General features: G+C 37.7%; 4 protein-coding genes across 4 annotated transcripts; 1 reads left to right on the forward strand and 3 right to left on the reverse strand.

Annotated features, from left to right (window-relative positions):
- Window positions 1-14587: 14587 nt before the first annotated feature.
- On the reverse strand, window positions 14588-16054 carry LOC128743342 (polycomb group RING finger protein 3). Its single transcript, XM_053839896.1, has 4 exons — window positions 15863-16054; window positions 15625-15777; window positions 14814-15100; window positions 14588-14760 (listed from the first exon to the last, which is right to left on the reverse strand). The coding sequence occupies exons 1-4, from the start codon at window positions 15966-15968 to the stop codon at window positions 14635-14637; spliced, it is 672 nt and encodes a 223-aa protein (XP_053695871.1). The 5' UTR covers window positions 15969-16054; the 3' UTR covers window positions 14588-14634.
- Window positions 16055-17426: 1372 nt separating this feature from the next.
- On the forward strand, window positions 17427-19269 carry LOC128743451 (ADP-ribosylhydrolase ARH3-like). The gene is made up of 3 exons (XM_053840030.1): window positions 17427-17644; window positions 17702-18381; window positions 19054-19269. Exons 1-3 carry the CDS (start codon window positions 17482-17484, stop codon window positions 19252-19254), a joined length of 1044 nt encoding a protein of 347 aa, XP_053696005.1. The 5' UTR covers window positions 17427-17481; the 3' UTR covers window positions 19255-19269.
- Window positions 19270-22643: 3374 nt separating this feature from the next.
- LOC128743861 (1-phosphatidylinositol 4,5-bisphosphate phosphodiesterase epsilon-1-like) lies at window positions 22644-38307 on the reverse strand. The gene is made up of 15 exons (XM_053840543.1): window positions 38304-38307; window positions 33811-34214; window positions 32047-32334; window positions 31786-31931; window positions 31299-31419; window positions 29861-30472; window positions 28235-28379; window positions 27330-28152; window positions 27137-27270; window positions 26477-26694; window positions 26160-26397; window positions 25621-25832; window positions 25411-25568; window positions 25206-25342; window positions 22644-25144 (listed from the first exon to the last, which is right to left on the reverse strand). The coding sequence occupies exons 1-15, from the start codon at window positions 38305-38307 to the stop codon at window positions 22644-22646; spliced, it is 6141 nt and encodes a 2046-aa protein (XP_053696518.1).
- Window positions 38308-56631: 18324 nt separating this feature from the next.
- Window positions 56632-57851, reverse strand: LOC128743350 (probable trafficking protein particle complex subunit 2). The gene is made up of 2 exons (XM_053839904.1): window positions 57615-57851; window positions 56632-57061 (listed from the first exon to the last, which is right to left on the reverse strand). Exons 1-2 carry the CDS (start codon window positions 57702-57704, stop codon window positions 56729-56731), a joined length of 423 nt encoding a protein of 140 aa, XP_053695879.1. The 5' UTR covers window positions 57705-57851; the 3' UTR covers window positions 56632-56728.
- Between the last annotated feature and the right edge of the window lie 3097 nt (window positions 57852-60948).

A 60948-nucleotide genomic window follows, 5' to 3' on the forward strand; every position in this document is an offset into this window, starting at 1 on the left:
TATTGGTAGATTGCTAACAGAATATCACCCGCGATTCCCGCTCAAATGTATGCTAAAGTTTCAATTATGTTGCACTATGAAAGCTCTCTAATGCTGCTTAGGTGGCTTTGTCCCAGTGCCGATCGGTACGGCTAACATTAATTGCCTTTATGTTACCGGAATATCCCCTAAAATTTGCACTAAAATGTATGCTAAAGTTTGAATTTCTGTTACCGGAATATCACCTGAAATTCGCACTAAAATGTATGCTAAAGTTTCAATTATGTTGCACTATGAAAGCTCTCTAATGTTGCTTAGGTGGCTTTGTCCCAGTACCGATCGGTACGGCCAACATTAATTGCCTTTATGTTACCGGAATATCCCCTAAAATTTGCACTAAAATGTATGCTAAAGTTTGAATTTCTGTTACCGGAATATCACCTGAAATTCGCACTAAAATGTATGCTAAAGTTTCAATTATGTTGCACTATGAAAGCTCTCTAATGTTGCTTAGGTGGCTTTGTCCCAGTACCGATCGGTACGGCCAACATTAATTGCCTTTATGTTACCGGAATATCCCCTAAAATTTGCACTAAAATGTATGCTAAAGTTTGAATTTCTGTTACCGGAATATCACCTGAAATTCGCACTAAAATGTATGCTAAAGTTTCAATTATGTTGCACTATGAAAGCTCTCTAATGTTGCTTAGGTGGCTTTGTCCCAGTACCGATCGGTACGGCCAACATTAATTGCCTTTATGTTACCGGAATATCACCTAAAATTCGCACTAAAATGTATGCTAAAGTTTGAATTTCTGTTACCGGAATATCACCTGAAATTCGCACTAAAATGTATGCTAAAGTTTCAATTATGTTGCACTATGAAAGCTCTCTAATGTTGCTTAGGTGGCTTTGTCCCAGTACCGATCGGTACGGCCAACATTAATTGCCTTTATGTTACCGGAATATCCCCTAAAATTTGCACTAAAATGTATGGTAAAGTTTGAATTTCTGTTACCGGAATATCACCTATGATTCGCACTAAAATGTATGCTAAAGTTTCAATTATGTTGCACTATGAAAGCTCTCTAATGCTGCTTAGGTGGCTTTGTCCCAGTACCGATCGGTACGGCCATCATTAATTGCCTTTATGTTACCGGAATATCCCCTAAAATTTGCACTAAAATGTATGCTAAAGTTTGAATTTCTGTTACCGGAATATCACCTGAAATTCGCACTAAAATGTATGCTAAAGTTTCAATTATGTTGCACTATGAAAGCTCTCTAATGTTGCTTAGGTGGCTTTGTCCCAGTACCGATCGGTACGGCCAACATTAATTGCCTTTATGTTACCGGAATATCACCTAAAATTTGCACTAAAATGTATGGTAAAGTTTGAATTTCTGTTACCGGAATATCACCTATGATTCGCACTAAAATGTATGCTAAAGTTTCAATTATGTTGCACTATGAAAGCTCTCTAATGCTGCTTAGGTGGCTTTGTCCCAGTACCGATCGGTACGGCCATCATTAATTGCCTTTATGTTACCGGAATATCCCCTAAAATTTGCACTAAAATGTATGCTAAAGTTTGAATTTCTGTTACCGGAATATCACCTGAAATTCGCACTAAAATGTATGCTAAAGTTTCAATTATGTTGCCCTATAAATGCTTTCTAAGTCCCCTTAGGTGAATCAATCCATCCCCGGACCGGTACACCCATCACGTGTAAGCATTTTATTAACAGAATATTTCTTAAAGTTGTAAATAAATTGTGTTAAATATTTGCCCTCGAAGGCATTCAAGTCACCGTTGGGTGGATTGGTTCCAGTACCGACCGGCACGGCGCTAGCAAACAACCCAATCGACGCCATTTTGATTCGTGAGAATCGTTCATTCGCTCGCTCGCTCAGCAACCGAAAACAAAAAAAAAAAAAATCATCGGTCCGAGCGGTGTTGCCAAATTTGAAACACCCAGCTGGTACCCGTTCAGCGGCAAACCGACCCGTTCAGCTGGTCGGAAAAGTAACAGGAGCGCATGACCAGCTAGGAGGTAGCACAAACAATTTTGTCCTGTCCACTAGTCTGGCAACCCGGCTTTCCATTTCGCGAGAATGAGAATGACAAACGCGCAGAACTGAGCGAGAGAGCCCGGGCGAGCATGCAGCATGAATGAAATAGTACGGGAAGGGGCGTTGACGCATCGCAAGCCGACTGGAATACGCTTCGGCTAGACGCGATGCTGCACGAACGCTCGTATACTGTTCGTTCGCTACTCGCCCCGGTTAGCTTTCGTGCTTTCGCCTGAGTAAAGCTTGAACCATATATGCCAACTGCGCCGCCCTGGTAGTGAAGCGGGAAAACTGCCAGAAAGCGCAGGGGCAACGTTACCGTTAGCCCGAGATGTAGCACGCAAGTTGCAGTAACGCATGGTTGATAACGTTGCACCTAACACACCATTCTGCTAACAGATTATCGCCGGAAATTCCGTTCAAAATGGTTAGAAAATATTCCTAATTCTACTCCAATTATGATGGTCTAAATATGCGTTTGATTTGGTTATTGCATGTTATGTTTGGTTATTATATTTATTGGTAGATTGCTAACAGAATATCACCCGCGATTCCCGCTCAAATGTATGCTAAAGTTTCAATTATGTTGCACTATGAAAGCTCTCTAATGCTGCTTAGGTGGCTTTGTCCCAGTGCCGATCGGTACGGCTAACATTAATTGCCTTTATGTTACCGGAATATCCCCTAAAATTTGCACTAAAATGTATGCTAAAGTTTGAATTTCTGTTACCGGAATATCACCTGAAATTCGCACTAAAATGTATGCTAAAGTTTCAATTATGTTGCACTATGAAAGCTCTCTAATGTTGCTTAGGTGGCTTTGTCCCAGTACCGATCGGTACGGCCAACATTAATTGCCTTTATGTTACCGGAATATCCCCTAAAATTTGCACTAAAATGTATGCTAAAGTTTGAATTTCTGTTACCGGAATATCACCTGAAATTCGCACTAAAATGTATGCTAAAGTTTCAATTATGTTGCACTATGAAAGCTCTCTAATGTTGCTTAGGTGGCTTTGTCCCAGTACCGATCGGTACGGCCAACATTAATTGCCTTTATGTTACCGGAATATCCCCTAAAATTTGCACTAAAATGTATGCTAAAGTTTGAATTTCTGTTACCGGAATATCACCTGAAATTCGCACTAAAATGTATGCTAAAGTTTCAATTATGTTGCACTATGAAAGCTCTCTAATGTTGCTTAGGTGGCTTTGTCCCAGTACCGATCGGTACGGCCAACATTAATTGCCTTTATGTTACCGGAATATCACCTAAAATTCGCACTAAAATGTATGCTAAAGTTTGAATTTCTGTTACCGGAATATCACCTGAAATTCGCACTAAAATGTATGCTAAAGTTTCAATTATGTTGCACTATGAAAGCTCTCTAATGTTGCTTAGGTGGCTTTGTCCCAGTACCGATCGGTACGGCCAACATTAATTGCCTTTATGTTACCGGAATATCCCCTAAAATTTGCACTAAAATGTATGGTAAAGTTTGAATTTCTGTTACCGGAATATCACCTATGATTCGCACTAAAATGTATGCTAAAGTTTCAATTATGTTGCACTATGAAAGCTCTCTAATGCTGCTTAGGTGGCTTTGTCCCAGTACCGATCGGTACGGCCATCATTAATTGCCTTTATGTTACCGGAATATCCCCTAAAATTTGCACTAAAATGTATGCTAAAGTTTGAATTTCTGTTACCGGAATATCACCTGAAATTCGCACTAAAATGTATGCTAAAGTTTCAATTATGTTGCACTATGAAAGCTCTCTAATGTTGCTTAGGTGGCTTTGTCCCAGTACCGATCGGTACGGCCAACATTAATTGCCTTTATGTTACCGGAATATCACCTAAAATTTGCACTAAAATGTATGGTAAAGTTTGAATTTCTGTTACCGGAATATCACCTATGATTCGCACTAAAATGTATGCTAAAGTTTCAATTATGTTGCACTATGAAAGCTCTCTAATGCTGCTTAGGTGGCTTTGTCCCAGTACCGATCGGTACGGCCATCATTAATTGCCTTTATGTTACCGGAATATCCCCTAAAATTTGCACTAAAATGTATGCTAAAGTTTGAATTTCTGTTACCGGAATATCACCTGAAATTCGCACTAAAATGTATGCTAAAGTTTCAATTATGTTGCCCTATAAATGCTTTCTAAGTCCCCTTAGGTGAATCAATCCATCCCCGGACCGGTACACCCATCACGTGTAAGCATTTTATTAACAGAATATTTCTTAAAGTTGTAAATAAATTGTGTTAAATATTTGCCCTCGAAGGCATTCAAGTCACCGTTGGGTGGATTGGTTCCAGTACCGACCGGCACGGCGCTAGCAAACAACCCAATCGACGCCATTTTGATTCGTGAGAATCGTTCATTCGCTCGCTCGCTCAGCAACCGAAAACAAAAAAAAAAAAAATCATCGGTCCGAGCGGTGTTGCCAAATTTGAAACACCCAGCTGGTACCCGTTCAGCGGCAAACCGACCCGTTCAGCTGGTCGGAAAAGTAACAGGAGCGCATGACCAGCTAGGAGGTAGCACAAACAATTTTGTCCTGTCCACTAGTCTGGCAACCCGGCTTTCCATTTCGCGAGAATGAGAATGACAAACGCGCAGAACTGAGCGAGAGAGCCCGGGCGAGCATGCAGCATGAATGAAATAGTACGGGAAGGGGCGTTGACGCATCGCAAGCCGACTGGAATACGCTTCGGCTAGACGCGATGCTGCACGAACGCTCGTATACTGTTCGTTCGCTACTCGCCCCGGTTAGCTTTCGTGCTTTCGCCTGAGTAAAGCTTGAACCATATATGCCAACTGCGCCGCCCTGGTAGTGAAGCGGGAAAACTGCCAGAAAGCGCAGGGGCAACGTTACCGTTAGCCCGAGATGTAGCACGCAAGTTGCAGTAACGCATGGTTGATAACGTTGCACCTAACACACCATTCTGCTAACAGATTATCGCCGGAAATTCCGTTCAAAATGGTTAGAAAATATTCCTAATTCTACTCCAATTATGATGGTCTAAATATGCGTTTGATTTGGTTATTGCATGTTATGTTTGGTTATTATATTTATTGGTAGATTGCTAACAGAATATCACCCGCGATTCCCGCTCAAATGTATGCTAAAGTTTCAATTATGTTGCACTATGAAAGCTCTCTAATGCTGCTTAGGTGGCTTTGTCCCAGTGCCGATCGGTACGGCTAACATTAATTGCCTTTATGTTACCGGAATATCCCCTAAAATTTGCACTAAAATGTATGCTAAAGTTTGAATTTCTGTTACCGGAATATCACCTGAAATTCGCACTAAAATGTATGCTAAAGTTTCAATTATGTTGCACTATGAAAGCTCTCTAATGTTGCTTAGGTGGCTTTGTCCCAGTACCGATCGGTACGGCCAACATTAATTGCCTTTATGTTACCGGAATATCCCCTAAAATTTGCACTAAAATGTATGCTAAAGTTTGAATTTCTGTTACCGGAATATCACCTGAAATTCGCACTAAAATGTATGCTAAAGTTTCAATTATGTTGCACTATGAAAGCTCTCTAATGTTGCTTAGGTGGCTTTGTCCCAGTACCGATCGGTACGGCCAACATTAATTGCCTTTATGTTACCGGAATATCCCCTAAAATTTGCACTAAAATGTATGCTAAAGTTTGAATTTCTGTTACCGGAATATCACCTGAAATTCGCACTAAAATGTATGCTAAAGTTTCAATTATGTTGCACTATGAAAGCTCTCTAATGTTGCTTAGGTGGCTTTGTCCCAGTACCGATCGGTACGGCCAACATTAATTGCCTTTATGTTACCGGAATATCACCTAAAATTCGCACTAAAATGTATGCTAAAGTTTCAATTATGTTGCCCTATAAATGCTTTCTAAGTCCCCTTAGGTGAATCAATCCATCCCCGGACCGGTACACCCATCACGTGTAAGCATTTTATTAACAGAATATTTCTTAAAGTTGTAAATAAATTGTGTTAAATATTTGCCCTCGAAGGCATTCAAGTCACCGTTGGGTGGATTGGTTCCAGTACCGACCGGCACGGCGCTAGCAAACAACCCAATCGACGCCATTTTGATTCGTGAGAATCGTTCATTCGCTCGCTCGCTCAGCAACCGAAAACAAAAAAAAAAAAAATCATCGGTCCGAGCGGTGTTGCCAAATTTGAAACACCCAGCTGGTACCCGTTCAGCGGCAAACCGACCCGTTCAGCTGGTCGGAAAAGTAACAGGAGCGCATGACCAGCTAGGAGGTAGCACAAACAATTTTGTCCTGTCCACTAGTCTGGCAACCCGGCTTTCCATTTCGCGAGAATGAGAATGACAAACGCGCAGAACTGAGCGAGAGAGCCCGGGCGAGCATGCAGCATGAATGAAATAGTACGGGAAGGGGCGTTGACGCATCGCAAGCCGACTGGAATACGCTTCGGCTAGACGCGATGCTGCACGAACGCTCGTATACTGTTCGTTCGCTACTCGCCCCGGTTAGCTTTCGTGCTTTCGCCTGAGTAAAGCTTGAACCATATATGCCAACTGCGCCGCCCTGGTAGTGAAGCGGGAAAACTGCCAGAAAGCGCAGGGGCAACGTTACCGTTAGCCCGAGATGTAGCACGCAAGTTGCAGTAACGCATGGTTGATAACGTTGCACCTAACACACCATTCTGCTAACAGATTATCGCCGGAAATTCCGTTCAAAATGGTTAGAAAATATTCCTAATTCTACTCCAATTATGATGGTCTAAATATGCGTTTGATTTGGTTATTGCATGTTATGTTTGGTTATTATATTTATTGGTAGATTGCTAACAGAATATCACCCGCGATTCCCGCTCAAATGTATGCTAAAGTTTCAATTATGTTGCACTATGAAAGCTCTCTAATGCTGCTTAGGTGGCTTTGTCCCAGTGCCGATCGGTACGGCTAACATTAATTGCCTTTATGTTACCGGAATATCCCCTAAAATTTGCACTAAAATGTATGCTAAAGTTTGAATTTCTGTTACCGGAATATCACCTGAAATTCGCACTAAAATGTATGCTAAAGTTTCAATTATGTTGCACTATGAAAGCTCTCTAATGTTGCTTAGGTGGCTTTGTCCCAGTACCGATCGGTACGGCCAACATTAATTGCCTTTATGTTACCGGAATATCCCCTAAAATTTGCACTAAAATGTATGGTAAAGTTTGAATTTCTGTTACCGGAATATCACCTATAATTCGCACTAAAATGTATGCTAAAGTTTCAATTATGTTGCACTATGAAAGCTCTCTAATGTTGCTTAGGTGGCTTTGTCCCAGTACCGATCGATACGGCCAACATTAATTGCCTTTATGTTACCGAAATATCACCAATAATTCGCATTAAAATGTATGCTAAAGTTTCAATTATGTTGCCCTATAAATGCTTTCTAAGTCCCCTTAGGTGAATCAATCCATCCCCGGACCGGTACACCCATCACGTGTAAGCATTTTATTAACAGAATATTTCTTAAAGTTGTAAATAAATTGTGTTAAATATTTGCCCTAGAAGGCATTCAAGTCACCGTTGGGTGGATTGGTTCCAGTACCGACCGGCACGGCGCTAGCAAACAACCCAATCGACGCCATTTTGATTCGTGAGAATCGTTCATTCGCTCGCTCGCTCAGCAACCGAAAACAAAAAAAAATCGTCGGTACGAGCGGTGTTGCCAAATTTGAAACTCCCAGCTGGTACCCGTTCAGCGGCAAACCGACCCGTTCAGCTGGTCGGAAAAGTAACAGGAGCGCATGACCAGCTAGGAGGTAGCACAAACAATTTTGTCCTGTCCACTAGTCTGGCAACCCGGCTTTCCATTTCGCGAGAATGAGAATGACAAACGCGCAGAACTGAGCGAGAGAGCCCGGGCGAGCATGCAGCATGAATGAAATAGTACGGGAAGGGGCGTTGACGCATCGCAAGCCGACTGGAATACGCTTCGGCTAGACGCGATGCTGCACGAACGCTCGTATACTGTTCGTTTGCTACTCGCCCCGGTTAGCTTTCGTGCTTTCGCCTGAGTAAAGCTTGAACCATATATGCCAACTGCGCCGCCCTGGTAGTGAAGCGGGAAAACTGCCAGAAAGCGCAGGGGCAACGTTACCGTTAGCCCGAGATGTAGCACGCAAGTTGCAGTAACGCATGGTTGATAACGTTGCACCTAACACACCATTCTGCTAACAGATTATCGCCGGAAATTCCGTTCAAAATGGTTAGAAAATATTCCTAATTCTACTCCAATTATGATGGTCTAAATATGCGTTTGATTTGGTTATTGCATGTTATGTTTGGTTATTATATTTATTGGTAGATTGCTAACAGAATATCACCCGCGATTCCCGCTCAAATGTATGCTAAAGTTTCAATTATGTTGCACTATGAAAGCTCTCTAATGCTGCTTAGGTGGCTTTGTCCCAGTGCCGATCGGTACGGCTAACATTAATTGCCTTTATGTTACCGGAATATCCCCTAAAATTTGCACTAAAATGTATGCTAAAGTTTGAATTTCTGTTACCGGAATATCACCTGAAATTCGCACTAAAATGTATGCTAAAGTTTCAATTATGTTGCACTATGAAAGCTCTCTAATGTTGCTTAGGTGGCTTTGTCCCAGTACCGATCGGTACGGCCAACATTAATTGCCTTTATGTTACCGGAATATCCCCTAAAATTTGCACTAAAATGTATGCTAAAGTTTGAATTTCTGTTACCGGAATATCACCTGAAATTCGCACTAAAATGTATGCTAAAGTTTCAATTATGTTGCACTATGAAAGCTCTCTAATGTTGCTTAGGTGGCTTTGTCCCAGTACCGATCGGTACGGCCAACATTAATTGCCTTTATGTTACCGGAATATCCCCTAAAATTTGCACTAAAATGTATGCTAAAGTTTGAATTTCTGTTACCGGAATATCACCTGAAATTCGCACTAAAATGTATGCTAAAGTTTCAATTATGTTGCACTATGAAAGCTCTCTAATGTTGCTTAGGTGGCTTTGTCCCAGTACCGATCGGTACGGCCAACATTAATTGCCTTTATGTTACCGGAATATCACCTAAAATTCGCACTAAAATGTATGCTAAAGTTTGAATTTCTGTTACCGGAATATCACCTGAAATTCGCACTAAAATGTATGCTAAAGTTTCAATTATGTTGCACTATGAAAGCTCTCTAATGTTGCTTAGGTGGCTTTGTCCCAGTACCGATCGGTACGGCCAACATTAATTGCCTTTATGTTACCGGAATATCCCCTAAAATTTGCACTAAAATGTATGGTAAAGTTTGAATTTCTGTTACCGGAATATCACCTATGATTCGCACTAAAATGTATGCTAAAGTTTCAATTATGTTGCACTATGAAAGCTCTCTAATGCTGCTTAGGTGGCTTTGTCCCAGTACCGATCGGTACGGCCATCATTAATTGCCTTTATGTTACCGGAATATCCCCTAAAATTTGCACTAAAATGTATGCTAAAGTTTGAATTTCTGTTACCGGAATATCACCTGAAATTCGCACTAAAATGTATGCTAAAGTTTCAATTATGTTGCACTATGAAAGCTCTCTAATGTTGCTTAGGTGGCTTTGTCCCAGTACCGATCGGTACGGCCAACATTAATTGCCTTTATGTTACCGGAATATCACCTAAAATTTGCACTAAAATGTATGGTAAAGTTTGAATTTCTGTTACCGGAATATCACCTATGATTCGCACTAAAATGTATGCTAAAGTTTCAATTATGTTGCACTATGAAAGCTCTCTAATGCTGCTTAGGTGGCTTTGTCCCAGTACCGATCGGTACGGCCATCATTAATTGCCTTTATGTTACCGGAATATCCCCTAAAATTTGCACTAAAATGTATGCTAAAGTTTGAATTTCTGTTACCGGAATATCACCTGAAATTCGCACTAAAATGTATGCTAAAGTTTCAATTATGTTGCCCTATAAATGCTTTCTAAGTCCCCTTAGGTGAATCAATCCATCCCCGGACCGGTACACCCATCACGTGTAAGCATTTTATTAACAGAATATTTCTTAAAGTTGTAAATAAATTGTGTTAAATATTTGCCCTCGAAGGCATTCAAGTCACCGTTGGGTGGATTGGTTCCAGTACCGACCGGCACGGCGCTAGCAAACAACCCAATCGACGCCATTTTGATTCGTGAGAATCGTTCATTCGCTCGCTCGCTCAGCAACCGAAAACAAAAAAAAAAAAAATCATCGGTCCGAGCGGTGTTGCCAAATTTGAAACACCCAGCTGGTACCCGTTCAGCGGCAAACCGACCCGTTCAGCTGGTCGGAAAAGTAACAGGAGCGCATGACCAGCTAGGAGGTAGCACAAACAATTTTGTCCTGTCCACTAGTCTGGCAACCCGGCTTTCCATTTCGCGAGAATGAGAATGACAAACGCGCAGAACTGAGCGAGAGAGCCCGGGCGAGCATGCAGCATGAATGAAATAGTACGGGAAGGGGCGTTGACGCATCGCAAGCCGACTGGAATACGCTTCGGCTAGACGCGATGCTGCACGAACGCTCGTATACTGTTCGTTCGCTACTCGCCCCGGTTAGCTTTCGTGCTTTCGCCTGAGTAAAGCTTGAACCATATATGCCAACTGCGCCGCCCTGGTAGTGAAGCGGGAAAACTGCCAGAAAGCGCAGGGGCAACGTTACCGTTAGCCCGAGATGTAGCACGCAAGTTGCAGTAACGCATGGTTGATAACGTTGCACCTAACACACCATTCTGCTAACAGATTATCGCCGGAAATTCCGTTCAAAATGGTTAGAAAATATTCCTAATTCTACTCCAATTATGATGGTCTAAATATGCGTTTGATTTGGTTATTGCATGTTATGTTTGGTTATTATATTTATTGGTAGATTGCTAACAGAATATCACCCGCGATTCCCGCTCAAATGTATGCTAAAGTTTCAATTATGTTGCACTATGAAAGCTCTCTAATGCTGCTTAGGTGGCTTTGTCCCAGTGCCGATCGGTACGGCTAACATTAATTGCCTTTATGTTACCGGAATATCCCCTAAAATTTGCACTAAAATGTATGCTAAAGTTTGAATTTCTGTTACCGGAATATCACCTGAAATTCGCACTAAAATGTATGCTAAAGTTTCAATTATGTTGCACTATGAAAGCTCTCTAATGTTGCTTAGGTGGCTTTGTCCCAGTACCGATCGGTACGGCCAACATTAATTGCCTTTATGTTACCGGAATATCCCCTAAAATTTGCACTAAAATGTATGCTAAAGTTTGAATTTCTGTTACCGGAATATCACCTGAAATTCGCACTAAAATGTATGCTAAAGTTTCAATTATGTTGCACTATGAAAGCTCTCTAATGTTGCTTAGGTGGCTTTGTCCCAGTACCGATCGGTACGGCCAACATTAATTGCCTTTATGTTACCGGAATATCCCCTAAAATTTGCACTAAAATGTATGCTAAAGTTTGAATTTCTGTTACCGGAATATCACCTGAAATTCGCACTAAAATGTATGCTAAAGTTTCAATTATGTTGCACTATGAAAGCTCTCTAATGTTGCTTAGGTGGCTTTGTCCCAGTACCGATCGGTACGGCCAACATTAATTGCCTTTATGTTACCGGAATATCACCTAAAATTCGCACTAAAATGTATGCTAAAGTTTCAATTATGTTGCCCTATAAATGCTTTCTAAGTCCCCTTAGGTGAATCAATCCATCCCCGGACCGGTACACCCATCACGTGTAAGCATTTTATTAACAGAATATTTCTTAAAGTTGTAAATAAATTGTGTTAAATATTTGCCCTCGAAGGCATTCAAGTCACCGTTGGGTGGATTGGTTCCAGTACCGACCGGCACGGCGCTAGCAAACAACCCAATCGACGCCATTTTGATTCGTGAGAATCGTTCATTCGCTCGCTCGCTCAGCAACCGAAAACAAAAAAAAAAAAAATCATCGGTCCGAGCGGTGTTGCCAAATTTGAAACACCCAGCTGGTACCCGTTCAGCGGCAAACCGACCCGTTCAGCTGGTCGGAAAAGTAACAGGAGCGCATGACCAGCTAGGAGGTAGCACAAACAATTTTGTCCTGTCCACTAGTCTGGCAACCCGGCTTTCCATTTCGCGAGAATGAGAATGACAAACGCGCAGAACTGAGCGAGAGAGCCCGGGCGAGCATGCAGCATGAATGAAATAGTACGGGAAGGGGCGTTGACGCATCGCAAGCCGACTGGAATACGCTTCGGCTAGACGCGATGCTGCACGAACGCTCGTATACTGTTCGTTCGCTACTCGCCCCGGTTAGCTTTCGTGCTTTCGCCTGAGTAAAGCTTGAACCATATATGCCAACTGCGCCGCCCTGGTAGTGAAGCGGGAAAACTGCCAGAAAGCGCAGGGGCAACGTTACCGTTAGCCCGAGATGTAGCACGCAAGTTGCAGTAACGCATGGTTGATAACGTTGCACCTAACACACCATTCTGCTAACAGATTATCGCCGGAAATTCCGTTCAAAATGGTTAGAAAATATTCCTAATTCTACTCCAATTATGATGGTCTAAATATGCGTTTGATTTGGTTATTGCATGTTATGTTTGGTTATTATATTTATTGGTAGATTGCTAACAGAATATCACCCGCGATTCCCGCTCAAATGTATGCTAAAGTTTCAATTATGTTGCACTATGAAAGCTCTCTAATGCTGCTTAGGTGGCTTTGTCCCAGTACCGATCGGTACGGCCAACATTAATTGCCTTTATGTTACCGGAATATCACCTAAAATTCGCACTAAAATGTATGGTAAAGTTTGAATTTCTGTTACCGGAATATCACCTAAAATTCGCACTAAAATGTATGCTAAAGTTTCAATTATGTTGCACTATGAAAGCTCTCTAATGTTGCTTAGGTGGCTTTGTCCCAGTACCGATCGGTACGGCCAACATTAATTGCCTTTATGTTACCGGAATATCACCTAAAATTCGCACTAAAATGTATGGTAAAGTTTGAATTTCTGTTACCGGAATATCACCTATAATTCGCACTAAAATGTATGCTAAAGTTTCAATTATGTTGCACTATGAAAGCTCTCTAATGTTGCTTAGGTGGCTTTGTCCCAGTACCGATCGATACGGCCAACATTAATTGCCTTTATGTTACCGAAATATCACCAATAATTCGCATTAAAATGTATGCTAAAGTTTCAATTATGTTGCCCTATAAATGCTTTCTAAGTCCCCTTAGGTGAATCAATCCATCCCCGGACCGGTACACCCATCACGTGTAAGCATTTTATTAACAGAATATTTCTTAAAGTTGTAAATAAATTGTGTTAAATATTTGCCCTAGAAGGCATTCAAGTCACCGTTGGGTGGATTGGTTCCAGTACCGACCGGCACGGCGCTAGCAAACAACCCAATCGACGCCATTTTGATTCGTGAGAATCGTTCATTCGCTCGCTCGCTCAGCAACCGAAAACAAAAAAAAATCGTCGGTACGAGCGGTGTTGCCAAATTTGAAACTCCCAGCTGGTACCCGTTCAGCGGCAAACCGACCCGTTCAGCTGGTCGGAAAAGTAACAGGAGCGCATGACCAGCTAGGAGGTAGCACAAACAATTTTGTCCTGTCCACTAGTCTGGCAACCCGGCTTTCCATTTCGCGAGAATGAGAATGACAAACGCGCAGAACTGAGCGAGAGAGCCCGGGCGAGCATGCAGCATGAATGAAATAGTACGGGAAGGGGCGTTGACGCATCGCAAGCCGACTGGAATACGCTTCGGCTAGACGCGATGCTGCACGAACGCTCGTATACTGTTCGTTTGCTACTCGCCCCGGTTAGCTTTCGTGCTTTCGCCTGAGTAAAGCTTGAACCATATATGCCAACTGCGCCGCCCTGGTAGTGAAGCGGGAAAACTGCCAGAAAGCGCAGGGGCAACGTTACCGTTAGCCCGAGATGTAGCACGCAAGTTGCAGTAACGCATGGTTGATAACGTTGCACCTAACACACCATTCTGCTAACAGATTATCGCCGGAAATTCCGTTCAAAATGGTTAGAAAATATTCCTAATTCTACTCCAATTATGATGGTCTAAATATGCGTTTGATTTGGTTATTGCATGTTATGTTTGGTTATTATATTTATTGGTAGATTGCTAACAGAATATCACCCGCGATTCCCGCTCAAATGTATGCTAAAGTTTCAATTATGTTGCACTATGAAAGCTCTCTAATGCTGCTTAGGTGGCTTTGTCCCAGTACCGATCGGTACGGCCAACATTAATTGCCTTTATGTTACCGGAATATCACCTAAAATAAAACTGGCTAATCACTGGCTTAATGGAAAATTATAATCATATTGAAATGATCGACACTCCCGCTATCCATCCATTACTGCACGGTCTACAAATAATTGGTATTAATTCGCCATCGGCGGAGTCGCTTTAGATATTAAGGCAAAATACTGTTGATTAAGATTGAAAAGCATCTTTTAACAGATTTTAAATGTATAATTGTAAATATAGTTTATAAACAGTGTCCGATTTTCTAAAATCGCATCTTAAATATCTACTCTAGGACGATATTGTAATCGCAGTGGAGGATCCTTGAAGCGCCATCTCGTAACGTATACGAATTTTAAAGTGTGATCCTTACCTAATAATTCATCGTTGCACAAAACATCGATCTGAAAATTATTTTTTACTATTTGAGTGACATATAATGGATGACCGAACTTACATCTTTATAACGTTCAATGCCGTTTAGTACTTTTTTCGCAATAAATTTTTTGAGGTGAGTAATAGTTGCTTGAGAACTGCAGCGAATGATTCGCCGCTTCAGATGTCGCAAATTATTGCTTATGCACTCCAGACATAAGTTGACCTGCTCGTCAAGTCGGTGATAATCAGCTTCCTGGTGTGCCAATTCATTTGCCTTATCATCGTTATCCTGCTGTAACTGTGGCATATCCTTGGGACAGGCCAAGTTGCGAGACTTGTAAAATTCACGCTCTCTTTGCATTTCATCTGAAATATTTAAATGAATGTAGGTATTTGGTTGTGTGTTATATTGAGTGATTATTGTATGTTGTGCGTTAAAGTGTTTTGTAATAATTGATAAGAATATCGACCTAACCTTTGTGATTGGATAGAAGCTGGTAAACATCTGCTCTCTATTCAGAATAGGGTTGACAACTTGATTTCAAATTTGCAGTTAGCAAGGGTAATGAATCAGAAGCGAATATTACTGTACGCACAGTTACATCACTGGCTTAATTTTGAATAAAATGTAGGAATATAGGTACTGAGTTATTGCTTATTACACTGTAAACATGTGCTATACGTCTATAAAATATACAAAACTATTAAATTTAGAAAACTTTGGCAAACGATCTATATCTTTGTTTCAATATTTATACATATGTATAACTGATGACTTATTTTACGATAAATACCGCAAAGCTTCAAGCTATTGCAGCTAACCATCGAATCGTATTTTTTAAGAATAATTAATGTAGTTATTAAGAGTATTATTTGTTTTAAGTACTCACCTTCCATTAAGTTTGGTACCAATTTATACACTATATCCTGCATCGTACGGTCAAAGCTGATGTATTGTAAGGGATGTGATTGATGGATAACATTATTACAAGTAGGACATGTGTTGTTTTCCTCCAAATGTTTCACAAGGCAACTTTTGCAAACTAAAAACAAAATAATACGATATGAAAGTTATTATTTTAATGCAAATATTAGTTTGAAGAAAGCCTCAAAGGAAAGTTAACTTACACGTATGAAGACACTCCGTGACAGTTGTTGCATCGATAAAATAACCACTGCAGATCTCGCAAGTAATGTGTTTGTTCAGAGTTTTCAATTTTATTCGACGTTCCATTGTTAGTCAGTGTTGAACAATTATAACTTCGTTGATAAACACTATATTTGATTGGCGATTACCGAAATAAAATTATGGGATTCAGACGAGTTGTGTTATCTCAATTCCTGTGTTTTTGTTACTATCTGATCAGAGTTGCCAGAGCTGCTAACTTAAATTATTTTTTCCCTGATGCGGAGGAAAAAGCCAAGTGTCTGACGCAAAGGCCATGATAACATGTAATTTGCTATGTGCGAAAACGGTGCTGCCACCATGCGAAAGTTCGTTCTATTTAGGAAGCAGAAGGGAAGGAAAAGAGATCGATTTTACTGGCCCTCATATATGAAATGAAATGTGCCGAGCATGTTGGTGAATGCGACGACACTAACAAGTTTCCTATAATATAGTTATAGTTTCCTATAAATGTTTGTGAATATCATGAACCAAGTTGGCAGAAGATGTTGGGTACGACGACCCATCAGCCAGCATTTCTGGCATTAGTTTTCAAAAGATCGCATAATGCATACAAAAGGGTTGATTATGCGACCTTCTGAAAACTAAAGCCAGATTTTACTTATTTCGAGCCGAGCACGTGACCTAACATTTCTTTCTTGTACGAGGACGAAGATCTCCCAAATGGTCGTAGTTGTTTCGTCTCCTACAAACAGGGTCTAAACCTTGGTCTAAACGGTTGTAGCTATTCACTTTGATTCTCATTCTTATCAAATCTTATCTTATACCAGAATGAAACCGTATGCTAAAACGGTTATGTTTGTTTCGCCTTCCGACAAAGTAGAGCAAATTCTTTGTTTTCGTACGATAGATACGATTTCATAGACCATTTCATGAGATGTTTTCGTCGCTGATTCAGAAGTCAGAACAGCTGATTGCTTATTTCTGTCACGAATAAAATTCTGACAGAAACTGAATGCACTGACGAGACTGACGAACACGTAAAAGTCTAAAAGTATAATTCGCTATGTAAGCACAAATCGATCTCTTGTACTCTCATGGAACTGCCATATGGAAAGTTTGTGAAATTTGGTGCAAAGTTTTGTCTATCCTTTTCACTCTTTAACAAACCTGTGCACAGACTTCACAAATAGAACAAACTTGGGAAGGTGGCAGCACCGTTTCGCGCACATAGCGAATAATATCAACATCAGCAAATTGTCATTTCGTAAAATCTAGATTAAACCAACAAAAGGGTGTATGTTCACCCCGTCGAAACTTAAAAATTCTTTAAAATTGAATTAAGGATGTCATTTTTCACCAATTAACCTAGCTAGATATCGAGAAAACAAGTTTGTAAAATTATGTATGCCTTAATTTCGTTTAGGAAATGTAGCATTCATTATTCCAGCCCTACTTTTCATACTTGCCACGCTCTATCTACCTGTGAATGTGTTACGCAATTTGTTAACGAATCTCTAATTTGTGTTGTTGTGAATAGTCAGGTGCGAGGTGTAATGAAATAGCAGCTTACCGGTTATTTAATACTACGAATATCACATTTGATGCGTACGGTCATATTATGGTTGATAAAGTTTTATTAAAATCTAAATTCCGTGGTAGCCTCTTTGGGGTACTGGTTGGAGACTGCTGCGGGGCCCCTTTTGAGGGCCAACTCATGGACAGTGGTTCAAAACTGGTGTTAAAAAATTATTTAGATAAATTGGAGGGACCTTTTTTCAAAGGTTTTGTCTTTACAGTAAGTGAAATTATTTATTTGTAAACTTTTTTTATAATTACAGCTCCGTATAAAAAATTTACTGATGATACAGCACTTACGATATGTGTCGCTGATGCTCTGTTGGACTCGAATGGTTTTTCTCAAAAGCAGCTAGCAAAGAACTTTGTTTTGGAATATTACAAAGACCCAAGACGTGGATATGGCGCTGCGGTCGTTGATGTATTTGCCAAACTACGTACATCTAAAATTGCGGATCCAACCGGACCAGCATACGCGCAGTTTGGTGGAAGTGGTTCCTACGGAAATGGTGCTGCAATGAGAGTAGCTCCAATAGCTTTGTTTTGTGCAAACAGTGATAAAACCCGTTTAACGCATTTAGTACAGGATGCATCTTTAGTAACTCACACCAATTTATTGGGAATCAACGGAGCTATTTTGCAAGCTCTTGCTGTTCGTCAATGTCTTCAACTCGATCCTAATTCAACACTGGACAAAAAGAAATACCTTTCAGAGTTACGGGAAGATATAGTTGCTTTGGAAAAAAAGAACGACGCTGAGCTAGATAAAGATTATAACGCTTATGAAAGGCAACTCAACGTTGTTGAATCATTACTAGACGAAAAGGTTGAATCTAGTGATGAGAACGTTTTAAACATGCTAGGACATAGCGCTCAGGCGTTGTATTCAGTTCCAACGGCTCTGTTTTGTTTCCTGAAATGTACATCTGGTTCTCTGAAGGACGTGAGTATGTTGTTAAATAGTATTATCTTGACTGCGACTTGAACATTTTAAATAAAAAGTTAGGAAATAACGGAGTCTAGTGGTACAAAAACCCAGATTTTAAATAATCATATACATATTAGTTTATCCTAACTGGGAATAGCTCGCTTACGTATCAATCGATCCAAAATAAATGCTGTACGTTAGGCATTTTGCTAATGACCGTTTATTGCATAGCGATGGCCTCTTGTAAGGCGACTGTTGATTTTATTTATTATACACTGCATATTTCAGAACAAACCATTAAAACACACAACTAAATTATATATTTTTTTTTATTGATTAAAGAGATTTTAAATCTAAAATTCATTTATCTCTAACTAAATTATATATGTTGTATAATAAAATATTGAAATTGTGGTCAAGTGGCCAAAAAGCACTCTCTTCAATAGATCAATCAGCGCTTGCTTTCTGTTATAATCAATAGATTCGTAGTACTAGCCCCGCAATTGTCTTGTACTTTTACAGCTGGCGGCGAAGTCTATCGAAAACCAAATAGGTAATAGCACCTAGATTTAGGTTAAAATACTTAAATTTCCCAGAAGGCTAATCTTTATTGTTTTTAACAAAATATGTAATGACAGGATCATTTTGAACTGATCTTACCTAATGCACTTTATTTCACATTTTTAGAGTAATCAAAGTTCCTTTCGTAACACCTTGGAATATGCCATTTCACTGGGAGGCGACACAGATACGATTGCAAGTATGGCATGCGCTTTAAGCGGAGCTTATTTTGGAGAGTCAGTCGTTTCGGAAAACCTGCTAAAACATTGTGAAGATGCAGATGGTATCCAAAATATAGCAGATAAATTGTTCAATTCATTAGAATAACGATGTAAATATATCATGCAGTGCAGCGTAAATTTATTTAATAAACGATGACGGCCCGGTTCGAAACGGCAAAGTAAATGTTTTCGAAAAATAGTTCGGTTAATGTGATATATAGCAATTGAAAGCATAATTCTAACTTCATTTTATTTTTGCACTGACTGTGTTTCAACGATGCCCTTTTTTATTTTTTGTATGCCAACAAACTCCTCCAGTAGCGTAACTAAACAATATAGTTTGCAAATACTTTAATTCACTAATTTTTTATGTTAATTTCTTAGATTGTGTAGATGTGAATGATTGTTATTAAAAACAAATTTTATAGCGTTTTTGTTTTTGGTTGAATGATTCACATGTTCAAGATGCTACAATGTGTGCTTTTATTTTATCATTGTAGATTTATAATTTCTTTTACAAAAGGTGATAGTTTATAAAAATTGTATGTTAATTCTGGGTTGATTACTACAATATATCTCAAGGTGACTACCTCTCGCACGCGTGTATTAAATTTATATGTAAACTCCTACATATTTTGGTTGCACGCCGTCGGTTCATAAACATTCGTATAAATCTCAGATTGACACGTATAAACACCTAGAATAATCTTGATAACAGTTCTTTGTGTACTCGCTCTTTCGCACAAAAAATAAATTGGCTACAGTCAGTGGATACAATGAAATGCCGATGGAAAACAAACGTGCAGCAAAACTTATTTTGATTGTTGATCATGCTGCTTTGGGTTAAGTTTAATTATAAGTATGCCATGGTAAAATTGTAATCAGCACATATAAATTGAAATTTTTTACGATCATTAAGATGCGCAAATTTACTGGAAATAAAAAACATATCCCAAAACTAAAAACGGACACATGTTTCTATTTTCTTTTATGGCCACAGAGAAATGTAATATGTAACAGGTGCTCGCGTGAACTAAACCGGCAGGCTCTGTTTGCCATTTGAAACAATTGTTTTGGTTTAGATTCAGCGAAATATGACTGCATGCATAAGAGTGTCTTCTTGCCCTTTCGTATTAGATTTTTTTAATGGAACGATTTTAATTCGTTGTCTCAAACTAGTTGCTGTATGATTTCACTGGAACCGTGCATGAATGCAAACTAATTAGAATATCGAGGGTTGTAACACGCGCAGAGCTTGTACACAATAGGTTAACCAGTTGGAAGATTCAAATATGGTGTATATGAAGTATATCTTTTATTATCAATGCAGTATTTACATTCATGAAACAAATGAAATGTGAAAAGAATGTCAATCTGATATTTCCTCTTTAAAAGTGTTAATTTATAGTTATCACATAGTTTTCATTTGTAATTTATTAGCATTTTTTACTTCTAATATTTTTTTTTGGTTTTTAAGCGCTCATTACCGACTACCTTGGGTACCAGGCTAAGTATTTATTTTTGTATTCAACTGCAAAATAATTTGTAACAATTAATATTATTTTTTGTCTTAGCGGCGATGGTTTTATTTAAGTTGTATTTTCATAATTACCTAAACAATAATCAGAATCATGTCTTGCAGACTAAAATGTCAAAAACGATGAATGCTTTGTAGAGTATTCAAAAGAAAAAATAGTTTGGCCTAGCATAAATTAATTAAGGTAAACCAAAATTCAAACGCTATTATTTGCCTTATTGATTTTTTCCGTTAAACTGCGGGAAGAAACATACGTTACAAACATTTTTCTTCGAAATTGACAAAAATTTTCATGTTTTCTCAATAGGTGAATAATCTTTAAAATGTGTAAATCACATCATGAATAAAAGTAACGCGACAAAGAACAGCTGTTTGAATTTATAAGCGCGTCGAATGCATTGTTTAACCCATATATCATACTTTTGTCTTTATTGTCCAACTACCTATGTTAAAACTCAGATTAACGAATTTCGATTGTATTGTTTCGAATTCGTATACTGAGCGATGTCATGTGAATTTGAATCAGAATGATTCACGATGTAGGACTACGTCTTCTACAAACTACATTAAGCCGATGAGTCCTTTTGATAGAGGGAAGTGTATCTCATACGTAGTTAGTGTACTGACTGGTGCGGATTCGGAAATTAAAAGAAGAGTTACTGCATCAAAGTATAAAATTGGCATTAGTAATCTTCAGAGTATAGAGATAGAAGAAGTTAGTCAGTACAGTAGCTAAATCACATAATCAATGAACGCATGAAACAAAAAACATGTTTGTTGTTTAAACCATAGCGATGTAGTTAAAGAATGAAGTGCTAAATACAGCAACTGCAAACTTTTCACAAAAAGATACTATAATACTGGGTCGCAGTGAAGAATCCTGGCAAGGAAAATGTACCTAATCTCTAAGCTTAGTCAATATTTGATAGGCTATCTCTATTTTTGCTACAGAACTGACTATACGTCTTATCAGAACCGATTAACTAACAGACAGAACTCAGTTGTTGTGGTCTTGAATTGCATTTGGATTTATTTCTTCGCATAAGCATGTAGCTGAGACAATTGTGGAAACAAACTTTTATTCTATCTGGAATAAAATACGAAATTGAGTTATTTTACGTAGTCCTACGTTGGATACAGTTCCCACGGGTTCGTGATTAGTATTTCCCGCCGGCTAGGGCTAAGAGAGCTATAGTGCTGATCGAGTTCGATTCCCGATTAGATCGAGGCAGGAAATTTTCTTGATCGGCATTTTATGGCAAGACTTACAATAAAAGTGTGCCAAAATCTAATATCAAAATTTTCTCGTTTATTAATGGAGACCATAATAGGCCCTCGGCCTGAAATGCGCGAATCATTTTACGTTGTATGCAGTTGAATGCAGTTCAATCCTGTTGTAGTTTATAATTATTTTATAACAAAGGAACAATCTGTTCTAGTTCAAGGTTGAACTGACGTTTTTGATAGGTTTTTAGCGTAACCACTGGTTTGCCTCTGGTTAGGAATAGGTAAGAAAAAAGTGTGCAGTAAAATGTCAATATAAACTTAACCTTTAACTGGATGTGTATTTTTAGTAAAGGCAAATAGTTTTGCTCACATCTATTTAGCTTGATAAATTTCATGTATGCTTGTGAGACCGTACTAAGTACAGGTTTCATTTGCTTATGCCTACGTACTCTATCAAACGTTACATTTTATTGCCGTCTCAATTTTAGTCTCTTACCACCGTAGAATTATAAAAATTAAGGAATGAAAAGCACATAAGAAAAAATAGTTATTTTTAAGAGTCAAGCACAATAGCATAGAGTAATAGCGGTAAACGAAAACGAACTGAAGAAATACTCCACAATGCTTTCTTATGCAAAAAAGAAGTTTTGCGATTTAACATGATGTGTTTCGTTACCTAAACCGATTGGTCCATGAAAGAAGATTCACTACCTAGAGTAATCTAGAGAAAATTACGATTTCCACGATTTTAATTTTTTTATTGACATGCGCTTGAAGCGCGACATAGTCGAGAGAATATCGGTTTCTTTGGCTTCCTCGTCGCTTAGAGTTTCCCCTTCAGAATGCACTTCCCGACGGTTACCTGATTTTGATGTTGCATTACTGCTGCTGCTTGTGCTGGAAAACGAAGTATCTTTCTCAGAGTTGTATTTATGTCTTCCACCTGAGCTAGAACAAGAACCAGCGGAACCCGAACCCGAGTGTGAGTGTCTCGTTTTAATGCCATGAGATGCCGCATCCGAAGACCGACCCTTGATTCTCGATGTAGTTGGATCACTCAGTGCCACTTGAATAGGCGATTTTGACGCCAACGAGTGAACAGAAGTGGAGGAAGAGGATGAACCACGACTAATGCTAAAGCCACGACTGATCTTCTCTATTGGTAGAATTGTTTTCCGGATGGTTGAAGGCGTTAGTTGACTTCGCTCGTGGATAACAAACCGTCCGATCGACTTCCAGTTTGCCTGGGTCATGTAGACGTTTTCGTCATCCAACAAAATTCGCTGCATTGTATCATTGCTTTTGTTGCTGTAGTTTAATTCTTCTACTAGTACGAAGTTATTGGGGTTGTCTAAGCGGCGTGCTTTCAGTAATGCCTGAGCAAGTACGTCTTGTGCCGTTGATTTCATCGGTACACGCAATATTGCGTATGGTATATCGTGCGATACGTTAAAAACGCATACGAGAAAATTATCAACGTTTTCTAGAGCAAGTGGATCGTCGGTTGTAGTTCCAGATTCTTGCCCAGATGTTGCTTCACCGCATGGTGTCGTTGCAATTGAGGCTCTTCTAGCGTCTGTAGTTCTTCGAATGGAAGTAACCCACGCTCGACTGCTGGGGTCATTTCCGATTCGTTTTAGTATGAACCGACCATCTCCTTTCCAGCTAGCTTGAGATTGTAATGGTTTCTCCGTCATATCGAGCACCCGTTGGGTTGGCGGATGTCTTTTGTCTTTCTTTTCCCATCCTGTGTATACCTCTTCTATTAAAATATAATTTGAAATATCTGTTCTTGGTTTGTTCATCTTCTGCAATACCATCATGAGTACGTCTTTCGTTGTACACTCTTGTGTAATTTTTAGAATAGTAAACGGATTATTAGGTACGGCATCGTACACGGTACAGAAAAATGTTTTCCGCTTCAATAGCGGAACTTTATTTTCCATCAAAGGCTCCGTGTCGTCGGACGCATCCTTTCTATTAGCCAATCGAGACTGTTGTAGATATTGTTCGTCTATTTCACCGTAGGATCTATCCAAACCTTCTTCTTCTACCCTAGTATATACGAACAGCGATGCCATATTTAACGGTTGATTCGTTGGAGACCGAAGGCGTACATGTCGGTAGCCAGGACGAAAACACTTGAGTGATATTACACGTTGTGCAACAACAACTGTCTCCGATTCGTAGATAGTGAATTTGAGAAAAGCTAAATCATGAAACATTATTTTGAAAAAGAAAGTTTCGTTCCACACTGGATTGAAGAGATTGTGTCTAACGGGTTTTGTCCTTCGTCTTCCATAGTCGATCGGTATTCCTAATAACTCGATCTCTACGTGAATATTTGTACCACCTGTAACATGGTTCAGATATTGACCTGACACTATGTTTATCACTAATTGCGTCACATGTAATCCATCAAACTCCTTTTCCAAAGGATTAAATCTTCTGTACATCAAGTGAGACCTATTCCAAAGAACATCAGGTTTTCTTACATAACCGCAGCTATTGTTTTCTTCAAACATTGCCTTATTGATATGCATAGGCATGTCTTCTGTTTGGTAATTAAGAGCGACCATTTGAAAACCGAAGGACCAGAAGAAAACTGGATTGAAATTAGAAGAGTCAATTCGCAGTCCAGCTGGATAGGTCCGTATCAGTTGTGTTTCTGTGTGTGCTATCAGTGCCAGAGGATCCTTTCGACAGAGTTTCTTAGCACTAGCTTCGTTAAGTGAAGAGCATTGGTAGCAGGGGTGATTAGCATTTGGCATGCTACGAGTTCTCGTTGAAGGTGGTAAATGACTTTCACTACCACTGATGCTTGCAGAGTCATAGTTCAAAGAAAGACTGTCCGATAGGTGACCTGAAGATGGGAGGCTTAATGTATCGCCTGAACTGTTTTTTAATATGCTTCCAACGGTAACTACACTTCCGCTAGTTTTAAGCTGTTGTTTTTGATTGGCACGAATAGAATTATGTGGGCTATACGGATTGAGGCCGCGATATTTTATTGCTTGGATATAAATCACTAGATCAGACAGCTCCCGAGCTATCTGATTACTACGCTTACGAGACCGATCGTCTTGATGATGTTGCTGTTGAAAAAACTGTTGCTGCAGCTGGATATGTTGTTGTTCAAGTCGCTGCTTCGTAGGTGTTGGGATGTTGGCGTGCGAAACACTATGCCTAGACTTATCCTCTATTGTTCCCCAATTTGCATGATATGTTTTATCTGCAGAAACAATAAAAGTTCTGAAACAAACACTATCAATAAATGTCTAGCAATTGTATACCGTCAATATTGTCAAAATCGTCATCATCTTCGTACTCATCATCACTAAACTCTTCATTCAACGAACTGCCACTAGTGTTCGATATAATAGAACTCGCCCTGCTCGGTAAATTTGACTGTTTGTAGGTATTTTGCCGTCTAAAATGTGTTTGATTTTACAGTTATAACATTATAGCAATGCATCGAAAGATTTATTTATTGCTTACGTTAGACCAGTCGATAATGTTGCAGGCACCTCAACAATTAGCTTTTTGTTTTTGATAAGTATCTTGTATTTTAGCGAAAGTGGAGATGGTAGAAGAGGGTCGTCCGTATAATCTTGGTCGAACATGAAGTTAGTTACCAATTTTTCCCCAAATATAGACTAATAGGAAAAGAAATTAGCGAACTTTCATTTGATATTGCTTGTCATTTACCTGGAAAATGGTGGCCATTCTTTGTTGCTGAGCAACTGAGCAGTGATTTTCGATTGATAAAATTACTGGATAGGCAGACTGTATAAACGCCGATTTGTTAATTGCTTCAACAACTGCACGAAAAGGAATTTTGGTGGTAAATGTATGGCCATGGTAAATTACAGGTGTTCCGTCCTCTCCATCCCAACAATCCAGTTCTACACATCGAGCACCTGTTGGATAATTTGAAGGATTTGTTTTTAATATTTGCGATTTTTTTGGTATAAACTATGCGTAGTATGAAAAATTATTCTACTAGTTGGTAAATTTGGCACATTCCTTAACAATGAACTCGGAATAACCCAACTAAATTTCATGATAGATTGCGCACTTTTCAAAACGAAACAAACTTAATTTCACACATAAATTTTATCGTTATTTCTAAATGTAAGCGTTTATAAGCTAACAATCAGATACCCATAAATTAAAAAACAGTTCTATCTATTTTGACGTGACGTGCAGTATTTTTTTTATTTGATAGACATTTGAATTAAACCCACCTGTTAGTAGTACTTGGCTGTACAATTCCACAGAGCTTTCGCCTTTTAGTTGATGGCCAGTTAAGTATGTGTTGTGTGACGACGCTATGTAATATTGCGATAGAGGCAAATTCATATATGAACTTTCCGGCATAAGCTCACTGAGGAATGCATAATTATCCTTGTCTATCATGTATCGAGCAAACCCTTCGAAGCTCATGCAATTTTCTATGCGATGTGCTGCTTCCGGCTCGTGACGCTAGAGATAAAATATAACAAATTTTTAAGCAATCAATGGCTCGGAACAAAACACAAGGCGAAACGGAAATGACATTTACTTGTATAATGGTTTTCACATCCTCGTCGCTTAACAGTTCCATCTGCCTAGTTTCAAGAAACTTTTTTAGCGTTGCCATTGTAATCACTTTATTGTTGCACGACAGGAAATCATTGCTAGCAGCGATGCTTGAGGCAGCTATAGCGTCAAAGTGTTTCTTCCGCGTATGTTTGGTGTCCGATAAGTCCAAATCCAATGAACAGTTACGAGTGAGTAATCCTGGAAAAAGTACAATAGATATATGTAATCTATTCGTCAGTTTACATGTGTCTTTTAGTATAATGTTTATAAATGATATCGTTGTCTTGTAAGGAGCTGTTTTTGAGTTTTCGAGTTATGCACCCTTCTCTTAGCTCCTTTTTTAAAATTTTCTATTAAAATCAAACGTAAAAACAAACTAAAACGCTTGGCTATTTCTGTGCTAAATAAATCTAAAAATAACTTATAAACGCTTTGGTTTAAGCAGTCATCATTAAATTTTTGGATTTCAAAAAAAGTTATAAGCTCAATGTAATAAAATCTGTAAATGCATTTTTAATGAAGAAACTAATATTTTGAGCATAAAAACTGCTTTTGAAATCGGAAAATTCAATGATTGCTACTTGAAATTTTAGAGCATTGGATATCAATTTAATTCACTCTAATGCGTGTTTGAATTTACCTATTTTGCGCTTCACCGCAACATCTGATAGCTCTGGAGCACTTCTACTTTTCTCGCCATTGAGCGTTGTTCGGCACACTGATACCACCGCCAACTGGTTGAAGATATCACGTAGATCAGGCCTCGTTAATACGCTGAAAGCATGGGTTCCATTACCAATGTTCTGCATCGAAACTAACTGGAAATTTCTTACCTAAAAGATCTGTATAGAGAGACGAAACTCAAAAAGTCTAGTTGAGTTTCATGAGTCACAGATCCTATTCGTAGATTTTTCATATTCTGCCAGAGCTGATCATGTGAACCATTCCGTTCTTTTCGCCGCTCCGTCCCTCTATTTTTTTCTGTTTCGTTTATATTATGGTCTATTATAGGACTACTGTGGCTGTTAACGTTATTTTGGTTAAGTAAATTTGCTACTGATCGCTTTTTCTTCATTTTTATGGTAGAATCTTTTTTGCTTGACAATACCGTAAACGAGGAAACTGCTAATTCTGGAGCTGAATCGTTGATATGTGTACCAGATATGGACCTGATGGAAGACAGATATAGTTGACCACCAAATGCTTTGATTGCATCACCCACTGTGGGTTCGCTACATGAGCCCTCTTCAAAATATAGCTGAATATAAAGTTCTTTTAGCCAAAGCATAGATCGGTCAATCAAACTCTGTTGACGTCGAAGTCCTCGCAGCATCCAATGTAGCCCAACATACCATGTTCGACATAGCATTGGAGGACATAAGATACACAATATTCGATTTTCACTAGCTGAGCTTCCGTATAACAGGGACACACAACATTCTACATGAGTCAATCCAAATCGCCTGCCGGCGGCCAATATTTCCGAATCGTATTCGTGATTTCGAGAGCCCATTGAGATATCTTTGATTGTTCCAAGGTCTAGTGTTCCTTCTTCCAAGTTTTGACACTGCATTTCCAAGTCTCCTGTATTAGAAGCGTATCTCGACGTAAATCGCCACGCAACGCTTTCCTCTGGATTATGATTAAAGCCAAATTCTACGATATATAATATAATTGCTCTGTTTTACTTAATTCAAACTAGCTTGAAGGACAAATTAAATGCTCAATAACAAATTACCTTGTTGTGATTTGATTCTACGCCAAGCAGTTCGTTGCCAGGAGATATTGGAACATGATCGTTCCAGACGCAAAAATACATAGGCGGAACGATCCGCCGGGATCTCCGGCTCCCAAAGAACGGCGGTTGTGCCATGATGAAGAATCTTCGTCATACGAACACGAGCACGTAGTTTCGTTTCGAAATAATAGAAATGCCAAATTGGAAAAAATGTCAATAATTAGGCTTTGGTCAACACTTCAAGATGATGTGTTTGTTTTTTTATATAATGCGAAATGTGCTATAATAATATGTATCGGCCATTCACTGATATGGGTCACCACAATTTCATACAGGCGTGGTATATGCATGTTTGAATATATACAAATACTGATTGCTATCGATGACGAACGAACCCTCTTGAGGTTTTGCTCTTAGGCTGTTCCGGTATATAGCGATATGAAGGGGAAATTGGAGTTGATGCGACATAAAATGTAATTCAAATCATTTTCTGAAACCAAAAACGATTTAGTCGCTTGAGAAAGCTTAAAAAATCGAAACGGTTTATATCTGCAACCTTCGTTTAATCCAATTCATAACCTATATACAAAGTTAAGAGTCGAATCTAAGTCTCGAAAACATCGGAAGATATTAGCATTTGTGGCTCGAGCAGTCTTAAACGGACGACCGACCCGTATTGGATTACACTTTGAGCTGATACAAAAATTCCAGAAGCAACCCAGGCTTCTTTATATGTTTATGGCAGCATTACGTTTTCGCCTCAGTACAAGAGAAATTCAACTAGAATGGCTTTGAAAGCAGGATAGAAAACGTATCAATTCTCTTGTGAGCACTCAAAGTAGACTAATTATGTTTGGTGGGCATGAATAGACAAACTGTGTATAACTTAAAAGGTTTTTTTTTTGGCCTGAAGGATTATGAAGCTTCCAAACACATCGACATCAAAATAACTGATTGTTTAGTTAGCATTTACAAGCTAACCTGTGACGCACATAAAATTTCCCAATGAAATAACTTAAATGTTGGGTAGGTTTAGAAATATTTGTTATTTCGGGATATTAAAAACATTTTTTTTGACAAAGGAAACTGTTTCCACTCGGTACTCCACTGTCTTTTCTATTCGTCCCTTTAGTTTTATAAGTCGTTTTGCTGAGGTATGTTAAAATTTTAATTAAATTTTTTACAAAAATATATAGGTTCCTTTATGTATGTCAAATTAACGAAGCAATTTTTAAATACAATAAATTACTTTTATTGTTTTGAATAACAATATATATTTTACATATGTGTTTCTGGTGAACAGAAAATTAAATATCGAATAAACAATGAATTTAATTACAATGCAAATTCGGGTATCTCAGAATTAATCTAAAAGATAAAGCGTTTTTAGGCATATTGTTATCATATTTGCATACACAAATTTTAGGCATATTGTTATCATATTTTTAAAGCAATGGATGAAAGCAGTATACTGAATGGAAAAACGTGTTTTGCTAAAATATTTACAAAACGTTTCATTAAAAAATAAATAGTTAACATTGTCATATTTAGCGGAATGGAGTTGGCACGAGACATATTATTTTTAGAGATGAATTATACTATAAACTTGTGTATTTTAGTCCATACCTGTAATATATGATGATCGACAGCGTTCGTTTTGCGCACTGAAAGAGGTACTATGCTGACACCATGGTCGAAAAATAGAGATTGCACTGGGTTATAGCTTCCTATTTCAACTTCATAGTCCTCTTCTAGTTCTTGTACGTTCGATGGTTGATAAAGAGGGATCTTAGTTTGTCGTGGGCTGTTGGCTGCTGATCTGAGAAAGTCCAATAAGCTGTGGGGTGATTCGCGACACAGTTTTTTATGGTGGCCCAGAAATGCATTAATTGTTTGCAATGCAGGTAGAACTCTATTATATATTTTCTCTGCCAGCGGATCAAACTCCGGTTCGTCCAGCGAATCCGGCATCAACAGTGGTTCTGTTGACTCATCTGAAGGTACTGGTGTAGTCGATGTGGTTAATGGCACGGGGTAGTTTAATGGTATTGTGACCTGCATCAGTTTTTGTATGAACTCTCTGTCATCATTCGATGGCGTTTCCTTTATGTCCCCCAAATAGTACTTTTCCACTCGGTTCAGATCCTGCGACTTTGGTTGTGTAGTAGTTCTGAGTAAGTATTTGATTTCGTCAATATGATTTTTGAAATAGGGTATGGGTCGACATGTTGAAATTGCCTGAAAACACCATTATTTTATTAGCATAGCAAAATTTGACACAACCATATAAATTTTAAACATACTCAAAACCCATAACGATCAAAATATTGGTGGATCTGTTACATCCCTTGGCGGAACTATGAGAGACTAGGGGGCTAACCACCCCTAAGAAATATTAAACCCCTCTAGGCTAAAAACTTGAGAGCCATTTTTGTTTGCATCACTTTGATGAGATCCCATGATTTCTCATGTGCGTTTGAGTTTATAGGAATATGTTAATGAAAATGAGCGGTCGAAAAAATGTCGGGGAGAGCTAGTTCCGCTAAAGGTTATATCACGATATGTGTTTTGAAATTGGAATTGCATTGATTGTCTTCTTTTCTTAATGCATTCAGTTAAAGCTTTTAGTTAAGAATTTGTAAACGGATTTTTCTTAACTGAAGTTTTTGGAGCGTCTTAGTAGAATACGAAACCTAAAAATAAAAAATAAGAAAACTTATCCAATTTAATTCTACTATGTGTATTTTATTCAATGACAGATACGTATTTCGCCTACGACTTGCAGGCTTCCTCAGTGTCTGTTTTCGAACTTTTTAGTTTTAGTTCGAAAACAGACACTGAGGAAGCCTGCAAGTCGTAGGCGAAATACGTATCAGTCATTGAATAAAATACACATAGTAGAATTAAATTGGATAAGTTTTCTTATTTTTTATTTTTAGGATTTTTCTTAGCTGAATCATTCTTTTTAGAATCATCAAGATTCGAAAATAGAAACAAAGTTAAAACGTTGGTTTCAAAAACTGTATTCATTTTACTAACTTCTTGTAGTAATTCATGTACTTACCAATGCTCTCATAAGCGCATTGTTATACTCGTTGGATTCAAAAACAGTGGAGAGAAATTCAAAAACTGTATTTCGCCCGCGTTCTGTAGTCGATGCCAGACATAATTCTTTCTTGATCGATCTGTAAGAACAAAGCAAATGAAAATAGTACAAATTTAGTTTTAATTGGCATAAAACAGCTATCAAGTCATTATGAGTAATGAATCTAGTTTAATACGAGTATGTATTTCATAATCTGTTTCACACAACACAGTGGCCCAAAAAAAGCGGAAGCAAGTAGTTTCCGCCGGCCTACAACTTTCTAATACTGCTGGAGGCCGAAAGAAACCCCTTCTTCAAACTTTTTTATCTCTATCCTTGAAGGCTGCATAAAATAAATAAATGAACGTGTTTAATAGTACGTGATAAATTAGTAGATATCTGTGGACAATCGATACATTTTATATTTTAATATGATACAGCTGTAGAATCTCAGATTCGAACTCACTTCAAACCATCCACTATTTCTTTAGCACCATTAAAGTTCCCAATATTCCAGCATGAAATAGCAACACGCAATAGACATGCAAAGGCCGCTTTACGTTCGTCATGTGTGCTTTGTGACACGACAAAATAATTGGTCCACGCGCTCGTCTGCATTCCACAATGTGATGTTAGCGGTCAAAATGAAAGAAGAGATAAAAATACGATATTGTTATACCACCTGAAATGTTTTACTATAAAAATTTGAGCAAAAATGGTGAAATACCTCATAAAACCGTTTACGAATAAGGTTCAACTTTGATGAAAACACATTGGATTTGTTGTGAATTTGTTGTGAGCTAGAACTGTCGTTTGTGGTTACTGCGGTAGAGGCGGCTGCAATTCCAGTTGTTCCTATCTGCTCCCTTGTGCCACAAACAATACTATTACGGCTACAACTAGTACTCGTTGTATCGGAGGCAGTAAGGATAAGAGTATTCTCAGTAGAGTAATTTGAAGAGAACTCTTGCTGCAGGTCATTGATCGATTCATCAATGAAATCATCTGAAGATACCTGAAAATGAATCGCTGTGATTATGTGTAGGCGATAGCCAAAATTGTGCGAATTAAAACATTACAGCCATAGTAAAGTGTAAATAAAATGTAAATAAACTGATAACTACCTTTAACTATTGGAAAATAATAAACGTAATGACAAATTGCAAATCAATAAGAAGGGCATCAAGATTTAAATACAGCGAGCAGAAAACTGTAGACCAACTGTGGCAGATAATGCACGAACACGATTTTCCGGACAAACTGGCACGACTCAGAGCTACATTGGATCGAGTGATGTGTTTCATGTGCAGTTCGGGGACACTCTCGAGTCCTTTCGAGTGTTTAGACAAGGTGACGATTTATACTGCATGCTATTCAGCATCACTCTTGGGGGGTAATCCGATCAGCGGGCATCGATGCCGCCATGCAGCGGCGCATTCAAACAGGAAATCGGGCAACTTTGCCCTTCGCAAAATATACGCCGCCATACCATGCTTTTAACGTACGAAACTCTTATCAGATCGGTAGTTCTCTATGGACTAGCAGCTGTTACGCTGCTCACCGAGGACATATAGCGCCTTTCCGTGCTTGAACGGAAGGTGCTGCGGATATTTGATGAAGAACAAACTGTAAGTGGGGAGTGCACACGTCGTAGGAATGCTGGAGAGACGAGAAGAAAATTGTTGACATTCGTTTCGTTGCCGTTATAATATTAAGATTTGACCTAAATTGTGGGCTGGAGAATATACATGAAATGACAGTTAATGGATCAATACCTAATGGATCTTAAAGAAAATCTCATTGTGAGCCAACTTGCTGAGGTCACGATCTAAAACTGAAAGTGTCTACACATACATTAAGAAAAACTTCAAAACGTATTCCATGAGAAAATGTATTTTTTGACGAATTAGACACCAGAAACGTATCAGAATAAACTGTGATACAAGTTCAGGTATTATGCAGATGGTTGTGCAGTGACCTCCTGTTTTTATAGGATAGACTTCGCAGACAGCTGTTATAGTACAGAACAATGACGGGGCTAGTGCAACGGTCCAATTGACTCTAAGAGCCTCTCCCAGCCGATATTCGAACATACGACGACTGGTTTACTAGACCAGCATCGTACCTTGAGGCCAACTGAGAGACTGATCCCTAGCAGAAATGAAAAAAGCAAAAATGAAGTGCAGAAACTAATTAACCCAATAAGTGTAAACAAAGTACAGACTACAGCAATTTATCAAGCATTCCCAAAATAGACCATATGAGAGCATAAACAAACAGAAACAATGCGTGTGATAAATTTCGATGGGAATGCTAGCATTAATAGATAGACAAATTAATTCCACATGCTAGTCGAATTGATAAAAATTGGATGAGAGTTTATCGAGGTACGTCACATTCAAAATATTAACAAGCCTCCGGCATAGACATAGTTTTTAATATCGCAACATTCAACTCATGTTTGTGGCTGCCACATATTTAATCGAATTACCTGATAAAATAATTGATATTCAGTGTCAGTGATCCTGAGTGCAACCTCTTCAGGGAAGTGTAGAATGTTCTGTAATTCCTCTAGTTCACTGAAGCAAGGTGTTTTAGATATTGCTGCAGCAACAGATGCTGAAATTGCATTTCCGCTCCCAGACCCGCTAGATGCCGTTGTAGTCGACACGGCTAATACCACCGGATTATTCGTTGCTGTTCCTGTTGGTGCCGTAGCTGATGCTGCTGAGACGACTGTTGATGGCAAATTGCCAGCGTAGCTTTGTGGGCTGTCAGTATCAGGTATAACATCCTTCACAGGATGATTATCCACCAATGTTTCTTTAATTGTTTTACACTCACTATTAATAATAATTCTTTCAGTGATAGCTATTATTGGCTCTGGACTGCTTGCTGGTATCAATGAATGTAAAGTTGTATTACGATTGGTCACACAAGCTGATTTGAACAGTGATGGAACTGTTTGGAAATTTCGCCTCGGAGCTGTGCTAAACTGACTTATTTGTTCAATAGTATGCAACGTTAATGCTAATAGCGGTAGCGCTTGTTCTGGCGAAAACAGTATTTCTTTTGCAATGTTTCTTTCGAATGGAAGACTTGGAAAAGCTTCATGCATGTTACGCTAATAGACGTAGGGGTTTAATTTGACATCTGTATTGTTGTTGATCACTGTCACCTCAGAATTGTTCCTTATTTCGTAACGAATAGATTTGCGTTGCAGCGATTTCAGCGATGCCTTCTTTTGTATGTGATAATCTTTTAGCTGGTTTAAATGTTGTTAAAATTTCTCCGTCCCAAAGCAATGTTACATTGCTTAATGGGTCTATATTGCCGTCTGAACTATAAATGAATGAGAAAAACAAAAAAACAACTTTCATGTAATGTCACATCTATAAGGTGGAGATCGTACACAGTAGACTTATTATATTATTGCTTTATCAGAATGTTGTTGTCAAGTAAATTATATTATAAATATATACGGTGCGGAGCGGACTAAAATAGATCTCCCTTCGAAAGCCACGGACCGCACGTTATTAAAAAACTCAGCCTTTAATTTCTCTCCACCATCTTTCAGGCCGCTGTTTGACCATACTGACTTAACCCATTATGACCCGGGTATACCTAAATTTGGACCAAATTAAGTGAAACTCTGTAATCTATTATATTATGGCTCGAATGTGTCGGGAAACGCAAAATCGTCATTTGGAATGCTTTCAAGGCCAAAATATCGAAGGTTAAATATTTTATAGGCTCAGTTTCAAACAAACAAATTACCAAGTTTTTTACAGATTTCTTACCGAATTTTGTGATAGACTTTACATATAAATACTAATTTACATGTCAGGTAATGTTTCGTCACTAAATGTAGACTTTTTCATGCGTTTTGGAGACAAAAATTTTTTCGCCATTTTTTCAACTTTTTTTCCGCCATTTGTCACAACCTTGCACTGTTGAAAATACAGATGAAATGACAAAAACTGACAAATTATATCACACACACATCAGATTGATGTCTTATCTCTCTTGTAGTGATATATTAATAATGCTAACTATTGAAATTCAACAGTAAACAGGTTTTGAAGACGAGGTATGATATATCATACGCTGGGTCATAATGGGTTAAGTAATAATATTAGCAAGTTTTAAAACATTCAAGTCATTCGTTTCGCATGGTTTACCAAACGAGATCTTTCACATTCTTTTTTATGTGTCGTGATTTAATTCTTCAATTCCAGAAACGAGCTTTTTCTCCAAGTTTAAAAAGTGGTGCACGCTAGTGAAACAACCTCTTGTCAGGACAAATTATCATAAGTGGAACTGGCACGAAAAACTTTCAGGAAAATTTGAAGGGACGACGTTGGTTTTGAAAAGGTAGTAAGTTTAAGTGAGAGCACACTAATGGACGTATGACAAGTCGTTATGTTGTTCAATCGATAGCAAGATAATAATGAAAACGAAGTATGTATATGTAGTGTATAAACAATGTATAAAATTAATTCTACTTCTCCCCTGTTACCCGGGAGAAGATATGTATTACTTCCGCGAGCTTTTACCTACTCCAACTTAAAGCAAAGCCTAGGTGCTATACATTCCGTTTTTGAAACTTGACCTTCTGTTTTTGTTTGATAGACTTCGCCGCCAGTTGTAAAAAGTACAGTACAATTGCGGGGCTAGTGCCGGCCTCTGTCAGTCGAGATTCAAACCTACGACGACTGGTTTGTTAGACCAGCGTCGTACCTCGAGGCCAACTGGGATATCGTGCTCCAACTAAGAAAAATTGAATCCATTACACTTTTGCGTGTAAGGCGACCGGTCGAGATATACTGAATAAAAATCAAAATAGTAGCCGGAATCTGGACAAATTTTCGCCCTCAGTGTCGTTTTCATTTGACCGTGGCCCATTTTGCGAAAGCATCTTCATGTTGTATATCCATTGTCGCCGAACAATTTATAGTCCTTCGCTGGTTGTGGCTGCAAAATCCTACATGTGCTATCATTGTTGCCAACTCATTTCATATCATTTCTTTCTAACTGACCCTTCCAACACTTGCATATGTATGTGAGTAGTACGTGCACACTCTTCTCTTGATAGTGTGCCGTCAGTCTTCTCAAGTCGCTTGTGGGATAATTACATACAACGAACTTGTCTCGAACACGTAAAAGCACTATAACTTGTGAATGATACTTGTAGTAATGAGCTGGGTTACGGGTACGATTTGTTTGAAGATAGTCAACTCATTTCAGTCGCTGTGGTGTGTCTCTGTACTAGGTCTTGCTTAGATTCTTAAAAATCCTTATTTGTGGGGTTACACACGGTTGTTGGTGGTGCCTATCTGTACGGTGTGATGATGGAACAGAAAAACATGCTTCAAGAGTGTCGTGTCATGCGGTCTGGCAAGGATGCCTCCGTTTGTTTTCTAGCAAACAGCGACTGGATGTTGGAAACTACATTTAGGACCGAGCAAAAAATTAAAGGGACTTCATGCCCATGGAGTTGTTAGTGTGCCTTCATTGATATAATGATGTAAATGATTTTAAAAGTTAAACGGTTAATTAACTTTGACAGAAGCACGTTATTATCTCAACATATATATTGTTCAACAAACGAAGTTTTTGAAAGGATATCTCTCTGTCAACCTTCCAGTTGACATAAATTAGCATTTGGATTGATGCATTACAATCTATAATACACGCTTTGTCTATTACGTCCGAAATTAACACAATCAAAAATAAAAAAAATCTTAATCTTTAAAAGAAAGAAATGAATCATATAATATATTGACGTGCTCAAGAAATTGTCATGAGATACATATATTATGTATACAAGATTTTTGATATTATATTATGCTCAACCATGAACATTTTATCTACTGAATTTTCAGTATTCATAATGACTACTGAAATACTTTGTAATGAAATAATCAAAATCAAAACTGACATTTTGGATTCAAAAAACCAACTCCTTTAGCATTAATCCGATATGAGAGAATGGCCGATCAAGCAAATTTACAAATTTCTCATCAAAAACCATTGCAATAGTTAAATCAGTCAGCATAACTAGAAAAGTTAGTTAGGTAATTGTTTTAGATTAAAGGAAGTGATGACATGCATTTTTTTAATTATGCTATTTCGGATGGCGTACACTCATAAATAATTTTGCCTGTGAATTCATTAGGGTTAACTAAAACTCCGTTGAAACTTTTCAGAATCCCCTTCGTCCTTAAAGGACTAGCCCGATTATATAGATGAAAGCTTTTGTTAAAGAATAGAAATCGACACACAATCGACAAAGACACAAATCGTACGTGTGACTTTAGTGAGCTGTCTCAATAACTTTTAGTCGCATCATACAATTAATGATGCTGCGTATCTTTCCAGTTTTAATTTTTGTTATATGAACATAATTCGATACATTTAAATGTACTAACTGCTAAATGACGTGACCTGATGCTATGGTCAATTTGTGGAAATCGAAAAGCCCCGAGATTTTGTTATTCTTTGCTTTGCTTTACCCATTTCACATATTGCTCACCGCGATGGAGTCATTAAAATAGGGAGATGAATTTAGAATTTTATAAATTATCCTAAATACATATTTAATGAGATTCGGTTTTACGGGACAGCATTTAAAAAAATATTCGAAATATAATTTTTGATGTCAAATGACTCCTGTCAAAAAAATACTGAACTGAAGATACAGCAGCCCCCAAAAAAGGCGGTGGGTGGAGCTGTACGTCCACGGTAATTTCTTAGTTGCCTATTTATCAATAAAGTTGACTTTTGGTACACTGTTGGCATCTGCTATAATCTAGTCAACTATCAAAAATCAACTGTATCGGTTGATTTAAAGCTGATATATCGCGTTGGAACCTTCGCCTTATTCGGAAGATATGGAAAATTTTGTGTTTTTCATTTGCAGCTATTCTGTATTTGTTTACAAAGCGCATTCAACTGTTTAAACCTAGACGCATTTTAACATACCCATTGCCATTGGTGCATCCTAATATAAGATCAAATATTAGGATTGTTCAGAGTATTTATGCGTCGTTTTATTCTATTTATCTATATTTTATCTATAAGTAAAATGTGATTTCAATGTGAAAACGACGAACCCTTGCAATATTCTCAACAAGATGTGTGTCATGACGAAACACAAGAATATTTACTTTCCCAGAATTCAGTCTTTGCAAGTTAATGAAATATTGTCTTAATCTGACTACCAAATTGGTTGTGCATTTGAAAGCGCATAACATTAGATGGCCTCTTCCTTACTTTGATGCAGTGAATGTGTCGCAATTTTTTATGGTAACCATATATAATATTGTATTGATCTTTTTGGAATATTAGAAAAATTGTTAAATTTAAGTGCAACATAAACGACAACGGCGACGTCGGCCAGGACCAAAATATTTTACTACCGAGGATAAAGAAAGAAATATTAGTACGACGCGTGTGGCTGCTAGAGATCTCGGGTACCACTGCATCCCTGCAAGCATCACAGAATAGGAATGGTGTTGGTAGGGGAGGCTATTGATAAGGATTTACTATAAGGGATAAGGTGATCTTTGGTTGCTCAAAAGAACGCACCGATTACTACCCAACAACGACCGGTTTCGTCTTGTTCAGTCGATTTTACGAGAAGCATCGTGAGCATTCTTTCGATACACGGCCATCTTAACAATAGGTTAAACTGGCACTACTCTCATCTAAAACCGTGAAGAATTAATATTTGAATACATATATTGGCTTAGTTAGTAGCAGGGATGACTCGATCACGTTGACTGTATCATTTGACTGTACCGTCTCAACCAAGTAAAATTTAAAAAAAGTTATGCATGGGACATTTGTTATTATCTACTAGTTCTAGTTCTACTAGTTATTATCTAAAATGCCGGGGCTATGTTTGAGGTGTAAACATAACAGGGCTTGCCAATTTTCAGCCAGCTCAAAGTAGATCTTTGCCTCCGGAATGCGGGGACGAAACGAAACTGGCGACAGCGAGAACGTCAATGACAGTATTCCTGGATCAGAATCTAATGTATATGCCTTCACCATACCTCTGTAAATCCCTGCGTTTGAATTTTCGCAGCGTACCGTTGCGGAACATTGAGACAAAGTTAAAAATACACGTCTGCGGTTTTTTCTTAGATTTAAAATAAACCTTTGAATCTGAAATGTATCGGTCACAGGCTTAGAGCTTAACGATATACACCATAGTATAGTCCTGTCGATCCAGAACTTCACTGCACTGCTCGTATAGGTTTAGCCTATGGAACTTTTTTGAGAAAACTTAATCTGAAATTTGTATGCCAATGCGACTCAATGGAGACGCATGGTACATTGTGAATCCAGAACACTTGATTACCAAAACGAAATGAAAATGATATTGTTTGAAAAAGGATAATTTTATTATGCAACAAGCATTTCTAAAATCACTTTTTGTCCACCTGGAAGTGTTATTAAACTTGTCTCCTACTAATACTTTTTTAATAGCGGTACAAGTTATTCGTTTACAATACAGGATGCAATTTTCTCTCTATTTAACTAGATACTGTGGCATAATTAGGACAAATTTTCAACAATGTTTACAATACGTTTGCTGCTAGATAACCGAATAAAACTTTCTTCTTTGTTTTTCTTTGTTAAGTATCATGTATAAAACAGCAAGGAACAAAGTTTATGATAATTTTTATGTACCAAACTTCGTTTTGTGTTTTATTAAACATTTTCCTGCTTGTCAAGATAGACCCATTGCTATGAACGGTTGTCAGTGTTCCTACGAATAGTCCTACCCAGCTGACACTTGACTGAAAACTCGTTGTAGCCCGACGATGGCTCCTTTGCTGTATAATTTGTCCTTCGTAACGGTACTCTCAGGAACATTCTACTACGAAGATCTCGTGGTTGAGCTCGTAGACTACAATGGTTGAGAAACCATGGGCAATCGGCCCACACCATAAGGATATCAGCTATAAGGATTGCTCAGCACAGATTTCTCCTGGCTGCTGGGGCGTTCAGTCCAATAAGCATCAAGCGCGCTTCGGTTCTTGGTAGCTGGAACGGGTTGTTCCATGGCAGGCGACGGAGGGCGAATCTGCGTTGTATTTTATCTAACGCCGTTGAGATAATGGGAATTTCAGACCGCCCAGCAATATTCCAGCGTCGAATGGACAAGCGCGTAGTACAAATTCTTCAAGCAATGTATATCGGTGAAGCTTTTCGCGGTTCTCATGATTAGACCAAGACTGTGGGATGCTTTAGTAACGATGTAGCTGATGTGCTGCTTGTAGGTGAGTCAAGGAGAACTCTCAAGTTCTTGATACAGGATTCTTTTCGCCTAGACCCTAGATTATAGTCGTTACACCGTCTAGAAAAGCTTTCCAGTTGCTGTTGCAGAAACATAGCGACTTATAGCTTTTTGACGGCTAGATAGATCTTAAGATCATCGGCAAAGGAAAGCCTGAGTCTCCGTTGAGAAAAATTTACATCGTTGACGTATAGCACGAATATAGCCTTGTGGAATACTCTGGTCGGTGTAGATTGCATCCGTTTGGAAATACCTCGACATGATATCCGTAGCATAAGTAGCAAATGAAGGAGATTCGTCGTGGTTGATTGACAAGGCACGAATCCATGTTGAGAACCGTCGATAAGTTGCTTACAATGCCGCACACAAAGCGATACCTCGATAATTATAGATGTCTTTTTTGTCGCCTTTTTATCGGAGATGGCTTTTTGGATCATAGCATCGCTTACATTGATAACATTCAACGAAAGCTCAGAAAGCGGAACATTATTTGCAGCCAAGGAGATTCGGTCAGCTGACAGTGTCTCACATGAAAATGCACTACAGAACGTACGCATCATGCGAAAAAGAATCTTGTACGAATTTTTGCCTTTTGAGATGTTCTCTTTGTGAGCTACACTATTGCTTTAGTGATGTGCTCAAACATCGGGATAGAAATCTGTTTTAATTGCAGCCACAATTGTGTACCACAAACTCCGATTTATTACAAATACAACTCATGCCCTAGATCAGAGATTATTTAAATCATTATTGTGCCTGGCAGCCATATCTGGATTATATACCCTAATGCTAATTACCGTTTTTGCTCTTTCTTACGACAGTGATTTCAGTATATGGCAGTCGTGATCAAACGATCGTAGTACGTAATGCAGTCGCACTTTTAAACTACAGAGTTTCATTTAGTGGGAAGCGCGGAATAAAATAACATGGAGAAAAGTTTAATAACACTTCCAGGTGGACAAAAAAATGATTTTAGAAACGCTTGTTGCACAATAAAACCATGCTTTTTCAAATAATATCGTTTTCTTTTCGTTCTGTTAATCAAGTGTTCATGATTCACCATGTACCATGCGCCTCCATTGAGTCGCATTGCCATACAAATTTCAAGTTAGGTTTTCTCAAAAAAGTTCTATAAGCTAAACCTATACGAGCAGTGCAGTGAAGTTCTGGATCGACAGGGCTACACTATGGTGTATATCGTTAAGCTCTAAGCCTGTGACCGATAGTGATGTTTCCTTGTCAGCTGAAATAATTGTGGAGCTTAATGGGTTAATGAAGGCTGCGGTAGAGCTCTTACTTTACAGGTAGTTTGGAAAAATTGACCATAAAGAAGTTAGTAGAGTGTAATAGAAAAAAATTGTAATATAATGTAATATCTGTTTTGTAAATTAGGGCTCGTTGGTTGAGACAATATATAGATATATTTTCAATCAATATTTTACAAAAACTTAACTCCGTGAGTGCACGTGTTGTCTTTCATGGATGACATAAGTCATTAATTCTCAACTGTTAAAGATTTCTATTACTACTTTAGGTGAAAACTGTAATTGTTACAAATGATAGTTAATTTCGGTTAGTCATGACATGTCTGTAAAACCATTGGCGGTTGGGTTCGGTTCTATTGAAAATGATGCATAGCATGTCCTGAAATACACATTTTAGTACGGTAGGATTACACTGTGTCAGTGAAGTATGCCAATATTTTATCTTTAAAATATACTTCTTTTATAGATCTTACCAGTGCCTTTTTCTACCAGTGATAAATAATAACAAACAATATTTATTAAAAGAAAACAATTTCACGATTAAATTCCACCATCAATTTAATTCACTACATATACGTTTATCGCCTACGACTTGCAGTATCTGTCGTGAATAAGATAAATAGTGGAATTTAATCGTGAAAAATGTCCTTTCTTTTAGTTTTCGTATTAGCTTAGCTTAGGTAGATTGCCCGTAGTTGCATTCCGTGTTGGCCGAACCGGTAAGATTGCACAAAGAACCAATATTGAATGGTGCTTGGGAGTAGCATGACATTCTCATTGTGCAACTTCTACTGATTCAATACTTTGAAAATTGACCAATAACGACGCCGGCCACGACCAAAAGGCTGTACTACATGGAAAAGGAAGGAATATTAGTCCGATACTTGTTGTTGCTGGAGACCGCGGGTACCACTGCATCTCCACCAGTATCACGGGATAGGATTTATGTTAGTAGAGGGAGGAACAGATTAGGGTTCATCTTAGTTGATGATATGATCCAACGAAACAACGCGTCAGCGCTTACATTTCATCTCAACTTTTCGCGATCACCAATGTAAATAAATAGTCGTTTAGAAAGCGCGTGCGACATGTTTGGGGCTTAATTCGTTTCGATGATATGAATATAATGCCTTGGACATTTATTTCCGTAAGCAAAACTAGTCCCGAGCGAATCCTCTGTGTGGGCGATTAATATTGCATCCGTCTTGATAGATGAGGATGAGGTTTCTCGCAAAATCAAGATAACGATATCGAGGTGGTCAAAAAAATCACGCGTTCCAATTCGTTTACAAACCGTTACAATTAAAAATTTTCTACCCCACGAATTTACCGCCACCACGACCGACCTTAAAACTGGGTAATTGTCACGGCTTCGAAAAAATTTACCTGTCAAAGTTTTTGCAACGAACGAGACACGAAAGCAAGCGATGCTGATCCCTTGCAATAAAACACTCAACTTGAACACCTCAGCACTATTAACGAAAACTGAGAATAAAAATATGCTTCAATAATTATGAAAAACAAATTAAGAACATTGTCCATTGCGAAACAATTTCAAATTCTAGACAATTTTTATTCCATTTGGCCGGCCGCCAGCACAGCTAGGGCTATATGAGAGGCAATTTTTATGAAGACGTAGATAATCACACATTGCTAACTGGCTCACAAAAACCAAGAACAGTGAAACCAATAAGCAATTCCTTGAAGCAATTGGGCCCCAAGATGATAAGCATTTCCTCTTACCAACGCAAATATGTAGTTAGTTTTCGTATTTTCCTTTTACTAGCGGCTGCATAGAAAAGTGTTTTGCAGGCTATTTATTTGCAATCTGGCGTCAATTTTCATGTTTATTCAAAAAACTTAGGTTAATCCACCGAGCGGTGTGACCTGGCCTTTCTACTGCAACAATAATTATTTTCTAATTTCTCAGGGATATCTACAATTAAGACACATTCCAGCGTTACGGGACACTATCCCTATTATACAGATCGGTTCCTCTTTCATTAAGCCCCTGGCATTCTAGTGGAAAATGAAGTACTCTTCTAACAACTATTTTACAAGGTATTTGCTAAAAAATTGATGAAACAGGAGGCGGTTCACAGGGTAACAATGGGTGCTAATTGTGTCCGGTAACGCTGGAATGTGTCTTAAGATGACTGTGTTTTTAAATATCTTTTATCTATCATCAAATTTGTTATATAACAAAAAAATTCACATGAACGTACTGCATGCAATGATATTTCCTTCCTTAAGGTGCGTAAATATTTGTAAGTGGTATTTAATTTACATTATATACCATCTTATTTAGTATTTACGTGGTTTATAGAAACATATATTTAAACACAAGAGATAATTTTTCTAGACTGGAATATACGTAGAAAAATAGAAACTAAGGAAACGAGCAAGGTGAATCAATTATTATTCACAATATTGTTGAAGAAAGCATCTTTTGTATTTATGGCGCTATGTGGCTGCTACCCGTTTGGTAGCAAAAAGAGCGCTCATTAGGCTACCAACGGGGTAGTAGTATTTCCGGGGAGAAACGTCTACATTGAGACACTTTTTTTCCAATTTTTTAATAAATTTTTGGTGATAGCTATCATCGACCTCTTTATTGCATTTGAAAGGTATATCTTTTTAGTTGTCTGAAAAAAAGTTTCAGTTATTTTGGTTTATAGTAAATTAGTTACAGCCACAAATGTGAAGGTGTATTTTTGTCTCACTGTTCCATAATAGGTGGGAAGAGTGAGACAACAAGTATTGAATACTGAGACACATATTTGAATTCAATTTAAACCATATTTTTCGATTATAAAGAATAGTTTAGAGGACGTACTGGTTATTGTGTGTATAAAGGATACATTATTGCTGGCTATGATTGAAAATTCCGACTATTTTCATATCTACATATATATTCATATAAAGGAATAATACTAGTCATCTGACTTTTAAGTTACACTTCAGAATTCATTTACAGTCAATTCATATGGATTGATTTACAATTTAATGCAATTTTTTTCAAAAAATTCGCATTGCGTGAGCATTGTCTGTGTGTCTCACTGTTCCAAATAGGAATGTTTTATAAAAAAAAACAGTGAAATAGTGGTGTTAGCAAACAATTCGAAAGTCATATTTTTTTATATTTTTGTGTCTCATTAGTATGTGATGCCATGTAGTAAATTCAATTTGGATTAAGTATGCGGTTTGCTGTAGAAAATTACCTGCAAATGTTTGCAAAAAAATTTACTTTGAAACCATCCATAAAAATATCATGGATCTTGAATGCTTTATGGCGAAGTTATTCACGTTGTCTCACTGTCCCTGTTGTCTCACTGTTGACTATTCTCCCCTAATTTTTCTAACTTTTCCTGATAGCTTTTTCACGGGTTACCACTGTCATGAATTTAGAAATATCTTTAACAAGTATTCAAAACGTCACTGCCACTACCATGTGAACATATTGTTTAATTTCAATATAAATTTTCAGTGCAACGCACTGATACTGAAATTGATATTCACTGAAAATGAAAATAAATGGAAATGAGTCTCTGACAACTTTGAAAACACAATAAACTTATAAATAAGCAAATGTAGAAAAACATTGACAATCAGCATTTTAGTATACCAGGCAAATCCTATATCGTCAATATTCATATTTTTTACCGAATTGACTCAATATCAGTCAACCTGAGGTTTGATAACGCGATTTTCCAGCACTGGAAAATATATACTATATGGTACGCCTACAAAAGCACACCGAGATCCAAACAAATGTAAACGGAGTTTACATTTTTCTCCTATTTTGCGCTTCAACTGTTTGCAGTGCAGCAAAAACAGTTGCGTACCAGTGGTAGGCCCCTCAAAGCTGCCTATCGCTTGAGCAAGCTTCACACATTTTTTTTATTGTGGGTAAAGGCGAGATTGCATATCTGGACATTCAGTATTAATAATATTTAATACTCTGAAAAGTAGAGATCATTGAGATCATTAGGCTCATTATTCGCAACTTCCAAATCCAAGGGACTTATCAAATAGTTATCTCAGTTAGATTATAGTAACTTTCAAACGAGATTAAAATCATGTAAATCGGTTTCAGTATCTCTGAGAGATGGGCAACGATATTCAGGTATTAACGACACTCATATATACAGAGTTTACTTAGCTTCCGAAACTGAGTCGAATGGTATATAAAATTCGTTCACTCAGTCCTCGGAGCAATGTCGCATTTTATTTACCTATCGTGCTGCGTTACAGGTATCAAAAAATCAATAATGAATAGCAGTATATAGCAACATTAATTGCTAGATTTTTTCGTTATGATAAAATTCACAAAAAAAAAACAATTAAGTGTTTTTCAATAAATGTTTAAACTATTATATATTATTAATACTATCTGATGAAATTTTGCTCACCATACTTACTCTCAGTTTGGAAAACCGCACCTACATAGGTATTTTTCATTCTGTTGAGAATACTTTGCGGATTGGATCTTTTCTACAAGAATAACTTTTCCTTTGTCGTTGGTTGCCACGCTTTACACAGGAGCTCGATGCTTCTGAACTTCGGATTATGTAGTTTATAGATCTATGTTTCCACAATACATTGCCTTGCATAAGTACACAAAGAACGCAGTTTTTCCGTTAAGGAATTTTCTCATCCATTCACTTTTTCACGCACTACTGTCGGTCGTATCCTTTTGAATGATTTCTGGAAGTGAAAACCTTCCCACTCTCCTCTCTCGTTTTACATCATCCGGCCAAATAACCTCTGCTGTTCAGAGCAAAAGAGAAAGTCAGCACACCATCATTAACCACACTTGCATAAAACATTCAGCTTTTCAATCAATTATACATCATGGTACTCGTTTTGTCTACATTTCATACAGGTGAAAGCACCAAATAAAAGCGTTAATTACGAGACCACATTGAATTAAGTTGCTTTTTTTGACCGACTTAGAATATACGCTTATACCACATAATTAAATACATTCAAAAGTACAAACAATCATGAACGGAAAATTTCCATTACCAAATTACCCTTTTCCATTGCGCTCGCAATAGAAAAAACACTTTTTCACTATCTAAAGGTCAACTGTCGATATTTTTTTATCTGTCGATAATCAGACGTTAAACGTTTTGATTTCAACCACTGGATTGTGAAAAGCCTGAGGCAAGATTTTCAATTTTCCATTTGCCTTAGTAAGGAAATCCAAAGAGTTTTGATTAATTTTTCACGCCCTGACCGAAGGCCAGACCGACAGGTTGCCTCCGTTCTCGATAACGACAAAGAAAGAACTGTGAAGTGAAAATTCCGTGAAAATCTCTCTTTGGATCATCGTTTTCACTCGGATGTGGATCAGCTTCGTGTTTCACTCACCAATACAATCACAGTTTGAAATATTCATCTGAATCCCTACGATGAGCACTCTATTTCTTATGTATTAGTAAATATTCAATGCTAACTTTTAGTTCCATAAAACATCCTGCAAGTTTATATGACACTCTGCAGGCTCTATTCAAATGGTGCAACTATTTATTATTATTCACTAATGTACTTTTCTTTTGTCTAACCAGCGAGCTTTTAAAATATGTAATTACGCTGCGATTGCCACGTGCAAAATGAGCATTTATATCTTCCGACAGTGACTTTTCTAGGCAACATCCCTTCTTATCACCATTCGGAAATACTTCGGAAAACTGGAGAACATTCTTCATCCCTCTTTAGAGCTTCCGCACGGTGGGAATGATCGGTTCATATTTAATTTTTTACACAGTGGAAAAATTTAAAAATATTGTGTAAGTTAAACTATTTAAGCGTTATTTAGTAAAATAAATAAACTTGATAAATAACTAAAATTTGGAGGGGGTTTAAAATATCATTCGTACAGAAGAGATAAATATCCATGAAAAATACACCCGTTGTTCCAGTACGAACGTACGAGCATTTTCTTCGGGCGTACTTGCGCGCGCATGCAATTACGATAAACGGAAGGGAGTCAACCCATCAGACGTGGGGTGAGAAAGGGCGTTGGGTGGAATCGATTGAGTGTTCGAAGCCAAAAACTCTATCGAAACAAGTTCACATATTCGATTTGGATTTTCCTCGTGTTTTTTATTTATATGTGTTCGCGTCTGTATCGACAACAACCGAAAATGACATGCTGGAGTGTAGGCAACTCAATAAATAGCGAAATGATTGTGTCACTCTTTAGGGTCAATGTTATTTCCAGCGTATTGTTTTTATGTAAATCTTAGTACATTGCCATCCAACCAATTCCATAATATCGAGTAAGATGATAACTGAAAATAAGACGCATAATTCATTCGATAATAATGGAAATTTAAGAATATTGTTTTCACATGACTTATTTGTTTGCCATGTTTTCATAGCACGTAATCCAGTAGAATAAGTTATATTAAAACATGCCTTGGGAATTAACATAAAAAAGACACAAATAAAAAAGAAAGAAAAACATAAATGTTTATAGCGTGCATCGTACTAAAAACAGATGCATTTTGTTTGGACCTTTGTCCGGTTTTAAAAGTTTTACTACAGTAGAAGTAACAGGTCATTTTGCATCTAAACTACGTGCAACTGTTAGTGTAAATAAGATCGTAGCACTAGCCCCATAAATGTCAGGTGCTCCAATAGCTGGCTGAGAAGTCCGTCGAATAAAGACATTAGGTCAGGTTCGAAAAACGAAATGTAACCTCTAGGTTTGTTCTTTGTGTAGCTTATCGTACATAATAAATTAAAATCTGCTACTTCTTCAAAGATGACTAATCTTTGCTAACTTTGCAAGCCACTTGAACAACTTTCCCATTTAACGTTGACTTATTTTTTTATTCAGTTTGTTCATTTATACGGCTCGCGCACAAAAGTTTAAAGGAGCCAATTTTACTTATGTGGAGTAGGGAAAAGCCCGCGGGAGTGACCCTTACATTTTGTGTCTTCTTACGTGGACTTTATTTAAAATTGTAATTAAAAAATTGATGATGGCAGATGATTAAATGGTTTAAAACAAAAATAGAGTTAAGAAGCACACAGAACATACTTTTTGAGTTACAGACTAAAAATAATTAAACTTAAGTTATCGTCAGTATCATAGTTGAAAAACTGGAATATTTACAGAATGTAGCAATAATTGTAAACAATTAGTAGATATTTTACTGCGGATCCTTTTAAGCACTTAAAATAGCAACACGTACAAGTACTTGTAACATGAGTTTTTGTATTGATAGAACTCATCAACAGAAGTGTAAATGAGCGTGATATTACACTGTGTTGATCAAAGGCGTTAACCAATGGAGCACGACATATGTTGCAAATGAATGCATAATTAGGTCAGGTTCGAAAAACGAAATGTAACCTCTAGGTTTGTTCTTTGTGTAGCTTATCGTACATAATAAATTAAAATCTGCTACTTCTTCAAAGATGACTAATCTTTGCTAACTTTGCAAGCCACTTGAACAACTTTCCCATTTAACGTTGACTTATTTTTTTATTCAGTTTGTTCATTTATACGGCTCGCGCACAAAAGTTTAAAGGAGCCAATTTTACTTATGTGGAGTAGGGAAAAGCCCGCGGGAGTGACCCTTACATTTTGTGTCTTCTTACGTGGACTTTATTTAAAATTGTAATTAAAAAATTGATGATGGCAGATGATTAAATGGTTTAAAACAAAAATAGAGTTAAGAAGCACACAGAACATACTTTTTGAGTTACAGACTAAAAATAATTAAACTTAAGTTATCGTCAGTATCATAGTTGAAAAACTGGAATATTTACAGAATGTAGCAATAATTGTAAACAATTAGTAGATATTTTACTGCGGATCCTTTTAAGCACTTAAAATAGCAACACGTACAAGTACTTGTAACATGAGTTTTTGTATTGATAGAACTCATCAACAGAAGTGTAAATGAGCGTGATATTACACTGTGTTGATCAAAGGCGTTAACCAATGGAGCACGACATATGTTGCAAATGAATGCATAATTTACAGATGGGGCGGAAATAATGATACCCAGCGGTTAATTTTCTATACTCAACGCATCAATGACAGTTTCCCCAGTACTCTTGCATTGTAAACGATGTTCCTTCATTTAGCTTCAGAATATTACTATTCTCTTGTAATATGTAAAATATCGATACGAATGTTGAAGAATATTTTTGAACTAATTTTTATTCACGTCGGAAAAATTGAAGAAATTGCACATAATATACCTAAGTCGACGACTCAGTTATTTGTGATATTCAAAAATTCTGCCTAACTCGTTTGATGGCACAGCAAGTTCTGATACTCTGACAGCTGGCTGCGTAGTCTTTATGGTATTATTTTCCAAGCCCAAACATGGTTTTGAAAAGCTGATGCCGTACATTCTGCTGGGGTCTAGGTACAACTTGGATGATATACATATTCGGTGACTGACTACACTACTAAGATGGAACATGTCGTGGTTTCTTTACCACGACAATACCGCTGCATTCAACTGCTGCAATAGGAAAAGATTTTTAGAAAATCGAGAAATTCTGTCGGCAGTTTCCCATTGTAAATCAATCTATTTGATGACTTTATAAACTGCTATCTATTTTATGACATATTTAATGGAGTATAAACCAGTTATCAAGACCACCGATTAGTCATATACAAGTGCCCGTGAATCTTATAATTCTTCTACAGAAAACGGATAATTTTCTAATTCTCCCGTATCGCAATGGTCGAATGAACTTCATAGCCATGCATAGACCGCAAATGAATACCCCTCCACATAGTACCAGGACGGAATGAAAGCCAAGCCAAGCATAGCGTATATGCGTGTGGCTAAGCACGTGTCAAACACATCTAGTGGAAGCAACAGGGTGCGATTTTCTTTGGTTGCAAATCCATGCTGCTATCCAGGACAATCAATGAGCTGTAAAATTGTTATTTCATGCGGTACCTGCGAAAGTGTCCCGTCATGCATAACCGGTAGTGAAACGATAACCAATGATCATTTTTGCCATAAATATGTGACAAAAAGGGATCTCTTTCATTATTATGCACTCAACTGGCTTGCAATTCTTTGATGATTTTAATTGTACCATAATGGAAGTGTATCAAAGCGTTTACCAGGCAAAGGATAGATGAAACCCCGATACAAATATAGATATACTCATCATCGTCATATTCATCGTTGCAGGTGGTTGCTACGGTCAGCGTTGTTTTTCAAGTGTGAACTGTTACAAATTTTTACGCTACAATGACAGCTAAAGACCAGAAGATTATACACTCCAAAGAGCAGCTAATTGAATTCTGCTATGGATTTATTTTCGTAATTTATTTCTAGTTCCTATTACTACTCTTATTTTGCATTTATTTACTCATGTTGGATTTTAGTTCAAGTAGTAAAACGAAAGCAAATATGATAGCGACCCGACAAAATGAAAGATTTTAACGCTAATAATTCAGCCAATCTTGAAGGTATTTTGATGGTTTGCTTTGAAAATCGATTCATAACATGTGTGATTGTTAAAAGATTTTATAAATAACTGTTGGAATTTCAACAGAAAATTGAACAACTTTGATGTTCAATCAATTTACGGTTCAACCGATAAAACTTTGTATTAAATGCTGGTCTACCAGGCACAGTTTCGCTTCTAGCTCGGCACCGGAGCTGGTATTGAAAAAGTAATCTAGTGTGAAGGATTCACTAACTACTGCCAAAGTTGTTCCACAAAATAATGTACCAAAATCTACCGGAAATGTTCAATTTATATTAAGTTATTCAAACGAAGAATTAACTCGAAACATTCTGAAAGAATTACTTTTCAACTCTTCAGGTATGACTCTAGCGTGTTTTATCAACATGGATGGATTGTTGTTCTCTCGAGAAACAAATAACTTTGAATGTTCAGCAACTGACCACCCCGAGCAATGTTATCATCGGACAAATGTTTATTGAACTCCTCGGCAGGGATGGTTCCATCACTTTGACTCAATTTTGATTCATTTGACAGTACCGTCTCAGCCGAGCAAAACTTGACTAGTTATTATCTACAATTTTGCTGAATATAGTTTTGCTATATCTTTGGTAGTAGCTAAGTGACCGTCCACTTAGCTACTTATGAGCTACTAGCAGTGTAGCACCTTAATCTTGTCAAATTTTGCTCGGCTGAGACGGTACTGATGTTTGAAGATGAATCAAAATTTTCTTTTCACTAAAATTTGGAAATCAAGTTTCAAAGGTTTGTCCAACAATAACGAAAAATAGACCAGCCTCGTGTTTTGTCTTGATCTTTAATGAGGTCAGGCATATAATTAATTTCTTTATAATGGTAGTTTTTTTACAATCGACGGGGGGGACGGTAGAAGAAAGTAATGAAACAAAGGTGTTGATAGTATCCAAACAGAAAGGGGCAAGGCGCGAAGGAGAAAGAGCGGAAAAATAGATAAGGGAAAGTCAAACAATGTAATGAACATTACTATTGTTTTGAGCATACAAACTGTTTTTGAAATCTCAAAAATAATTGATTCGTGCTTGAACATTAATGTTGAAACCAGGATTTTTCCTTATTGATTTTTTACGGCACAGTTTACCATGTAACGCAAGTATTCGGAGGCGTCGTACGCGTTTATGTTGTAGAATAGATACATATTAGAATTGAATTTCCATTTCTCGGATCCCAAGAATTCATCTATTCAAAAACGAAGCTACTGAATTGTTACACTTTGAAGATGGTAAATTATCACAAAATGCTATCTGTGTGATCCTCTGTGCAGCTTCAGAAGCACAGGTCAATCACGGCGGTATAACTAGAATGTGTGCGGTCGTTCATGCTGATACTCATGCTCAACGAAATGGTAAAATCTTTTTACTCATTTATCTGTGCTACCGCACGTTTGACGCATTCAGTCGTTAAAATCTGTTCAAAGCTAAGAATAAACAAAATCGATAGGATTGTTTCAAACTACATATATTGAATTAGCGTCGTGTAAAACAGAACCGAATAAGGTTTATTTAAAGTCCGGGCTCCGGCACAAATGGGTTAAATGTCGTAGCTAATTTTCAAAGGCTGTTTTTGGTTCAGTTTGAATCGTTATCGTTTCGGTTACAGTCTGATTTCGGTCCGGAAGTCTGGAATTATCTAGATGTAAAATTTTCTTGTTTTAAAAGATGGACTTTTTCTAAATGTCAACTCCCATGACTCAATGAATAGTTGCTCTCGAAGCATAAAAGAGTGTTTTAAGAATCTTCCCAAATTGGCCGCAGAGAAAACAAAACAACTATTGTTTCAACAAAAGTGATGCACAGCCTAAAAATATACGCTCTGGTCTACATGTCAACATCCACTAGCCTTGTACGGACTTTTTATGTCAGTTTCCTTGCAAAATAAACAAATTTAGCACAAAAGTTGTGCATAAAACATTTGTGCTCTGCTAAATATCCGATCAATATCGAAGAATGAAGAATCCAAAAATATTGATAATGACCGATTAGGTGGTGAGCTCTTCCGAAAATTTATCAAATCGGTCTAACATACATGAAATTCTAAACTTCAAAACTCTGTGAAATTTGCATGCAACAGATTGGTTGCACGTGAGCAAAAATAACGTGCAATCTTTCATTTCAGTTGTGCACACGTGACGGCATTGAATAAAAATGTGCCAGCTACTTGAAATAAATGTTATCCTTGCCATAGCCATAGCTCTTTCGGCATATTTTCTTCCCGTGTTAAAAATCCCTGACTTCAAATGAAATTCCCTGACTTTTCCAGGTTGAAACGAATTCCCCTGACATTTTCAGGTTTCCCTGATTTTCCAGGTAATCGACACCCTGTAAATGCATATTTTCGACACCGTAGCATTTTAAATAAAACAATTACGTTCGTTATATAAAACAAGTCTTGGGGAGTATCGGAAGTTAAACTACACCATTTAAAATAAAAGCATTATTTGCAAAAATAGCCAAAAAACATCTAACACAACTATAAGTGCAGCTGTAATACGCTCATGTCTATACCCTACTAGCACGGTTGTTACAAATTTGTAGTGGTAACCGAAATATGACTAATTTCAGTCGTAATCCAGTTGCTTCAACTAAATGAACCTGTAGTAAGTGTGCTACTTGGGTAGTTGCTCTACAATGTTTTTTTTTGCTTGGCAACCAGTCAATGCAAATGGAATAACGCAATTAAACGAACACCAAAATTAATTACCCAGTAAACCATTTGGTTTGTATATCTCGATTGCAACTGAGGTATACGAAATCATATCTGAACGAAAAAGTTATATTTCACGCCATATAAGAACAAAGTGGAGGCGATATACGTGCGAAAATTTTGACAACTATTTGTAATTCTATTTTGCGCAGTTTTTATAACACGCAACTAAATACTCCTGAATATATGATTAAGATATAATCAAATATTGCAATTGTCTATCCTGCTTTATAATTCACAGTCATGAATTGTATATGAAGACACGCACGACTGCAAAACAACTTATTATTCACTTCGATTTGACATACTCTAATCATTATACAATTCCAATGTGAAATTGACATGAAAACGATTTAATGTGAACTTTCTATTACGATTTTGTGTTATCTGGGTAAAGGGACATTAGCGCAACTATTGGCGCAATAAAATTGAATCGGAAAATTTTATGTTTTTTCTTTATGAAGCTTCTCGTACATCGAATGCAATTGTTTTATTTTGTGATAAACAACTTGTGTTTGATAAATTAATATCCCATAAGCATTAGTTGAAGTATGTACCTCAATGAACAAGAAAAAAGAAATTACATTGTTCTTAGCTGCGCGACCAATGGAGCGTCTACCAAGACAAGAGTGACAAGACATGAAGGGAAAGGAGCGAGAAAATTAGACAAAACAAGGCCATTGAATCATCACTTACTAGGTTTGCAGTTCGTTGCTTTTTGTCAAACTAGAAGATCCGCGGGATGAACCACTTTACAATAAAAGCCAATTTTAACGAATTTGACCCCAATTATTCTCCACGATTCGACGGTATTGCGTAACCCTTGAACAATAGAGGACTATCAGCCTCATTTTACATTCAGACAAATCTTAATTTTGTAAGACTTATTTTGAACGAGTTGTTTTGTCCATTTGATCCTTTTTTTTCATGTGTGAACTCACCACTGCGACCAGTATAGTTGATCTATTGTGATATCGTCCGAGTGTTTGCTGTATGACCTGCACTGCATTTCTTTTTGCTATAATCGTTATTGAGTGAGCGGTATGCTTATTAAATTTTATGTGTGCTTGTGAGTATTGGGGTTTACCCTTCCTTCAAAGCTTGATCTACTTTACCCACTTATTCCTCGCTGCCAGTACTATCCCATATTATAGCCGTCCCTGGCGAGGATTCATTCGTACCTTTGATCAGTACGAATGAATCCTCGCCAGCGGATTTTGAGTACCTTGTCGCCTTTGTAATCTATAGTCTCTGGAAAGACTCCTCTTTGTTGTTAGCTACTCCCGTTATTTTCAAATCCTCTTCTTGTCATCCAGTTACTTGTACATCTGTTAGCGATGAGGAAAATCGCATAATGCAAGATAAAAACAAAGCCCTTTTCCACTATTTAGAACTCCCCCTTCCTTGTAATGATCTTGTCTGATCCTCTCCCTTTGTCGACCCTCTCTATTGATTCCCTTATCAAGAAACATGTATGCCAAGTTTAATGAAGAACGGTCCAGGCACTCCGAAGTAGTACATGCATACATTTTCACTCACGTTTACTTTCATATGGTGGTTGTTAAATCAGACCGGACCAAGTCGCAAAATTAAAAAAAATGTATTAAATACGGCAAACGATCAAGAATTTTCTAAGCTACATTTTACTCTAATCAGAGACTACACAAATCTTGCCAGAGTTATGAGATGATTTCGAACGATTGGTAGGTATAAACCATACGGAGCAGCTTTGAACCCGTTTTTCTCTGATTTCGAGTTTTGTCACTTGGTTCGGTTTAACACCGACCATATATTTAGATTGCGATTCAACTAGCAGATTATACACTATACTTAATTTTAATTCACATGCAATCAAGCTTTCTAATCACTCGCACTCTGTCGCCAGTTATCCTCTACAAATACTACTACTTTTGTGTACTACAAAAGTTCAAAATAATGGACAAAGTAGTTAAAATCGTCCAACAAAGAATTCCTCTGTGTAATACATTTGAAACTACTGCACAGGTTAAAAGCCTAAGCCTACTAGCGGAAGAAGCTGGTAAACTATACTGTTTTGTGATTCCGAACAAAACGTACTAAATAAGATCGCGAGAGTTGAGAAAGTTTATATTTAAAGACTTTATAGTTTCCATTCCCTTCTGGCATACATTAAGCAAATGATTTCGTGGAAAACAAATAAAAAGAAAACTTATCCAATTTAATTCTACTATGTATATTTTATTCACGACAGATACGTATTTCGCCTACGACTTGCAGGCTTTCTCAGTGTCTGTTTTTCGAAGAATAATAATCTGTCGTGAATAAAATATACATAGTAGAATTAAATTGGATAAGTTTTCTTCTTTTTTAATTTTAGGTTTCGTATTCTTCTAAGACGCTCCAAAAACTTCAGTCTTGACAGATACGACGTCTACGACTTGCAGGCTTTCTCAGTGTCTGTTTTCGACATCCAGTATGTGCAGGGTGTGAACTGAGAGATCACTAAAATTGCAATTACAAAACTTCTTGTTGAGTGAAAGTCATGTGCTTAAGAGTGAACATATTTATTTCTACTAAACAGAATTAGAATTTTTGGTAGAATGACAAAAAGTGGAAGAACCAAATAAACTACGCTATTAATTTGGTATCTATTTCTATGAACCAAGAAACTTTCGTCCATAAAGTTGCGCTTTTTTCTCGAATGTGGCCGACTTTATTGGAGTATTCGGAGTGTAAAACGGGTTCATCAAATATTTGATGTAGATCTCGTACATTTCGTTGAAAAAGCTCTTAATACCATCATCGTTCCGATTATCGTGTACCATTACAAATCGCAACTGGGATGCAGTCACGAAGCCCGATACGAACCACTGATTGAATTTGTCAATTGATTTGAGATAGGTGTTGTTAGTTTTCCATTTGTGTTCGTCGATTAGATCAAGCGCTGCATGAGCAATAAATTGATTCAGATGCCTATGATCTTCTTTCTGCAAAGACAGTAAGAAAGTTCATTAAGAAAAAAATGATACAAATAGAAAGACCCAAATCACTAGCAAAGAAAAATTATCCGATTTCACGTCACACGTCGAATATAATTCGTCATATTCGGCAATTTGAAAAGTATAAAATACCAGTAAATCTATTCTAAGCAGCAAATTGAACTATAAATGAACTGAGAGGAAATGTTTTGCTTCCCATTTTAATTACGCTACATAGGTAACATAATTTAGGTACTGGTATAAACGGGGCAAAAAACTGAGAATCTAGGCTAAATAAAATCGAGAGCTAATACAACCGGAATTACACTGTAATCATTATGACGTGTGAATAATATCAGTTTGAATAAAACATTCTACATTTCGAAATATGAATTTAAAAATAGGATAAAAGCAAAACTATTAAATCAGTTACATTCAAAACTAATTTTTATCTAACAAAGCATTTCCTAATTTACTCATTAGAAGCAAACCGGCACTCTGAAAACCTCACATTAATAATCAATCTATCAGTTACACAGAATATAAATTAACATCAGCTTACCTTAACTTCTTTATTGGCATTTACAAATTCCATTTCAAAGATTGGATTGTCGTTGCGACCGACAATAGCAAAATAGTAGCTGCTGCTCATTGTTATGTTTAGCCAGATACACAGCTGTTTCACGTTTCCTTATTGTATGTCTTTACATGGAACCAGAAAACGAAGCTGGAATTTGCCAAAATACCAAAATTTTGTACTTTTTAACGTTTATTTACAATCATTTTCTAATGAATTGCATTTGTTTACGCAAAGCGAGATCAGATTGATTTGACAGCTAGATTGACAACGGAGACGGCAGAGTCAGACGCAAGGGTTGAACTTGGAACAGTTTTCGATACTTATCGACAACATTGTTTATGCGATATCGATATTTCATAAAGATATTGTTGTTGCAGTTGAAAATCGTAATAATCGACGTGCGACATTCGGTTTTATTCGTGTTCTGTGTGTCGCAACTAAGTCGCAGGTGGTGCGCTGTATAGCGCATCAATGTGCGAACACAGCGCACCACCTGCGACGTAGTTGCGACACACAGAACAAGAATAAAACCGAATGTCACACGTCGATTATTGCAGTTTACGACTGCAACAACAATATTGAACAAGTGAACACGCGAGTAGGGCATTTTGCGTTGACAGGAAACACGGTAATTTGTTGATATTGATATTTATTGCGCTTTTTGTGTTGATGCACAAGTTTCAGACTTCGAGCCTTGTAGCTTAGATTACTAAAGAACATAGATATACGCCACTCTTCGCAGATTCAATCGTCAGTAAAGTGGCTTCTGACGGCAAGAGGGGTTACTGACACGTCATAGTGTTTGTAAAGCGTTCTCATAGGGACACGTTCAATTATATCAGCTGTCTCTAACACTTGTATAAAATAATAAGGCGATACACAGACAATGATGGTCTGGTAAACCCTGCCGCCAGTAGATAGTGCTGACGGCATACTTTTTACTGATGTATAAGGAAATCAAAGGCTGACATATCTACTTCCTTTAATAATCTTAGTTTGTTTGTAGTTATAACTTTCTTATTGCGAAATCATTTACAGCAGTGATCCGCTAATTGGAGGTTTGGTAATTGAGGGTTCGTTAATTGGGTCTTCGCCAGTTGGGCCATGCTCCAACTAAAAGCACCTGAAGATCAAATTCTATTGAATTTTTGAGTTTAGAAATTTCTAACAACAGTCAGTCGGCCCAATTAGCCAATCACGATTCGATCCAAAATTTGACAGATCGGCCCGTAAACCTCAAACAAACAGGCATTACTGTTTCTGTTTCTGTTTCTGTTTGCAGCACAAGGTGGGGCAGTTAGAGCCAAGTCTGTCCAGGGCTGAGATAAGGTGGTTGTGATAATGTTAAAAGAATCCGTGCGGATTACGCTAGCTCCATAATGTATTGGTGATTATGGATTAATGGGCGGAAGAAGAGTGACAGAACTTGGCTTGATATAATTGTGTGCTTGGTCAATATAGCATAAGATGGCTTGTACTTATCTTGTTTTCTCCTTCCTTTGTTTGTTTCCTCATCTTGTTCGTAGTCAATCTTTATTGGACCTAAAGCAGGCTCCACGCCGGCCGTCCTCTCCATCGTTGTCACCAGTGTGGTCATCTGTGGCTGGTCTCTTGCCTCCCCTCACGGCAACATTATTGTTGCCGTGAGAAGAAGCGATAGAGATCAGGCAGAAAAGAAAAGAAAAGAAAAGAAAAGAAAAGAAAAGAGGAAATTTTTAGTCAACATGTTGATTGCAATTTTCAAGTTAGTAATATCACGAGAATTCTATGTCTGACCATCACCTATGTTACTACCGACTAACTACTCGCTAGGCTGGACGCTACTCATCTCCCAAATACCCATGTCATCACGATTGACCCAGCGCTGTTCAACAACCTATGCTCATTAAAAGCCACAGCCGCCTCTTTATCTACCATCTTTGCAGTATTGTAGCTGATGGCGTAAATTTTCGAATATTTTGTGCGGAATATTATTCAAGAGCAATATTATCGCCCAGAACTATCGAAAAACTACTTGAACTTCCGAAAAATAGAGCAGATGCGATATAATGGGGACTGGTACTCGCTCGTATTATTCCCGGTGGCATTAATTGCATATTTGTAGCGGTAGTCAACCGATTTGTCGGTATGCTCTTCAGACCGTGGTCAATTGAAATGATTCTGTAACTAAGAAGGGATGAGGTGGATCAAAAAGAACTTCACTTGGAGATATGTATATATGCCGTGTTAGATCTTAAGTGCAAGCTGTCACTAAAGCAAGACTTAATAAGATGTTAACGACGTTGATAATTCTGTGAGGATGGTATTGAATCGAAAAAAAAAAAAAAAATTAATCCTCATACCACGGCCATATATTATGTACTATGACCCCATTTTAGGAAGTGGAAATGATTGAGGACAGCCCTTCGCTATCGCTTGAATCAGCCAGAGAATCGAATACCTGTTTTTGCTTGAAGAAGTTTTAACTCTAAAAAGATTTAGTTAGAAATGGAATTTCAGTTGACGTCTGCCAGCATTGGGCAATGGACAGAACAAAATATATATCGAGGCTATAAGGCTTTTCGAGAGATCCACTAAGTCCGACCGCGACGACAGCCGCATGAATGGAGAGGAGCAGGCCGCCGGTGAGTTGCCACCGTTCGACTTGATGGACTCTCCGACAGAGGCTCATCAGCATTAGGAAGGCCCTTGGGAGACAAACAGCGTCATTCATGATCATTTTATGTTGTTAGTTGAATACCGTTAACGCGGTTAGTCACAAGACATGCAAATCATTCTAATAAAGGAGGGAAAAAAAAAAAAAAAAAAAAATAATTATAATTACATCCAAAACAATACAATAGAGGTGACAGTAACAGCAACGATAGCAATATTAGTAATAATAGTAATAGCATAGGAAACTGACACAGGAACACAGCTACTGACTATAACTTCCTGCCCATTAATAATTGTAATTTGGCAGCATAGGTATAAGAAGAATTTCCGACTCATCATAGAACACTCAAACATATATTCATTCGTACCTATACACCCATGCACACTCATACATGCATACACATGTATACATGTACGTGTGTGTATATTTTTCAGTGCTGTGCTGTCCATAATCGCATAACAGCCACAAATTCTATGGCAATCTCATAGAAAATGTCTCGATTACGCAAATAAAGACATCACATCATTTTTGAACACTCGTTCGTTCTAACTAGCGATACATTTTAATTTTCATGAGTAAGTCAAAATCTCATGAATGGTGGGTAGGATTTGGTTTCAGTTTTCTAGAGAAATTTCTGTGCATACCAGCAATTCATCTAGG

Source organism: Sabethes cyaneus, chromosome 3, assembly GCF_943734655.1.
Source record: "Sabethes cyaneus chromosome 3, idSabCyanKW18_F2, whole genome shotgun sequence".
In the NCBI taxonomy this organism is placed as follows: Eukaryota; Metazoa; Arthropoda; class Insecta; order Diptera; family Culicidae; genus Sabethes; species Sabethes cyaneus.

What these genes read in the sequence shown, in the direction of transcription:
- LOC128743342 (XM_053839896.1), bottom strand. Translation starts at nt 15,968, where the DNA reads ATGGAACGTCGAATAAAATTGAAAACTCTGAACAAACACATTACTTGC. An exon ending in CACGGAGTGTCTTCATACGT is followed by an intron (nt 15,778 to 15,862) that starts GTAAGTTAACTT and finishes TTTTGTTTTTAG; the next exon opens with TTTGCAAAAGTTGCCTTGTG. An exon ending in GCATTGAACGTTATAAAGAT is followed by an intron (nt 14,761 to 14,813) that starts GTAAGTTCGGTC and finishes AATAATTTTCAG; the next exon opens with ATCGATGTTTTGTGCAACGA.
- LOC128743451 (XM_053840030.1), top strand. Translation starts at nt 17,482, where the DNA reads ATGGTTGATAAAGTTTTATTAAAATCTAAATTCCGTGGTAGCCTCTTT. An exon ending in GGAGGGACCTTTTTTCAAAG is followed by an intron (nt 17,645 to 17,701) that starts GTTTTGTCTTTA and finishes TTATAATTACAG; the next exon opens with CTCCGTATAAAAAATTTACT. An exon ending in CATCTGGTTCTCTGAAGGAC is followed by an intron (nt 18,382 to 19,053) that starts GTGAGTATGTTG and finishes TCACATTTTTAG; the next exon opens with AGTAATCAAAGTTCCTTTCG.
- LOC128743861 (XM_053840543.1), bottom strand. An exon ending in TGCGGTGAAGCGCAAAATAG is followed by an intron (nt 26,695 to 27,136) that starts GTAAATTCAAAC and finishes TACTTTTTCCAG; the next exon opens with GATTACTCACTCGTAACTGT. An exon ending in ACATTATCGACTGGTCTAAC is followed by an intron (nt 25,343 to 25,410) that starts GTAAGCAATAAA and finishes AACACATTTTAG; the next exon opens with ACGGCAAAATACCTACAAAC.
- LOC128743350 (XM_053839904.1), bottom strand. Translation starts at nt 57,704, where the DNA reads ATGAGCAGCAGCTACTATTTTGCTATTGTCGGTCGCAACGACAATCCA. An exon ending in ATGCCAATAAAGAAGTTAAG is followed by an intron (nt 57,062 to 57,614) that starts GTAAGCTGATGT and finishes CTGTCTTTGCAG; the next exon opens with AAAGAAGATCATAGGCATCT.